This window comes from Triturus cristatus, chromosome 12 (genome assembly GCF_964204655.1).
Source record: "Triturus cristatus chromosome 12, aTriCri1.1, whole genome shotgun sequence".
Taxonomy (NCBI): domain Eukaryota; kingdom Metazoa; phylum Chordata; class Amphibia; order Caudata; family Salamandridae; genus Triturus; species Triturus cristatus.
In genome coordinates, this window is record NC_140595.1 from 843852729 (window position 1) to 843924817 (window position 72089).

A 72089-nucleotide genomic window follows, 5' to 3' on the forward strand; every position below is an offset into this window, starting at 1 on the left:
ACGACAAGCTGCAAGCGCAACAACCGAGGCTCCCTCCAAGTTGTGCTTTGGGATCTGAGAAGCCCAACACCCGAGCAGCATCTGCACCAAAGGTGAGCCCTCCAGCATCTCCACGATCTGCGTGGGGCCCTTCTGCATTTTGCCACTCGACGTGCCTAACCGGTTGCTGGCCCGCTGGCTAGTGGCCATCTTGGCGACGAACTTCAAGAACTACACCGCTGGTCTGGTTGCTCCAGACTGGCCCTTGCTCCTCTCCAAAGGAGCAGTCCCTCTGACCGTGCTGGTCAGAACCATCAGCTTATTTCGTTTTCCACAACAATTGCTTTTGCCAAGGCTTGTTTGCTTCGATCAAGTCGCCGACACCGCCGACAGCGAGAGCCTGCGTGGGACAGCTCGTGAACCGACTCCTGGACGTCGTCGACCTTCAGGGACCACGTGGCTGCAGAGACAAGCTACACCTTCCTTCCTGTTTGCACCCGACATCGCCTGGTACCCACCTGGTGCCACGCTGGTCACTGGCTAGTGACTGTGAACACTGTCCCCTCTGCTTACAGGTCTTCTACAACTCCGATCCACTCTTGGATCCACCGCATCTCTTCCGGACCGGTCGCCTGCAGCATCTTTGACTACAGGCTCCATTGAACAGATAGAAGAAACCCGACGCACTTCGAGACCTATGCACCCGCTTCCTGTGGGTGAGGTAAAGCTGGCACTCCGGTGCCCAAGTGTAGAGTATCATCTCTAGTGTCTGTGTTTCCAATCTTGAGTTCATAGTCCATCCGGAAGATCCTTTTTGCAGTAACTTTGTAACTTTTACGCACCCATTGAAAACCTATGGGAGCTCGCGTGTGACTATTTGCTCTGCACGCGCAACCCGTGGACCTCCTGGTCACTAACTAAAGTTAGCTCCTTGTAGGCCCAGCGATTCTAGAGGCCCTAGGCCTTTTCCCTTTTCTGTTCGTGGTACTTATACCACTATTTTAGTATATGGTTTGAGTGGCCACCAGGGCCTATCCATATAAAGTGCAACTTCTGTGTATTCTAACGTATTCTTGTTTAACGATTTGTGCTCCTGTGCTCATAAAGAGTCTAGGGGATACTTTGAGAAATAAATACATATATATTTTCAATATATATCTGTGTGGTGAGCTACACCTTCCTTCCTGTTTGCACCCGACATCGCCTGGTACCCACCTGGTGCCACGCTGGTCACTGGCTAGTGACTGTGAACACTGTCCCCTCTGCTTACAGGTCTTCTACAACTCCGATCCACTCTTGGATCCACCGCATCTCTTCCGGACCGGTTGCCTGCAGCATCTTTGACTACAGGCTCCATTGAACAGATAGAAGAAACCCGACGCACTTCGAGACCTATGCACCCGCTTCCTGTGGGTGAGGTAAAGCTGGCACTCCGGTGCCCAAGTGTAGAGTATCATCTCTAGTGTCTGTGTTTCCAATCTTGAGTTCATAGTCCATCCGGAAGATCCTTTTTGCAGTAACTTTGTAACTTTTACGCACCCATTGAAAACCTATGGGAGCTCGCGTGTGACTATTTGCTCTGCACACGCAACCCGTGGACCTCCTGGTCACTAACTAAAGTTAGCTCCTTGTAGGCCCAGCGATTCTAGAGGCCCTAGGCCTTTTCCCTTTTCTGTTCGTGGTACTTATACCACTATTTTAGTATATGGTTTGAGTGGCCACCAGGGCCTATCCATATAAAGTGCAACTTCTGTGTATTCTAACGTATTCTTGTTTAACGATTTGTGCTCCTGTGCTCATAAAGAGTCTAGGGGATACTTTGAGAAATAAATACATATATATTTTCAATATATATCTGTGTGGTGTCCTTTCATTGGTATAAAAGGGGGTTACATTTGGTAAAACAGCCTGCTTAACACGCTTCACGAGTTTAGCCTCAAAGACTGCTTAGCCTACGCTACCACTAGGGCAGCTAGTCCGAAAAGGTTGACTTACAACCACACCATAAGGGTTGCTTGGCATGGTACAAGGTGGTCACTTTAACTAGTGAACATCATATACCAGGCCAACTTCTCACATGGGGTAGTAGAGTGATTTTGATGGTGGCCAGTCTACCCATCCATGACATCGTAAGTCTCTTCCAGGTCAGGAGTTCTGTTCGTGTATTGGACAAAAGGGCAGCATAATCTTTCCAGGCTGTACCGTCCACTGTGGGAAATGTTTGCAACCCCAAATAGGAAACATCCTCTGGGGCCCAGATAAATGGAAATTTTGCTACCAGGCGCATCTGGTCAGTCTTGGGGATAGTTAAGCTAAGGGCTTGCATCTTTTGAATATTACTTTTGAAGCCAGAGACTTGGGCAAATTCTTCAATTTCCCGCAGAAGGAGGGAAAAGAGGTGAACGGTTGTGTGAGAGAAAGCACATCATCAGCGTAGAGAGAAATCTTGTGTTCCCTGTTGCCCATCCGTATCCCAGTCATTGTGCAGTGCTGGCGAATACGCTCCGCGAAAGGCTCCATATATAGAGCGAATAGTAAAGCCGATAAAGGGCACCCTTGACGGGTACCGCTTAAGATCCGAAAAGGGCAAGAGGCAATGTCATTCACCCTGATTCGTGCCTCCAGGTTATTGTATATTCAGTCCACCCACCTCAAGAACCTCGCACTCAGACCAAACCTGGTCAGTGCAAATTGCAGGTAGGGGCAGTGGACCCTGCCGAAGGCCTTCTCGGCGTCCACTGACAGAAGTAAGGCCGGATGCTGGGAGCATTGCATCTTATCAAGAAGGTGGCACATTTGCCGAGTCCCATCACAGCATCTGCATTCTGTTATGAAGCCAGGCTGGTCCGGATCCACCAGTCCATGTATATATGGAGCTAGGAGTGCAGCCAGGATGCTAGTGAATATTTTCAAGTCAACATTTAGTAGAGATATGGGGCGGTACGAGGCACAACTTGATGGATCTTTACCCGGCTTCAGTATCACGCCACTACCGCCGCCATGCGCATGGAGGGAGCAAGCGTCCCGGTGTCAATGAATGAATTAAAGAGACGTGTAAGCAGTGGGTAAGACTAGAGGCAAAGTATTTATAAAAATCGGACAAAAAGCCATCCTCCCCGGGCGTTTTGCCTGGAGTGAGTCCCTCTACGGCCTGCAGCACTTCGTCTGGGCGAATATCCACATCTATTTTAGTTGCCTCTGAGGCCGGTAGGAAGGCTACTGGTGCTTGACTCACATACGCTGCTGTCGGCACCGGGTCTTGGGAGTCAGTTGAATGGAGGGCAGTGTAGAATTTCTTAAATTCAGTAGCTATGGAACTGTCCGTTCGAAGTGTGTTCCCTTGAGAGTCTGTGTTCTCTCCAATGTGACGTGTAGTATCTGGGCACAGAGTTGATGTGCCAGAAGTTTCCTGGCTTTATTCACTCCTTCATAGTAGCGCTCTTTAGTACGTAAGAGGGCGTGATCCGCTCGGTCCTAATCCAGAGCTTTCAGTTGCTTTCGCATGTTGGTGATTTGACACCTGGATTGGACCGAACCTGTGCGTCTGTGCACCCCTTCCAGTTCCCTAATCTGGTCTCCCAACTCATCCCTTGTATCTCTTCTATTCTTTTCAGTCTAGCTGATACAGCTATAAACTGGCAATGAATAACCGCTTTCAGAGTGTCCCACAGCAGAGGGGCAGGAGTAAGGCCATCATCATTGGTTTCTAAATAGGTTTGTATGGTCCCCTGTATCTCTTTGTTGTTTGTGTCATATGTGAGCAACTTGTGATTCAGCCTCCATGATCTTTGGCAGGTGTATTCCAAAGGCAACTGCAGCACGAGGGTAATGGGAGTCTGATCTGAAAACACCGCCCTCCCCCCGCCCCATCTCATAGCCAATGTGGTATGCGGGGAGGTCAAGAAGAGATCTAGATGGGCGTAAGTTTGTTGCGCTGTTGAGAAAAAGGTGTATTTCCGAGCACTTTGATTGTGCTGTCGCCAGAGGTCCACTAAGCCTACCGCTGTTTCATGGAATCTGAGAGTGCCCCAGAATGTCCAACTCTTTGAATAGATCCGTATAGCTGGGGCAGGGACTATATTGAAATCTCCGTCCACTATAAGATCCTCATCTGGGGACTCAAGAATAGTGGTCAATGTCTCCCTAATGAAAGTCTCTTGGTGATCATTTGGGCTATGTATGGAAGCAAGCATGTAGATATGTCCCCCCATTGCCACCCGCAGCGCTATCATTCTCCCAGGGATCTCTGCATGAGTGTCTAGCACCTTTCCAGGGAAATGCGTTGGGACGAGAATGGCGACCCCTGCCCTCTTACCCGCCATGGAAGAGAAGTGTTTGCGGTCATACCACCTCGAGCGAAGGAGTTTCCAATCAGCCGGCAGTAAGCGTGTCGCCTGTAGGAGTCAAATGTCACAGTGGGAATCTCTAAACAAGATGAGGAGCGCACGTCTTTTAGTAGGGGAGTTCAAGCCTCGTACAATCGGCTCAATAGTGCAACCTTAAGGGGAGCCATGAGAGACGGGTGAGGTGTAGCCGTACAGTATCTCAGGTACTCTCATTGGAATGGTCATAGAACAACTCTCCCACATCCCACTCCAAAAAGGGAAGGCAATATCTGCTACAGAGGGGAAAGGGGGACGCCTAGTCCAGTTCCACCCTATGAGAACCAAAAATTAATGTGTGTTAAAAATGACAGGGTCCAACAGTGGACTCTGAAATGTTCCCAAGTGAGTAGAGACGCATGTGGAGTCCCAACAGGACCTCTGGTACCTCCCGGAGATTGGAGAGGTCTGCCCATTAAGAAGCTGCTCCAGGGTACCCCTCCTGATTCCCTCTGTGGGTTCTGTGGCTCCCGCAGATGTATCCTTCCTCAGTGCACCAGAAAGCTCCAATGGTTCCAATTCCCAATCTGTAGAAAGAGTGCGTCAAAGAGGCGCAGGGAAGTAAAGAGAAAGGGAGAGCTGAGAGAGTAGTGCAGTAAGATAAATATGAACAACACTGCAGTGTGAGGGTCCATAAGGCCGACCTTCATCTTGGTCAGGGAGTAGTGGTGTAGGAATGAGCTCCACTCATCAAGGCTGGGTTCGCGTTCCATCCCAGAGTTCACAGGCAAGGATTAGCTAGGGGAGTACAAGGATAGAGTATAGCGGATCTGGAATCATTCCTTAGAGGTCCCCCCCTATCATCGCCGTTTTGCGATTGTCAGAGGAGAGCTTCTCTTTCCTTCTGGCTTTCCAGTTCAGAGGGCTGTAAGCGTGTGTCCTTCCTGGTCTCGTGTCGCCTTCCTGGTTTCATAGTCTTTGAAGTCACTGCATCTCCAGATGGGTGATCCAGATTCTTCCCATCATCGAAGTCGGTTCCCAGCACTTCCTGCGCTTCTTTCAGGAATAGCACTGCACACATTTCCTTGTTCCGACAAAGATCAGCCTAAAGGAGTGTCTTCAGCGGTAACAAACCCCTATCTCTCAAAGGTAGGCGGAGGCCAGCTTTAGGGTTTTACGATGTTGCAGCGTGAGGGGGAGAGGCCTGGATATATTCCCACCCTTAGGCCCTCAAATGATATGATCACCATGTCTCGGGTAGCGTTCATGATGGCTTCCTTCTGCTTGTAGGAGTGAAGGCATGTAAGTATGTCTTGCGGCTGTCCCGGGCCTGATGCAGGCCTTCCGGCCAGGTGGGTGCAATCCAGGGCAATATCTTTATCACCTAGCATCAGTGCAACATGTATAAAGAGTTGAGTCACAAATTCCTCAAGTTTCCCGGCATCTGCCTGAAGTGGCACTCCTTTGATGCGGATATTGGAGCGCCTTGATCTGTTTTCAAGGTCCTCAAGGCGAAGGCAGAGTCCCTGAGCCAGTAGTTCCTGAGCGTAATCAGTTAGCTCTTCCTCTTGGCGATCGCCAGACCGCTCCAGGGAGTCCACATGGTCACTTAATTCCAGGATCTCAGTCCTGATGTATTTATGTATTCGTGTTTAATATAGAGCGAACATGACCCATGGGTATCATAGCGCTTTACAGTAACATGTCGTAAATCGTTTAGAATACAGCAGATATAGAAGTAGTAACAAACACACAGTTGCAATGGGTACCATTCATACTTGGGTATGACAATAACAACAGTAGGACCAATTAAGTGTAGTAATGTACAGCCTAAGTGCATTCATAGTGATCTAGAAAGTTTACTCTTAAATACGTTATTGTGCTGTTGAGGCAAACTCCTCTACCAGATCCAATTGGCACCAACTCCTTGATCAGTGGTGAGGTCTGTTATGGTGCCTCTGTGATCCTTCTTGAGTAGGCTGCATCCAAACCCGAAAAGGACTAGGCAACACCTAGCAACTGACCGTGATGCAGATGATGATCAGTAGTTGTTTATGGTGGGAATTTGCTCATTAGGAAGATCTTCGCTTCTCTCTTGAAGATTGACGTGTTTGAAATACTTCTTATGTCTATAACAGAATATTGGTCACTGGACAAAAATTGTTTGGGTCGGACAGGTCAGGATCTTTTGGTATCCAAAGTAAAAACAGTGCAAAGGCAGTTTTAACAAAATAACTGCAAGGATGTCAAAGCTGGGTCTACATGTTTCAGCCAACTGGATTTTAGATAACACAAGGCCTTCCTCAGGACCACTATATATTCTATTGCTACTGCGTTGTGAAAAACAAATATTATCTGTGTAAAACAAGGTTGGAACTAATACAACCAAGTAACCTGAATTTCAGGCGTGGAAATCCTCCGCAAATGGTCTTGGATTATCTAAAATCCAGTTGGCTGAAACATGTAGACCCAGCTTTGACATCCTTGCAGTTATTAATGTGTAACCAGGAGGAGATCACAAATGATGAAGCATGTCATCTTGGTGAGTGATAGGAATCCGTCCTCCTTTTAGGATTTTCCTTAATAAGGTCACTTTTCTTTCCTGTTGGTCCTCTGACTATGAGATCATTGAGGCTTAGGTCTAGTTTTTTTAGGGTTATCTGGACCCATTAGACCCGTGGATCTTTTCAGTGTCATTACTATTGACACAATGTAAATTAAAGTCAAATTAAAGATGTTTTATGTCAGCGGCAACATCCTGTCGGAGACCTGCAAAGTTCTCTCTTAGGGTGCCAAATAACTGTTCCAGAAAGTAGCGGGCAATCGACTCTTCTGTGCCCGCGTCAGATGGGTCAGTTTCTCCCTCATAGGTGGAGGGTAATAGCTTGTCAGTGACACTCCTGTCGGTTTTCCTGGATCCTGGCTTTTGCAGGAGGTCTTTAAAGCTTGCCTCCTCCTTTGCTCAGTGGGACGTCATCCAGAGGAGACTTAAGCACCACGGGGTCAAGAGGAGCTTCACTGGGATTGTGATGTGGGCCCAAGTCGTTTACGGGCAGTGCGCTTGGTTCACACCTAGCGAGTTATTGTGGTCCATCGGGTCTCTGCCTAATGAATCTTGTGTTGTATGACCTTAGGCTGCTGCTCTTCTAGATAAGCCCATGGCTATGGAGGATCCAGCCACTTTCCCCCTAGGTCGCCAGGCCCAGGTGCTCTGCTCAGGTATTGAGTGCCTCTGCAATGTCGGGAACCTCCAAAGTGTCTGTGTAAGGCCCCGGTAGCAGCATGTCTGTATTCCCCCTAGGTTGCTGTCACAGTTGTTTCCCTATGGCTCAGTGACCCCAATCAGCGCAACAGCAGACTTGCACTCCTCACATCAGCTGTAGGCCCAGCCCTACCTCCTGGCTGCCAGCTCCGGCCCTAGACCGGGATCTCACTCCGATGTCTGGCGTCACAGTTGCAACTGTACGTGCCGCCTAGATGGCTCTGCGGGACGTCGTAGGACCTCCCGGCTCACCACTGGTAGTTACAATTCCTCAGATTCTTTGGCAGCTCTCCGACCCGAGTATCTTGGTCTGGGTCCCTGTGTGCGGGGCCTGGAGTCTGCAGCTGGGTGCCGATCGTGCTGTTATTGCCTTAAGGTCCCAATCCAGGGCATGAGTCCTCAAGATGGCCACCAACTTCCACTGCAGGATGTAGACATACCTCAAAGTGTGGAGTCGGCCCCAAGGTTGGCTTGGTATGCAGGTCGGATCACGAGCGCTGCACAGGGAGGCAGCCCGGCACTCCGCTTAACATCTCAGTCCTCCGGGTCCACCAGTCGAGCGCCGTCCGGATCTTCCAGGCCAAGGTCTCTACATCCGGCACCCAAAATACGCCGCTAGGCTCCCGCCACTCAGATGTTCGCCTCCGCCGCCAGCTATCTCTCTCTGCCGGCAGGCAGGGAAACCGCAAGTCATCAGCACCTCATCCTCCTGGTCGCATTCACTGATTCCGTAAGTCACCATATCCCGGGAAGGTCAATATAGTAGTGTTGGAAATGGCCCTTTTTGCAGAGTTATCCCTAAACTTTTTGCTTTATCCTTTATTTTTTCCTGACCTGTTTGTGTTGGTTTTAGGACTTTGGGCACTTTACCACTGCTGATCAGTGCTAAATTGCATATGCTTTCTGTGTACACTGTGTTATGGATTGGTATTTCCATGATTGGCCTTTTGATTTATGTGTCAGTCCCTAGTAAATTGCACTGCGTGTGCCAGGGCCTATAAATCAAATGCTGTTGGTGGGCTGCAGCACTGAATTGTGCCACCCACACAAACAGGCCGTAAAGTGACCACTGTGCCTTCTACGAGGCCTGGTCACCCCTCCTGCTGCCAAACGCCTTCCTGTCTGCCTGCCTGCCAGAGCGACCCAGCTGCCGCTGAGCCGCCCGTCATCGCCGATTCCCGCCGCTGCCTCCCTGCGGCCCCGCCCACCTCCAGCCCATTGGCCGCCCCGCTCCCGCTTCCCAGCTGACCCGCCCTCCCGGCTCCAGATTTAAGTCAAGCGCTGCTGGCGATTCAGGAGTGACCACTGTGCCTTCTACGAGGCCTGGTCACCCCTCCTGCTACCAAACGCCTTCCTGTCTGCCTGCCTGCCAGAGCGACCCAGCCGTCGCTGAGCCGCCCGTCATCGCCGATTCCCGCCGCTGCCTCCCTGCGGCCCCGCCCACCTCCAGCCCATTGGCCGCCCCGCTCCCGCCTCCCAGCTGACCCGCCCTCCCGGCTCCAGATTTATGACGCCCCCAGAGCGACCGCGCAGCGGACGCGCGCAGCGGGAGCACCGATTGAGCGCCGAAGGTGCGCCAAAGGTAAGCCCGTCTGCGCCTGGACCGTGCCCAGTGCCAGGACCCCTGGCACCCGCAGACCCCAGCCTGCCCGCCGGACATACGACGCCGCCACCCTCAACGCCCTCAACACCGGCCGAGTCCCGGGCTGCTACCGTGCCACCCCGAGATGCACCCACGGACCCTTCTGCTGCAACTCCTGCAAGTTCACCTGCACTACACCTACACCAACCAAGACGAGCAACAGCAGCAGCCACCTGAAATGCATCCTGCTCAACACCCGCTCCGTCCACAGGCACGCCATCGAGATCTGGAACCTTCTCGACACCACAGCCCCAGACGTCGCCTTCTTCACGGAAACCTGGATGAACGCCTCCTCAGCGCCTGACATCGCCATCGCCATCCCAGACGGCTACAAGATCATCCGAAGGGACCGCATCAACCACACCGGAGGAGGCATCGCCATCGTCCACAGGAACACCATCCGCATCACGACCAACACCGACGACACCCTCGCAACCGCCGAGCACCTGCACTTCCAAGTCCACATCAACCCCAAGACCACCCTCAGAGGCACCCTCATCTACAGACCCCCGGGACAACGCACACAATTCAGCGAAGACATCGCCGACTTCATCAGCCCACACGCCCTCTGCTCCGCTGACTACATCCTCCTCGGGGACCTCAACTTCCACCTGGAGAACTACAACGACCGCACCACCACCACCCTGCTGGACAACCTCGCGAACCTCGGTCTCAAGCAGCTGGTCACCACCCCCACCCACTACGCCGGACACACACTCGACCCCGTCTTCTCATCCAGCAAGGTCATCGCCTTCAGCCACACCACTGGACTCCACTGGACCGACCACAGCTGCGTCCACTTCAGCTTCGGCAGTATCACGATCCACCACCACCAGCAACAGGTTGCACTCAGGAGCTGGAACAAGATCACAGCCGACCAGCTCGCGACCTCCCTGAGCATGAACCCGCCCACCAGCACAACAAACCCCAGCCAGGCGGCCACCAACCTCACGAAGTGGATCAGCTACTGCGCAGACGAGCTCGCCCCCCTGAGGAACCCGCCTAGCAGACCCGGTAGCAAGAGAGCCCCATGGTTCACCGACGAACTGAAAAGCTCCAAGAAGAACTGCCGAGCCCTCGAGAAAACCTGGCGCAGAGACCCAACACCGGACAACATGACTGCCCTCAAGCTCGCCACCCGAAAACACCACCAACTCATCCACGCCACCAAGAAAACCGCATTCAAGGAACGACTGGACAACAACGCACACAACAGCAAGGAACTCTTCAACATCGTCAAAGAGCTCTCCAACCCCAACGCCGGAAACAACGACATCACCCCTTCGCAAGACCTCTGCAACTCCCTCGCCTCCTACTTCCACAACAAGATCACGGACATACACAACAGCTTCAGCACTCAACCGACGAACACCACGACCGAACCACCGCCCCCCACCACCACCCTCCGCGCCTGGACCCCGATCAGCACCGAAGACACCGTCCGCACGATGAACTCCATCCACTCCGGATCTCCGACCGATCCCTGCCCTCACCACGTTTTCAACAAGGCCGACGCTGTCATCGCACCCCACCTGCGGAACATCATCAACACCTCCTTCGACACCGCTACCTTCCCGGAGAGCTGGAAGCACGCCGAACTCAGCGCCCTACTCAAGAAGCCATCGGCCGACCCCACCGACCTCAAGAACTACCGCCCCATCTCGCTGCTCCCATTTCCCGCAAAAGTCATCGAGAAGACCGTCAACAAGCAGCTGGCCACCTTCCTCGAGACGAACGGATCCCTCGACCCCTCGCAGTCTGGCTTCCAGGCCAACCACAGCACCGAGACCGCCCTGATCGCAGCCACGGATGACATCCGAGCGCTACTCGACAACGGAGAAACAGCGGCCCTCATCCTCCTCGACCTCTCCGCGGCCTTCGACACTGTCTGCCACCGTACCCTTTTGTCACCCCGAGTGGGAAGGGTATGCTCAGACGTGAGTCCCTTGCTCTCCATGCCACTGGAATCAAGCTATCCTGGCTGACGAGGGCTGAAAGCCCGAAACCGGTCCTAGGATGCTTGTTTCCAGTCCAGGGAGGACCTGGCTTGGCAGTTCGGGCTGGACTGTTCCCATGGGGCACAGGGTCAAGACTGATTTGCATATGGCTGGGTTCAAACTGGAATGGCATGGTGAGCAAAAAAACGATGGATTTAGGCCCAGATCTCTGTACTGGGGTGAATGGATGACATTGTTCTGCATTCTGTCCATCAATTGTTGTTTTCGCATTTGCCACCGTACCCTAGTACAACGCCTCAGCAACGTCGGAGTCCAAGAAAAGGCACTGGAGTGGATCATCTCCTTCCTCGCCGGAAGGACACAGAGAGTCCGCCTCCCTCCGTTCAGATCTGAAGCCACCGAAGTCATCTGCGGCGTCCCTCAAGGCTCCTCGCTCAGTCCTACTCTCTTCAACGTCTACATGAGCCCCCTCGCTGACATCGCACGCCAGCACAACCTCAACATCATCTCCTACGCCGACGACACCCAGCTGATCCTCTCCCTCACCAACGACCCCGCCACCGCCAGAGCCAACCTTCACGAAGGGATGAAAGAGGTAGCCGAATGGATGAAGAACAGCCGCCTGAAACTGAACCCGGACAAGACAGAAGTCCTCATCCTGGGATCCTCACCCGCCGCTTGGGACGACTCCTGGTGGCCCCCCGCCCTAGGCAGCGCACCCAAACCAACAGACCACGCACGCAACCTGGGCTTCATACTGGACTCCTCCCTCTCCATGACCAGACAAGTCAACGCTGTCTCCTCGTCGTGCTTCAACATCCTGCGCATGCTACGCAAGATCTTCCGGTGGATCCCCACCGAGACCAGGAAGACGGTCACCCAGGCCCTCGTCACCAGCCGTCTGGACTACGGCAACTCCCTCTACGCTGGAACCACCGCCAAACTCCAGAAGAGACTCCAGCGGATCCAGAACGCCTCAGCACGACTCATCCTGGACATCCCCCGTCGCAGCCACATCTCCAGACACTTGAGACCCCTGCACTGGCTCCCGGTCAACAAGAGAATCACCTTCCGTCTCCTCACCCACGCACACAAAGCCCTACACAACCAAGGCCCAGGATACCTCAACAGCCGCCTCAACTTCTACGCTCCCAAACGCCAGCTTCGATCGACCAGCCACGCCCTCGCCACCGTCCCCCGCATCCGAAGAGCCACCACAGTGGGACGATCCTTCTCCTACCTCGCCGCCAAGACATGGAACTCCCTCCCCACCCACCTCCGCCAGACCCAGGACCACTTCGCCTTCAGGAAGCAACTCAAGACTTGGCTGTTCGAGCAGTAGCGGACCCCCCAGCGCCTTGAGACCCTCTGGGTGAGTAGTGCGCTATATAAATGCGATGATTGATTGATTGAAAGTGTAACTCTGGCCTGCCATTGCAGAGCCTGTGTGCAGCCTGGGGCTGCCATGTCGACCTGGCAAGTGCACCCACTTACCAGTCCCTAAACCTTCCCTTTTCTACATGTTAGTCACCCCTAAGGTAGGCCCAAGGTACACATGTGGGCAGGGTGCATTGTATGTGAAAGGTAGGACATGCCCTGGTGTGTGTGGCATGTCCTGAATTACAGCCTACTTCATTTTTCACTATTGCAAGATTACCTGTTCCCCATAGGCCAGAATGGGCAGTTTGATTATAACATCCTATAATCCTAACTGACCCAGGGAACATGCTAGAAATTCGAGTTTAGTATGCCTGAACTCGAAATGATAAAATACATCTTTTTGGTTTTAACATTCTGTGTTTGAAAATACCACTTTTAGAAAGTAGGTATTTTCTTACCTAATCATCCAGCCTGCCTCTGCTAGCTTAAGTATTTTCTGTCTGGTTTGTGAGTGGCTGGGGGAGACTCCAGGAGACAGGGTGAGTCAGCACAGGGCTGAATAGACCTATCTGCACATAGATGGGTAGGAGGAGTCACACCTGGGTCTGAATAGGACTGCGCCTGCCTTCCACAATGCTGGCTCCACCTCCTGTGGTGCGTCTGATGACCCTGGCCTACACTGACAAAGGAAGAAGGTGCACACTGGATGCACTCAGACCTGGTTTGAACTAGGTACATGACCCTCTGCCTTCAGAGGACAAAGGATTTGGTGGTATAAATATTGGGGCCCAGAATTTTACATTACTTCTGAACTAAGGAACCTGCCAGGAAGAAGGACCTGGAAAGTTGGAGGAGGAGTACTGCACCTATGCTGCTTGTTGTGGGGTTGGCCTGCTGTGGTTGCTTCGGTCTTGGGTAGGCAAAGGACTGTACTGTGCTTTCATCATCCTTCTGTTAAGAGTTTTCTCCAAGGGCTTGAAGTAGAGCTTGCCTCCAGTTTCTCCAGTCTCAGGGATAGAAAATACTTCAAAGAACTCTTTTGGATCAAGAAGAAGAGCTGGAGAAGTTGTGAGGAGGAACTACCACTTAGCGGTGTGCTTTGCTGGGTTGGCCTGCAGTGGCTGCTTCTGTCTTGGGCAGTGAAAGGACTGGACTAAACTGAACTTTCTGCAATCTACTTTTGTGAGCTTCTCCAAGGGCTTGAGGTAGTGCTTGCCCCCTGTTCAAGAAGTCTCAGTAACAGCAGAGACTTCAAGGTCGTCGCCGTCTACGACGCCGCTGCCGACTCCGTGCCCTGAAGGCACCGCAGCACCGTGACCCTGGTTTCACCAACGACACCTCCTGACCCCGCCACCGAGCCGCTGCTCGCACCGCGACCTGTGGGCACCGCACTCCGCACCACCTCGCGACGACACCTTGGTATCCCCGAAGTCGCTCCACGCCGGACTCAACGTCGCTGCTTGCACCGTAGTTCGAGGGCACCGCTCGTAAAGTTACACGACGCACCGCCCTCATCACGCACCGCAGCCTTGGCCTACCGACGCCGGTGCCATCGACTCCAGTTTGTCAGCCGACAGCGCTTCAGCAACGACGACACCGCTGCTGCACCGTGATCTGCCAGCACCGTGACGAGCACTGCCTTCATCTCACACCGCGACCCTGGTCTCACCACTGCCATCTGACGCCGCTGCTCGCACCGCACGCTGCACTTCGCACCACAGCACCCAACTCCGTCCGACGCCAGCGCTCCCGATTCTATCAGAGAGATCGACCTGCAACGCGTGTGACATCGAGGGCCCCTACTCCTGCACCGACTTCCGAAAACAACACGATGCCGCTGCCGACTCCGTGTCCTGAAGGCACCGTAGAGGGCACCGCCGCAACATGACCCTGGTCTCACCTACGACGCCTGCTGATGCCGCCACCGAGCCGCTGCTCGCCCCACACTCCGCACAGCCTCGCTTCACGGCAAAGCCTTGGTATCCCCGACAACGTCGCTCCACGCCGGACTCGACGCCACTGCTTGCACCGTGGTTCGAGAGCACCGGTCGTAAAGTTGCACGACGCACCGCCCTCATCCTGCACCGCAGCCTTGGCCTACTGACGCTGGTGCCATCGACTCCAGTTTGTCAGCCGACGACAGTGCTTCAGTAACGACGCCGCTGCACCTTGACGAGCACCGCCTTCATCTCACACTGCAACCCTGGTCTCACCAACGACACCATCTGATGCCGCCACCGAGCTGCTGCTCGCACGGGGACCTGAGGGCACCACTGCACTTCGCACTGCAGCACCCGACTCCGGCCGACGCCAGCGCGCCCGATTCCATCAGACAGGAGATCGACCTGCAACGCGTGTGAGGGCCCCAACGACTCCTGCACCGACCTCCGGAAGCGACGCCTGCGGACGCCGTGGTTTCGGAAGCTCAATGAGAGGTCATCGACGGCCTGCATTTCTGAAAGGTACTGTTTGCGCGTCTTCCCGACACCGTAGCTGGCCCACGACGCCGTGGTCAGCCAGAACCGTTTGGATTTGTTTGTTCACAACGCCGTGATAGCCTCGGACGGAGCTATCGACAACAAGGAACTGTTTTACAAGGTTATTTTGATAACTGAATATTTGTAAGTACTGTATTGTGGATTTTTATCGTTTTTGGTCGTCTTAAGTATATAAAAATATTGGATAATTTTCTAAACTGGTGTGGTGTCCTTTTGTAGTGCTTACACTGTATTACTGTTGGTTATGTGCAAATGCTTTACACACTGCATCTAAGATAAGCCTGACTGCTCGTGCCAAGCTACCAAGGGGGTGAGCAGGGGTTATTTTAGGAGTGTAACTCCCTTATCCTGACTAGGTAGCTATTTTCGGCCACAGCTAGCAGAGCTCTGTGAGTGAGCTGTTACTCCGCCATCTTGGTCACAACGACCCCCCCCCTTCATTTAACACTTTAGAGCAATTTTAGCATGGAATCAGAGCCTACATTTAAGCAGGGACACCACCCTCCTGGTTGAATAAACAGTGAAGTGAAGCTAAGTCGACCCTCATAGCCTCTATTAAGTCTAAAGACCATGGGGAAATTAAATTAGCCAGGAAAAATTAAAAACGTGCCCAAGAAGTAGCTAGGTCTGAATGAGAGAATAAAATGTGCCATTATTTGACCATAGCAACTAAAGTAGGGGATAACAAATTATTCAGACACGTGGTAGCTCACGGAATTCTACATCTTACGTCCAAGCCCGACTCATCTCAGGCTGAAGGCCTGTACTCGGAAAACCTACACGGTGCAAAATGGGTTGGCAGATACAGATAGGTGACCAAAGAAACATCAAGTTCCTTAGTAATTTTGTTAGAAGAGTCTCTTAATGGGATAATCTGTGGGAAGGTAGCGAGGTTGGATCGAATACCTCATAATCTATACGCTTCAGGGCCCCATGTTCAGGCACCCTATCTTAAACTTACGAATTGCATTTAGGAGGATGCCAAGTTACCCAAAACTTGGGGCAAAACTGAAATTATACCGGTTTATACAAAGAACAGTCATGAGGATCCAATCCACATAATTACAGGCCCATTAGTTGAACAGACAGCTAGCTTGCAGAAGTTTTTTACAGCCTCCAGATCGTAGGGAAACTTACAAAGATGTACCAAAAATAGGAGCACGAGAAATACCAGCACTGCTATTTGCGGACGATCCACTACCTGATTGAAAATTCAGATTTGACGGCCCTGATCGATAATTTTTGATATTTTGTACAGATCGAGGATTGGAGCTAAATACACTTAAAACTAATTTGCAAAAGGCCCATATTAAAGCGCATAACGAAACAATTTAGCATGTCTCAGATTTTGATTATCTTGGCCCTTAGTGCCTGACAGTCAACTTGTCTTGGATGCCTGAAATCAATGACTATTAACATTTGCATCATCAATCCATGGCCATCCTCAAATTTTATAAGAAAACAAAAACAATCTTGCCAGCTATTGCAATATATGCTGAGGCTAAGGGGGCGAATTTATATGCACCTGAACTATAGAGACAGGTTAAGGATATCAAGCTATAGTGATGTAGAATAGATTTTTGCAATCATTAGTAAATCTTCCATGGAGCACCCCTTGTTTTCCACTGCTCACAGATTTTGGCCTGCACCTGACTGCTTATATTGTCAAATTAAGACCACGCTTGAACTGGCGTAGATTGTGGCAGTCCAGCCCATACAGGTCAGCCTTAAAAGAAATATTGCACACAAACCATCATCTAAGAAATCCGTGACTACCATACATTAAAACTACAATATATCATTTAGGCATGGCCGCCTTATCGGAGTATCCTCCCGACGCTCACTGTGGGTCCAAGGCTGTCAAAGAAAAATGTAGGCCCTTTTGACAGGAAGAAGAGTTGTGCAAAAGCATGCTTGGAAATTAGACAGACAGGTTTCTGGATCATAACTGCATACCGGCTTTTGAGCCATTTTTAAATAACATAGCATGCCCTACGGACAGGCAATTGTATGCTAAATTTTCAGAAATTAGATTCTACCCACAAATAGCTTCTGTATACGATGGGGCAGGAAATAGCGCTAACAACAGATGCCCAGATTGCAAAATAGAGATTGAGTCAGTTACACTTTTTTTTGTCTGTAATGCATATTTTGTTCCACGTAGGAAACTGATTTTACCTGTGTGCCTTAGGGTACGGACTGTATGCAAAAGCCCTGAGAATTTTAAGAACTAATACTGATGGATTTGTGATTGATAGTATAGTGAAACTTTTTACTTCTGTATGGATTTTGGGAAGGAAATTTTATGGCATAGTACAATATAATTGGATGCCAAACTGATGTATTGATTGCATATATTTTAAACTATCCATAAGAGATGTGAATGAGAAGGGAATGTTATGTTACAGCAGAACATGTTGGAATGTCAAGTGATGAATTAACTGTTTTATAGATTATTTTTATTATTTGCGGTTTTAGGTTTTTTTGCATGATTAGACGATTGCACTTAGTTTTAAAACTGATCGTAATATGCTGCGTTTTTAAGGATATTTCTTTTATCTGATACAAACAATATAATAACATTATTTCAATCTTCAGACACATTAAAAAAATCTGCTTTCCATCTGCAAATTTTACTTCTATTTCTTATAGCAGGATATAGGTCACTAAACAGAATGAAGAGTCACAACTATAGTAGTCCACACCTCTGGTTTCCTTTGCTTGGAAGTTTTTTGCATCTTTTTCCAACCTGTCTTTTGTAAAATGTTGTGTACTTAAACTAAGTGCTTATGTTCTTACATACAGCATTCTAATACCCATTGTATGTAATCAGCACTATAAAAAACTCAAAATTCACACATTACCCTGTTGCTCTACAGCCTTAGCACCAGAAGCAACCTTCTATAAAGCAGTATCACCCATTACCCACTGATTTTACTGAATGCTACAAATCATTGAACGCACTATCCATTAGTACCATATTTGCTCAGTAGATAGTCAAAAAATGCACACTGAAGGCAAGGTTTGGAAGGCAGATAGAAATTCTCCAAAATGCAGTACTTCTAACCACACATTGTAGAAAACGTAGATTTGGCCTGCACCATATAAAAATATGGCTTCCACGCATTCTACACCAGATGTGGCTCCTCCAAACCATTCTTAATGCAGTGCTGAGGACACGCTTCTGCCAGGGGTAGATTTCTCAAGAACAACTCTCCGTGAGACGCCTGGGACGGGGGGACTGAGCGTTCCGCGGTCGTGGTTCCTCCTGTCACGGGCCCCACGGGGTAATTTGCCACCTTTCGTCCTGATTGGACATAGCGATTAGGCAGTATGCATCTTATCCGAGCATGAGCCTCTCGCTTGTCACGGGACCTGAGGATTAGCTTTCCACCCCTTCTTTTGTACATAGCGAATAGGGAGTATGCATCTCCCTCGAGCATGAGCCTCTCGCCTCTTTACTCTGTACCCCTATCTACAGTAGGCAATCTCGCATCCCCAAGAGGCTCGCCTAGTACCGACTGGAGTGGCACTTTCTAATACGTTAGGTGAGCATTACCGCACTTAAACGTAAGATTCTGAGTGGTTTTAAATTTATATTTTAGATTTGATCACCTGACACGTTTCTGCACCATGCATCCACCTGTGCATGATCACCAGTATGTAACGCAAATTGTTTTTCTATTGAAAATGCATAGGAGGAGTCTCTGGCTCCCCTTTTTTATCTCTATAATGTATTAATTTGACTAAGTGTGCGTCTTAATGTACGCTGGTGCCTGTTTTGTTTCCGTTTTCCCTTCTCTATAGGCCGGTCCAGCATGTAAGAGTCTAGTTTTTCCGACACTTACTTAGGGTAGTTTTATACATCACTGTAAATAATTAGTATCACACCCTCACAATTTTGTATATAGTTGTAATCACTGGTCCTGATGAATTGCCGCTGGATCCCCCTGACCTTGTAGGCATGAAACATGTTGACCACCGGAGCAGAGTAGAGTAGTCCCTGACCCATCTAGTCAAAACTACCGCCTCTCTTTTCATTTTTAACAGGGTGGTTTACTGACCGAATAAAATCATTTATTCAGACTAACCAACCCTTTTTAACCACACTCACAAACATCTACACCTTCCTGGCCCTCACTTGCACTCACCCTCGGCAAGGAACAAAAGATCTCCGCCAAAGAGCCCCATCCCTGGGTGCCCGTCGGGAATTGCAGCGCCGACCCGACGAGGAGCAAAACCCAGATGATGAAGCATGACACCTAGCTTGCTGGGTGTGTGAGGGTTTTAGTTCCACCAATGTGGGTTCCCCCACCCCACACAGTCCTTTACCCTCCAGGCTCACTGAACACTACCCCCCACTTAGTCTAATCCCAAGGAGAGCATGCCCCACACTCTCCTTGACCAATAGAGGAACTGTATACCCTTTCCGTGTAACTATTTCAGGGCCTGTATACTGGACCTCATTAAATATAGCCCATCTGTCTTGAACAATTTTATTCTTCCTTCATTTGATTGCGATTCCTTGCGCGGTTGGAAAACCGTAGGATAAGACGAGGTTACCTACAGTGTCAATTTACACTGATAGGCCCACCCCACAACCAACTAACCCCCCACGTTGGGTTAGTGGCCATTGCTTCCCGTCTTCCACACAATGGAGGGAGAATTAGGGATTAGCTATGGCGAGGATGCAGTCTCAGACATCCTCAGAACACCATCACTCCTAGGAGTAGAAGGTGCAACAGCAAACGTGTCTCACTCAGATGACTGGTCTAACCTGGTATCCCTCAAAAAAGAATGGCTCAGAATAACAATGCATGGTGCTGTTATGACTGAGTATTTGAGGGCGAACATTGCCCCCAATGGACTGATTGTGAACATCTTTCCCCGTTTATTTCTGGAGGACCCCCCATTCAAGAAGGATTGGTCTGCAGTCTCTTGGAAATGTACCCGTGACCTCCTAGTACTTATAATTAACACTGCAAAAAGACTCGCTGATGCCTTGTTACTACGGATACAAACTGCTGAGTCTAATATGAAATCTGCAGTGCCTAATAGCACATACAAAACGAAGTTAGCTGAAATCAATTCAGAAATAACGGAAAATAGGGAGTATCTTCTTAAACAGAAGATTACTAAACTGCAGAAGGATATCTCTAGGTTTGATAAGGAAAAAATCTTCCCCTACCTTAAACCAGACTTCACACCTAACAGGAACAATTATTCGAGCGATGAAGAATCTAGCAACAATAGCAGGAGGGGCTCCAACAACAGTAACTCAAGCTCTGGTAGCTGGGATTCCTCAAACCAGAGGAGAAAGAACAACCGTTCCTTCTATAATCTAGGGGCACCGATATTCCCTGGTCCACCACCACAAACTCAATTTTGGCAATACCCCACGTTTCCCCCGTGTCCTCCCCAATTCTACCCAGGAACCAACCCCCAACCTTTTTTAGGCAGAGGCTGGGGCAGAGGAAGAGGGCGAAGGCGAGGAACACAACATGTTCAGTGGCAAGATCAAGCTCAGCCACCAATGGAGACCCGGAGCCAACGCAGGGGCAGAAGGACCTAGTGATCAACCTCTCTGAAAGATCACTCAATAACATTGAATTACGAGTGATGCGCAAAGGATTAGGCTTTGTACCAACTCCTAAAGTTGATAAATTCAGGGAAGCTTGCGAATTGCACAGTTTCTTCAGAAAGATTCGCCTCAAAGCGTTTTTTCACAACAAATCTAATGATGATACTGAACATACAGACACTGGGCTGCATAATCCCTCAACTTTTACTCCCAACGCTGGCATGGTCCCCCCAGAAGTCCTCACTTTTGAAAAAGCAATACTAAAGGATTTAGCCATGACACAAGATAGGTCTAACACCTTCTATAATCTCTCAAAGGAGGAAAAGAATGCAGCCAGGGCCCTGGCAGATGACCCCTCAATCACCATCAAACAAGCAGATAAGGGTGGAGCTACAGTCATCCAGTCCACCCCTGACTATGAGAGAGAATGTCGGAGACAACTAAGTGATCGGAAATACTATACCCCGATCACTTTAGACCCTACTCCCAGATTGAAGGACACCATCAACAGCCTCACACTTGAGGCTGAGACAAACGGATGGATCTCAAAGAAAGAGGCTGACTTCCTCAACACACTGAATCCCGTAACACCATATTTCTACACCTTGCCTAAAGTCCATAAGGGGACCTTTCCCACCCCAGGTAGGCCCATTGTGTCCGGAATTGGCTCAGTCCTGGAGCCTCTATCCAGATTTGTGGATCACTACCTGCAACCCCTGGTCCAAAGGATACCATCTTATATCAAAGATACTAGTGATATCTTAAGAACAATTGAAGGGTTGGCACCTAATGGGGACATCAGCCTCCTCGTCACTCTCGACGTGGAGGCACTCTACACTAATATCCCACAACAAGCCACCCTAACTGTGATCGAAGAGGTCCTACGTAAGGAAGAATGGACATCACCCACTCCGGTGTCTTTCATTATGGACCTAGCATCCTTGGCATTAACTGAAAACTTTTTCGAATTCAGGAATGAACTGTTCCATCAATGCCAAGGGACTTCTATGGGCAGTACTTTTGCCCCTAGTTTAGCCTGCCTTTATATGGCAGCCTTCGAGGAGGAGATCATTCAGAGCCCAACCAACCCCTTTAATGAGAATCTGATTCTGTGGAGGCGATTCATTGACGACATCCTTATCCTTTGGAAGGGCCCTATGAGCAGATGTGAAGAGTTCTGCCAATGGATTAATATCCAGAATCCTTACCTGAGATTTACCAATCACATCTCCCCCTCACACATTGCCTTCCTGGACCTAGATATCAGACTGGAATCAGGAGTCTTAACCACTAGTCTCTATAAAAAAACCAACGGACAGAAACAGCCTGTTGTTGTATAGCAGTCACCATCCCAAAGCACTGAGGGACAACCTTCCGTTTGGCCAGTTTCTCCGAGTAAGGAGAAATTGTAGTTCTGTGTTGGACTACAAGAAAGAGGCAGATAGCCTGGCCAATAATTTACAAGAGAGAGGGTACCCCCCCGCTACTATTAATAACACCATGAAACGGGCAAGGAACAACCCTAGAGAGGTTTTACTGGAGACTAGGACCCGTGAACAAACCGATATCTTGACCTGTGTGACTTCTTTTACCCCATCTTCTAACAACATAAAAAAAGTCATCAAGAAACACTGGGGGATTTTGGCGGCTGGGGATCTAACTCTACCACAACCAAGGTTTGCCTTTAAGAGAACGCAAAACCTTAAAGATATTCTGATCCACACCAGACCCAAAAAAGCAGCGCAGAACACCCAGGCAACCCTGTGGGGTCTTCCACCAGTCACAGGACATTTTCCGTGTGGCAGTTGCTCATCTTGTTATCAGACGATGACCGTAAAAGAATTGGTCTTATCTGATAATTTGACCTGGAAATTGGGACGTCACACGAATTGTAATTCAAAGAATTGCATCTATCTATTACAATGCCCTTGCGCTTTGTAGTACATAGGGATGACGACACGATCAATTAAGACACGCATCACAGAGCACAAAAGTAATATCAGATGCTCCAAGGAGACCACAAAATTGTATTGTCATTTCAAAAATCTCCACCACACAGCAGACTCCTTGAGATGGGTTGTCCTTGAATCGCATCCAGGCATGCCACCACAATCTTTGTACAGACTGGAACAAAGATGGGTCCATAAACTGTCCTCGGATACACGGGGTCTTAATGATGACATTCCATGGGGTTCTTTAACACACTAATACCCAGACGATACCTACATTTCATTTCAGTCCCTACTAGTAAGTTTGACCCAAGTAAGGGAGGAACGTCATCCCATAACACTGATAGTGATAGGGCATCTCCATAGACTCCCTTGATACCTATATTCCACTGTAATCCTACCAGTGAGTAATACCCCGTCAAGGGAGGGGCACCATCTCCTAATTAGTGACAGTAACTGGGTAATTCTACTAATACCTTACAACACTTCTCTGGTATACACCGCCTGGTCGGAGTAACCTCACATATTTCACCAAGCGCGTTTCTCCCATGACATCAACACACTAGTCGGTAGTTTTACATCGGAGAACGACGTCCTGCAGCGCCTTGCTACTTTTTCAGGAACATCACATTACGTATCTTCCCATCCCAATATGGCGCCTATAATCATCCTCGATGACGAGACTGCCGTCGGCAGCATCATGTCAGTCCCTAATACACCTACCATTACTTACAGGTCTGACGGTATTGGCTCTAGATGACAAGTGATAACATTAACTCGCCACACCTCTTATATCACTTTACTATAAGACATATTCTCATATATGTGTCTGAGTGTCATCCATACGACCATACACACGAGCATGACTATACCAATCTGTTGAGAAGGATATATAAGATGATTATTTGTTATAAGCAAATTGTTACTAATATTTTTAAGGACCCCATCACGCCCTACACACTATCCACTACTTAGTGACATACCCCTCTCCAAGATGGCACCCTTGTTTACCCTGGAAACTAGACTGCCTGGTTATTCTTTCCGGCGGCGCCCGGTGACCAATCAGTACCCGCCTAGCCTCACGGGATTCACTCTTAACTGAACAGCGGGAAGCAGACTCCACTTCCCGGTTTCGGCGGAGCAGGGTAGGTCTACAAACCACCCTTGGGCGACAAAACTGTGAGTAGTTACATCGCGTTCTTTAAAGACTCCACCTCTTGAGCTGAGACTCGCTCGGTCTCGGTGATCGGCGCACCGCGGCTGTGGAAGCGACCCGTCCCCAGTCTCCTTCCTGTCTCTCCGTGAGACGCCTGGGACGGGGGGACTGAGCGTTCCGCGGTCGTGGTTCCTCCTGTCACGGGCCCCACGGGGTAATTTGCCACCTTTCGTCCTGATTGGACATAGCGATTAGGCAGTATGCATCTTATCCGAGCATGAGCCTCTCGCTTGTCACGGGACCTGAGGATTAGCTTTCCACCCCTTCTTTTGTACATAGCGAATAGGGAGTATGCATCTCCCTCGAGCATGAGCCTCTCGCCTCTTTACTCTGTACCCCTATCTACAGTAGGCAATCTCGCATCCCCAAGAGGCTCGCCTAGTACCGACTGGAGTGGCACTTTCTAATACGTTAGGTGAGCATTACCGCACTTAAACGTAAGATTCTGAGTGGTTTTAAATTTATATTTTAGATTTGATCACCTGACACGTTTCTGCACCATGCATCCACCTGTGCATGATCACCAGTATGTAACGCAAATTGTTTTTCTATTGAAAATGCATAGGAGGAGTCTCTGGCTCCCCTTTTTTATCTCTATAATGTATTAATTTGACTAAGTGTGCGTCTTAATGTACGCTGGTGCCTGTTTTGTTTCCTTTTTCCCTTCTCTATAGGCCGGTCCAGCATGTAAGAGTCTAGTTTTTCCGACACTTACTTAGGGTAGTTTTATACATCACTGTAAATAATTAGTATCACACCCTCACAATTTTGTAGATAGTTGTAATCACTGGTCCTGATGAATTGCCGCTGGATCCCCCTGACCTTGTAGGCATGAAACATGTTGACCACCGGAGCAGAGTAGAGTAGTCCCTGACCCATCTAGTCAAAACTACCGCCTCTCTTTTCATTTTTAACAGGGTGGTTTACTGACCGAATAAAATCATTTATTCAGACTAACCAACCCTTTTTAACCACACTCACAAACATCTACACCTTCCTGGCCCTCACTTGCACTCACCCTCGGCAAGGAACAAAAGATCTCCGCCAAAGAGCCCCATCCCTGGGTGCCCGTCGGGAATTGCAGCGCCGACCCGACGAGGAGCAAAACCCAGATGATGAAGCATGACACCTAGCTTGCTGGGTGTGTGAGGGTTTTAGTTCCACCAATGTGGGTTCCCCCACCCCACACAGTCCTTTACCCTCCAGGCTCACTGAACACTACCCCCCACTTAGTCTAATCCCAAGGAGAGCATGCCCCACACTCTCCTTGACCAATAGAGGAACTGTATACCCTTTCCGTGTAACTAATGGAACAAATGTGACTTTATACAAGCATTTTTTTGAATCCATCAATTGCTTCAAAGTCAGTAAAAAAAAAAAGCCCCATTCCGCTTATTTTCCTTTCTACTGTGAACATGGCAGAGGAGCCTCCCGCCGTCACATTTCCTAAAACACAAACCACAATCTACTGCAGAGAAATACATGCAACTCATTTGCAGGTAGAAAATTAAAGTCACGGTAGTTGGGCAACTAATATCAATTGCAGATGCAGAACTGTACTTATGATTAGTATTAATTTTAGAAACACGTGTCAGTATTGCAAAAACTGCCTTAAATTTTGTTTCAGCTTCAACAACTATAACAAACTGTTAGTGTGCGTCTAAGTACATCAAATTTTTATGTAATGGATCTTTCTTAAATCAAGTGTCAAATTAATTAGCATTTACTTAATGTGTGAATTTGGAGATATTCAACAAGACTAATATAAACATTTCTTGGTGTTTTTGCACTTTCACGGTGGTGTTTAAAATGGGAGCAATTCTCAACCAAACTTCGCCTACCTCACGCTTAACACTTGCTATAGAAACCTTCAAGTAAACTCTTTATTCTGTGCATCAAACTGGTGTGCCACTTGGTTGCAGGCCAACATGCCAGCAGTTTATCAAATAGAGATTCTCTGGTGTACACACATTCTAATTTCTACCACCTCTGCACTCACATGCCCCTCTATGCTACAACTCCTGCATTGGAGCTATGGTTTTAGGCACGAACACATGTTTCAAGCTAGACAATGTAGAAAGGGGATTACTGGCAAAACATTGTAAACACGCAAACTTGGATGTTAAAGCAGGTGAACTGCACATCAGTGTTTCACAAATGCCAGTACAATGGAATACACAACAATTGATACAGCGAATGCAATAAGAAATGATCCTGAAAGGATACTATAACATTATTAACAACAAGTGTGGTCTCTCGCAGGCAGGAAGGATGTAGGAAAAAAGACTATTTTGCATTTTTTCACAGCTTTAACAGTTACAAAGAACTCTCAGCTGATTACTGGATAATTATCAGAGAGGATGTATAGAAGACACTAATGTGTTCACTAACGTTTTAGTGTCCACTAACATTTTAGTCCACATTACCAGCACAAAACGGAGCATGAGGAACAAGATAATGGAAGGCATTTGTTAAGGATAATACAGTCAATGGAAAGAAGCCAGATATAGAATTCATGACAGATTACATTCACCACCTTACTCACTAGTTGTGATGGTGTGTCAGGTGGATACTAGATGGCCTGTATAGAAAAGATGAGAGGTCTCAATATGACAAGGCCTCTGAAGACTAATAGGGCTGATGCAGAGCCAGTCACACACTGTTCGCCTCAAAAGTGACTTATCCACCCTTTGTATTCATTTCAAACAGCCTAGGGATACAAGAGTGTGCTCGTGGAGTACCTCTAAATACATATGTAGTACGGGTTTTTAAATATTTTACTTGTGTACTACATTAGGTGAGCAGAAAACTCAACCACAATGTGGAGGAAATGGGTTAGACACAGAATAACACAATGGGGTTGGGCACTGCAAACTAGAGTGCAGAGAATGACCCAGGACAATACAGACAAGAACACGTTCAAATACTTCCTGAGATGCAATCATCAACTGATCGACACCATCAGATGTGCTGCTCTGGCAGACAGCATCAATGCCAGCACCAACAGAAGCAAAGAAATCTAAACCATTGTGAAAGATTACACCTCAGTAGTAGCGGTCTCCTACTCATTCACCCTTTGCAGGATCTCTGCTAAAATCTCTCAATTCTTCAGCAACAAAATCACTGTCATTTACAGCAGCTTCAACCCGTAACTGGAACCGATATATGTCGCCAAGCACCTCTCAATCTTATCTAAAGAACCAATGCTAACCACATGGCCTGTCATCACCCCAGGAGAGATTGCAGCCACCATGAAGTCCATTCACTCAGGGGCCCCCTCTGAGACCTGCCCCCACCACGCCTACTGCAGAGGACTGCAATCCATCAATGGCATGATCACACCCATTCTGAATGCCTCCACCTTTCTTACACCCTTCCCAGATGCTTGAAAACACGCAACTGTCCTCCCACTTCTGAAGAAACCCTCTGCAGACCCTTCAACGTTCGCCAAATACTGACCAATCTCCCTGCTACCATTCTCAGACGTCTGAGAAAATCAAGGGACATCTCACCAAATACTGATTTCACCACCAGCTCCTCGACACCACTCACTCTGGTTTCAGAGCAAACCACTGCACAGAAACAGCCTTGATCGTCGCCACTGATAACATCTGCATCATTCTGGACAGAGGAGACACTGTGTCCCGCATCCTCCTGGACCTCCTAGCAGCCTTTGGTGGTCTCCCACCCCATCCAATGAACGTCGTTAATGCAAACACAATCCCTCTAGCCAACATCATCCACTCTCATGGCATCAATGCCTTTTCTTAAGCTGACAACATGCAACATTCTCTCCCTCACAGACAAGACGCCCAGTACCCGGCTCAACTTCAATTTCAGTTCCTTCCTGACTAAAATCATTCACTTCTTGACAGTTGGTCTAAAAATGATCATCAACAAGACTAAAATCATGAACTTCTGGAAAAGTACTTCACGTTGGGGCTTCACAAGGTGGCCAACAGAGCTAGGACCAACACAGATCCTCACCACGAAGCTCAGGATCGTCATAGACATCAAACTCGACACGACCACCCATGGCGATGCTGTCACCACCTCAGGCTTCCGTACCCTGAAGATGCTGAAGAAGATTTACAAATGGATCCCGATCAGCACCCGGAAAACCATCACGCACTCTCTGGCCACAAGCAAGCTGAACTACGGGAACACCTTTTATACTGGGATCAACAAAAATAAACCTGACCAATGATCTGTTGATCATTCAGAACTCAGCTATCAGTATCACTCTTAGCCTCCTACACCGCACTCGCATTACACACTTTGAGGAGCTCCAATATCTCCTCATACACAAACAAGCACAACTCAAACTCCTCACCCAGACATTCAAGGCACTACTTAACAGCAGCCAGCATCCCTCAACAACCGCATATGCTTTCACAAACCTTCCAGACACATCTGCTTGTCTGGACTCCTACTTGTACACATCCCAGGCAACGGATAACCAGAACCGGTGGTCGAACCTTCTCCTACATCGCTCCTGAGCGTGAAACGACCTGCCACTAAACAAGAGCTTCTTCTTCACTTCTTGAATTCAGCAAGAAGTTGAAGACCTGGCTTTTCGAGTAGTCCCACTAGACACCAAGTTTGGCGAGGCTCAAACCTACTAAGCATCTGTATACCCTCAACGGATGACAGCACGTGCCACAAATCTGCAGAACGCAACAGTAGTATCCATAGACCACAAGTTTGAAACCTAGTAGGAGAAACTAGACTTTTTACCCATACAAACTGACAGTTTGCTAGTAATAACATGCTATCTGCAGTGCTATGGAACAGCAACTACTTAATTATCATTATTAATGTAAAACGTGTATGAATAACTAGCAGAGGCATTAAAAAAGTTCTAGTGGAGCACGGGACCTGATGGGGAGACAGGAATAAAAACAGACAAAGCAAGAGCACAGATTTGGAGAGCAGGCAGACATAAAAACAAGGATCTGCTGTTTGGAAGGGGAAAGGGCACAAATACTGGGAACAACAGACTTAGAAAACTGGGAAACAGAGGGAATGCGTGGGCCAATTGAAATGCGACATCAGAGACAAGAAATAAATAGAAAAGGATCATGTGATGAGCTCAGATGAAGTACAAATATGTGAACACAGATTAAACAAAAGAAGGTGGGGTATCTTGAAAGTAAAGAAGCATACGACAGTTTAAAAACAGAAATGCTTGAATTAAGCAACAAGTTAATTGTGTGACAGGGTAGAACCTATGGTGAGCAAAGTCAGACAGAAATGGGTATTTACACAAATCTTTCTCTTATGCCATAGGAACATTTTATTTTGTTTTTGTGATGTAAAGTCAATCTCAAAATGCAAACTGAAAAGCACAAACAAACAAAAAGGTTTTCTGTATCGGTTCCTCTCTGATGCAATTTACCTTCAACAGTTTCAAATGTTTACCACAAAGGTGTATAACTGGACCCAAGTAAAGCATCCTGTCTTGAAGGGCCTAACCCCCATCTAGAAGAGATGAAGCAACCTATACTGGCGACCCAAAAACAAACAACTTTAGCTCACTTTGGGCCTCATGTAGGTAGCATACCAGTTACCACTTCTAAAATACCGAACGATACCGAATCGGTATTTTAGAAGTGGTAACTGGTATGTAGGTAATGAGTCGGTATTTTTTACCGAATCGTTACTAGTCGGTAATTACCGAATCGGTATTTACCGATTCGGTAATGAGGCATACCTTCCCATTGATGGGAAGGTATGCCTCATTACCGAATCGGTAAATACCGATTCGGTAATGGGGGGGAACACATACAAGGGTGGCAGGGTGTCACATTGACACCCTGTTGCACCCCTGATTCGGCCATGTGTGCACATGTGGCACACATACATGCCCTAAGGGCATGTATGTATGCCACATTGCACACTGCTACGCGCGTAAAAATGCATTTACACATACATTCATTATTTACCACCAACTATAAGTTGGTGGTAAATACCGACTCTTAAACACACACACACACTCCCCCTACATCTCGATTTTGCTTTCGGAATTTACCGAATCGGTAAAATTACCGATTCGGAAAAGTTACCGATTCGGTAACATTACCGATTCGGTATTATTACCGAATCGGTAATTTTACCGATTCGGTAAATTCCGAAAGCAAAGTTTGTCCCCCTACATACCAATGGCCAAAATACCGGTCGGTAACGGTATAATTACCGAAAATCGGCCGTTACCGACCGGTATTTGGCTTCCTACATGAGGCCCTTTGTGAGAATGCCCTAGACAAAAGAAATGTGGGGTCAAGGTATGAGGTTCATTCTTGGGCTCTTAGCTCCTCTATAACGTTTCAACCCATGTTTTGCCGTACAATGGCACTAGTCCCAAAAGTAGTCAACGAATAGAACTGATTCGATTATACTAATTCTGTGTCTTTTTATTATGCCTGACAAATCTGGCATCGCCTTTTAGAATGGAAAAAAAGACATCGAGCAACTAACATTTGCTTCATTAGTGACCTACATTTGTCTGTATATGGTCCTGTAAGAAAATAGTATTACCATGACCTTTATAACAGTTTGGGAGATAGTGAAATGTAAAAAATGAGCCAGTGATCTGTAAAAGTTTGGACTTCCTTTACTAGTAGGTAAATGCTGCTGCTCTTGAGCACATTTTCGGCTATGCATATAGTTTACAACATGGTTAGTGTGCATCAGACATCACTGTGGGCCATTACACAACCTAACGGGACATACACTTTCTCAGGACAGTCTTTACTTTGTTTTTCATAAAGGCAGATCTATACATATTTATTTTACTAGTCAAGCATCTGTACACTGCATCAAGGTACGCAGGCATTTTAATTCAGAAAACAATTGCTTTAAGCTAATAACTGTTATTTTTAATACAGTTAATATTAGAATGTATAAGAAAATCCTTCACATTCTCAACTTAAAAGATAACTGAACAAACACAGGGAGAGTAGAACACTTAATACACGCTTCCTCTAGGCTTTCAAAATGCATTCCTCTGTTACTAGCACAGCAATCAGCAGTGCTGGCAAAAGCACAGAAGATAGCCATGGGATGGATAAAATACATAAAGGCATCACAAACCACCCAAAATTTGTAAATGGTACCCTCATTTAGAAAAAACATAAGCGCAAAAATTATCATTCTTTTCTTTACTAATGTTACAAAGAACGGTTTTCAAAAAGTAACAAAATAATATTATTCACAGAGAAAGTTCCCTATTTCTTGCCCAGATGCTTCCATAGATCGACAAAATGCTAACTGGCTCCTGTCACTAGCAAAGTCCACCATAACCCAGCTCTTTAAAACATTCCTCAACTTAAGATGTTTTACCGCAAAAACTGCATCTTCCCTGCGTTGATACAGGATCAAAGCCCTGTTACGCAAGCTATCACGTAACATCTTTGCCACTGCGCCATACTCACGTAGGACTACAAGCATATCTTTGCAAAGAACACTAGCAGGAATGCCATCTATCCACATGCAGTTCGTCTGTTCGCTCTCTGCAAAATCCACCACAACATTGAACACCCCAAAAAATTCTTGATCTAGTGCTTTTGCCGCATTAATGACACTGATGATATCACTGAACTCTACCAAAGCAAAACAGCAAGTGGCATTTCGTGGACTTTCTTTAACATCAATGTCCAAAATGTTCTCAAAGAGGGCACACACAGTGTCCAGCTTCTCTGGGGCAATGGTCTTAGGCAAATTATCAATTAAGAGCATCCTTGATGATCGAGGATGAAACTGAATCATTGCATTGTCCCACATGGTTATAGCGTTTTTGCCTCGAGCTTTTGCATCAGTCCAACGGGAGATGTTTCGCCGCTCCTTTTTATCCAAGTCCTGTTGGTTTTCTTGATCTTTTTGTGTCCAGGGAGAGACAGTAAGCTTTTTGTTAAACAATGTTTTGGGAGCACTAAAAAGTGCACTTTGTTGCTCATAAGGTCGGCTAAAAAACACAACAGCATATCTCATTGTGGATAGTGTAAAGATCTCCACAGAGTTCACAAGTCCATATATCACAAACATTTGATAAATACGATCTTTGATACACTTATCATCATTTACCAGCTCACTAATGTCGATCTTAACACCAAAGCTTCTGGAAGGCGAGTTTTCCTCAGTATGCAAATTCTCTGGTGATGCTGTATGGTGAGTAGATTTAGATGGGGACTTTGATGATCTTGAGGAACTTTTGCCCTTCAAACCTGGAGATGAACTCCTCGAACGGGACGATTGAGAAGATGATCGAGAAGACCGACTGCTTTGTCTCCTTCTGGATTTGGAATCTGGTGATCGAGAGGTTTTTCTTCGATAAGAACTGCTTCTATGACCGGATGAATGGGATCTGCGAGGGTGTCTCTCAGAAGATGAATCTGATGATGTACTATCCCTTTCCTGAGGAGATCGGCTTCGAGATGATGAGGATTTTGACGACGATCTACTCCTTCTGGAGAATGAGCGGCTCCTAGACTTGGTTGAATGTGAGGTTTTGCCTTCCCTCCTGACAGGGGATCGCCTCCTAGAGCTTGACGAATAAGCTGGATGGCTCTTTTTCTTTGTGGTAGTTGTACTTCTAGACACTGATGAATCTAGCCATTTAACTGACTTCTTTTTGGGGCTAGGACTTCTAGAACGAGATGAATGTGTTAACTGACTAGTCTTTTTTAGAGAAGAGTCATTTCCAGAACAGGATGAACGTGTTGACTGGCTGGGCCTTTTCACAGGGTACTGTCTCCTGTGAGGCAAATGTAAAGACCGTCTGCTGTCCTCATTTGAGGAGGGTAAATGTGGTGACTGTCTGTTGGTCCTCCTCCGAGAGGAAGTATTTGAACTGGGTGACTGGCTGCTGCGACGGCTCCTCGAAGACGACGAACTTGTTGACTGGCTGTCACTGCTCTGAGAGGATGTGGATGAGCTTGAGGACTGTTCCCTTTCACTCCTCTTGAGGGGTAAAGAAGAGGGCCTTGAGGAGTGGTAGCTAGCACCTAACGGAGATTTACTTCTACTCCTTAACGTCTGTGGAGGATCCCTAGTTGGGGTCATAGCTTTCATCCCACCTTTATTACGTGCACTATAAGTTTCCATTTTCCGCTCTTTCCCTATCAGCTGTGTAAATTGTTCGGGAAGAGTTTGGGGAACACACTGTGGATTACCAAAACCTAGACGGGTTCCAATTTGAGCATGGATAGCAATAGAGTTTATTGGACTTACACCAGTTCTATAGGCATCCCCTTTAGCAGAGTTGGCCTGAGGAGTCACCATGTACTTCTGCGTGATGTGGGAGGCTTCTCTACGTTCAGAAAAAACAGTTTGTGAACCAAGTGGCACATAGGTTCTATTGTTTCCCCCTGACTCCTTTGTGGGACCATAATTGGGCTTAGTAGCACCTATGTGTGAGGGGGCAGCATGTTGGCCCTGGGCAGCTCTGAAGTTCACTTGTGTAAAACTAGGCCTAACTTCAGTTTTAAGGTTGTCCCCTTTAATCCAGGTCTTCTGAGCAGCGGCAGTGGGCTTCTGTGCAATAATGGCGCCTTGTTGATATCCAGATTGGCGCACTATTGAGCCAAGACCCTCATGAGCAGTTGTGTGATCTCCTGGCACAGTTGTGGGACCACATTGTGGCTTACGAGTATCCAAGAGGGTCCCATGTCGACTTCGGCCAACACTGGAGTCAACTGGAGCAGTAGTTGGCCTAACCTGTGGCCTTTGGTCCTCCCCTTTAATACAGGTCTTCTGAGCAGTCGCCACAGGCTGCCGCGTCACCTGGGCAACTTTTTGAGACCCAGTATTGGGCGCTTTTGGGTCAGGCGCCCCCTGCCCTCCACTTGCAATGAAAGCGCACAGCACATGAGGCGGTATCAGTGAAGTGCGGGTACTCTTCTGAGCAGGGGCTCCACGCCTGCTGCTGGAGAGACTCACAACCTCAGGCAACTTCCAAGCATTACTTATGGCCCCTGTGACGGTGGGGTCCCCACTCTGCGCAGGCCTGGGGCTTCCTTGGTCTATGTTGAGCCCACCGGGGGCACCCTGTGCGGTTCCTCTGATGGCAGTGGGTTGCACGGGGTTTCCAGTCTCCTGCACACGGGACCGCCAGCCTGCCCCTGCAGCCCCCCCACGACGGACTGTGGGGCCAAGGGTGGCCGCTGGGTTCCAGGGGGGTACCGCTGGGACGAAGGCACCGCGCCCCAGGCAGGAACTGGTGAGGGCCCCCCCGCCGTCTCTATCCGTGGACGTGTGCTCCCCCATGTCCCCTCAGAGACGGAGAGCTTCGCTTCCGCCGCCGCCACCGTCCGAGTATGGATATGACAAGTGCGCATGCGCGCCGCCAACCAGGATGGAGAGGGAGACGGCGACGCATGCGCAGCCGCGCCGAGCGCGAGCGTACGAGCGCGCTCCCAGGCGCCTAACGTCGTTGTCCCTGAACAGCCATCCACTGGATTGTGTCACATAACCTACAGAAACATGTAAGCTGCACGGCCAATTATTAGTTTCCAATTTTATACTGAAATCAGCTTGTATTATTTGAGATCACAATATGTGTCGAGTTTGATGGTAATTTACAGCTTAAATGCCTATAAAAATGCCCTAAAACTATACATTTGTAACAGTATAAAATTGAAATTATTTTAGAAGTGGAAAATGCGATTTTTTTTAATTAAACGTCGAGGCAGATCGAAGAGGACCACTAACCCCCCGTTCGTTCAAATGAATGGCGCAATGCTAAAATGGCCGCCGCGCTCGCCAAGACCGGAGGGTCCCGTTTCTATAGTTGCTATGACGGGCAGCTTGAGAGGCGCGTATGGGAGCCAGCCATCTTGGAATGAAATTCTTTTGGTGAATTAAGGTCTAATAGGAGACCCTGCTTCTCTTTCCTTGAAATCTTTTGCAAAAAATTAACTGCTGAACCGCCAAAACCTCTGATATATTCCACTTGAAAAGTACTTTTGGTATTTTACATTGATAAGCATTAAAAGAGCGACTAGATTTCGAACAAAAAAAGAGGGATAGACGGTTGATATAGAGATAGGACAATTTGAGCGGAGCCATGGTAACACAACGGCTACAATGGCGGCGCTCATAACATAGTGACTCTGATAAGGTGCTCACTATAGTTATCGTCACTACACCCAGGGTTGCTTACCTTACAACAGCGAATGATTAAGTGGGCCATAGAAAGATTCCAACCAGCAACATATAGGTTGCTCTCCAGCATACATGCCAACACTCCCGATTCAGGCGTGAGACTACCGATTTGAAGGCTAGTCTCCCGCCTCCCGATTCCTGCAAGCAAAAACCCGATTCCTCGGGGTTTCAGCTGACAGGGCTTGGTAATGTGTAACGTGCTAATTCTTCCAGGAATAGTCAGAATGGCGATGCAGGAGGTCTGGAAGGGGTGAAAAACCAACAAAGCCCCATTAACAACCGAATGGTCTTTTAAACACCTGTGAAGTACTGGGGGTGGGGTGGCTGTGTGTGTGCCCGGAAGCTGTTTCAGCCTGGGCTGACGGGGGAGGGGGGGGGGGGGGGGTGTATGCACTAACCGCAACCTGCCAGGCTAGTGCACAACTCTTGCATCCCCCACTTTCTCTGCCATTGCGCTCCATGCTTCTGAAAGGTGCTTAAAAAAAACGTGAATTTGCTTTCACATGTCCGATCCTGCAGCAGCACGCTTCCAAAGTCCATACATGACAGAAACCCGATTGAAGGCCCCATTCTCCCGATTTTTTTTTTTTTTTTTTAAATCTCCCACTTTGCTCTTCTGAAATGTTGGCATGTATGTCTCAAGGGACCAGACTAGAAACATCAACCAGATACCTATGTTTCTAGCTCATAAATGCCAACATTTTAGAATATAAAAGTGGGTGATTTAAAAAAGAAATAAACGGGAGAATGCATTTCTTCCACTTGACTTCTATAAGGCCTGAATCGGCTCTAGTGCATGTATGGGACTTGCAAGTGGGTTGCTCAGATCTGCCAAATACCATTCATCATGCGTTAGACTAATGCATTTCAGTGTGGTGGTCTGTATCACTGCACTGAAATGCATTGTCACGCGTTATAGCGCCTCAGCAAGCCGTAGCGCTGCTAAATGCACCATAACTTAAGCTGGAGTGCCGGTCCGGCAGGCTTGGGGGATGTAAAGTAGTGGCCTAGGCCCTGGGGCCGCTACAATAATGAGACCTGGACGCACGTGTGAAGTAGTGGCCCGATCCAGACTGAGCCACGCCCAGTGCCCTGGGCTATTTATTAGTAACATCACGGCGCGCCGGAGTACGCCGGACTGGCTCATTAGTCTTGCGCTCAAGGGTGGGATGGTCTAACAGGACCACCCCTCAATACCATGAGGGACGTGAAGGCTTCCACTGTCATCACACAATTACAGGGGCTGGCTCAGGCTGCTCACGGGCAGTTGTAGCTGCTCTTGTAGCAATGTAACAACATATGATTATAGGATTCTTTAAGCAAGACACTCTGCGACTGACGTCAGAAGTCAGTGCATCCAATGGCTTGTAGTGACACAGTCAGTGAATGTGAGCCTGTTAATAGGCGGCCGGGTGAACGTTCTGCCTCTCTCGTTGCAAGCCGAACGAGCAGCAATTCATGATTGATGGCTTCTGGCAATGCAGCCGAGCGGTAGGTAACTTGTCGCTGCTCTGTAAATCAAATGAATAATCCTGGACCCGACCAATTACCCCTCTGACGGCCACCAGATGAGAGTGACTGAACGAGTGCAGTGGGTGCCGCAGTTCGGATTGACTTCAGTTTCAGTACCCCACCAAAGGAGCACACCACAGTCCAGGCTGTGCAGCTGAGCTGACCTGAATGCCCGGCGTTAGACTGCTGTGGCGTGCGGGAGAATCCGAGTGGTACTGATTTTACTGAATTGCCGGGCATGCCTGCCACCCTTGCAGCAAAGAGTAAGTGGAGTGCGGTATCTCTGCTTTTGTTTTAAATTCAAATAAAATTTGCTTTATAATAAATAGTGTGCTGATTAGTATAATTACCACTGACGCCATTCCTCCGACAATCACACACAATATCTTAAGATGGACGGTGGAAAAAAGGCTTGGGCACCCCACGCGGTCTGAAATTAATCACACTGTATATGCGGCCGGTAACTGTAGGGTATCTTTAATTGGCAGGGCAGGCTCCTTTTAACGTACTCCTGCCTCACCTTGGTTGGCTCTGGCACCAACGCTTGCGTCAGTCAACCTGCTTACTCAGAGACTCTTCTGTGAGGCTTGCCCAATGCTGGTCAGTGCTGTCTGCGGCAGCACTGGAGTCCGCGACTTAGCTCTCCTGTTGACTCTAAATAACAGCAGCCTAATGCCATAAAAATGATGGAAAGTTTGCTCATACGGGTTAACGTGCAGTTTATTCCAGATTGTGACCTCAGCGGTTGCACATGGATGTTAAGGTTATTAATTTCCGGTAAGGATCAACATCTCTTGTGTTATGCTGAAAGGTTATTCCAAAGTGAGCTAATCACCTAGGGTGTCTGAAAGTGCCACATCAAAAGGCGTCAGAGAACAGAATTCTCCGAAAAACCCTACAAAGTTAGTTTACCACTAAATATGGAAAACTGCACTCAAGTTGCTCTTCTTACATTTCACTACTGCCCCATCTCCTCTCACTTGCCGGCCTGTGGCACAGGGAGACAGGTCAACTAGCCTCTCTTCCACCACTGCACAGGGCATGCTCGAGTATACCCAGTATAACTGCTGTATTTTTATTGGTCTCGCCCCAGCTAGGATTGCCTCCATTCCATGAAAGAAATATTGGGCAGTTACTTTTGTTTTAAGAGTCTGAGAGGCCCGGGTATGATACTAAATAGGATTTTAAACAAAACATATATATTTATTTGTAACATCACTTTTTTGCCCTTGTTTCATTTAAATATTAACCACGAATCGTTAACGTAGCTTAGAACACATTTAAAAATGCTTTCTATTTGCATTTGCTGTTTGAAGTATGTAAGGATGATGGATAAAAATACCGCCTTTCAGTGATTTTGCTAGTTTTTGTACTAACAAGATATCAAAATACTGGTGGTACCTGTAGCAAACGGGCTAGGTGGCAACCCTAGCCTCAGCAGTCTCCCCTCCCAGAGCATTTCACCACCACAACCCGGCATGGGGGCTGCAAGCGCTGAACCTATGTCTTGCCCTTCGTGTGGGTTGTGAGAGCAGGTGCTGGGCTGCAATGCCTGGTGTCCATCCCAGGTGTGTGCAGCAGCCTTTCAAGAACAATAACGTGATCCAGCCGGCTGCAAGACTGAGTGACGGTATAACCTCCTAGTTGCACTTACTACGCTATGCTATAAAACTTGCTTTTTAGGCTAACACACAGTCATGAATGATCAGGTCAATGATCATCTTCTGAGCGGCTGCAGTGCCTGCCTGGCCTCTGTTACTGACAACTGCTGTCACGTAGTCTGTCTCAGGTTAGTGCCCTTCCATTTATGGTACCTTGGAGCAGTTTTAAGATCTCCTTAGAGTTTCTCGTTGCTCAAATGAGTGTAATTTCTGATATTTAAATGTTTGCCTTGTCTTCATTGCTTGATTTTGCTCACGGGAAATTGTCAGCAGTCGTTGAAATGTCACTCATAATTACACTGAAATTATGAAAATGTCACACATAGCAATTTGAAACCTTGGCAGCTATGGCTGCTTCAAGATCAGATATCAGAAATGCAAATATACACATTTTCCTTACCTGTCAGGAGCACAGAGAAATCATTATGGCAGACAGGGAGAGTGTGAAAAAATGTTGTGCACTGGCGGCCTGCAGGACCAGGCTACTGGCAGTGCATACTATGAGGCACACAAGACCAGTCCCTGTTGGTTGAAGCCTGCAGAGAAATCAGGTTTTTGTATTAAATAATCAAGAGGTGGGGGACTAGCCTGGAAATCTGTTGTTTCCTACCTGAATCGGGATGGTTGGCATGTATGCTAGCTGTGCACTTCTTGCAAAGATCCATGTATATCCAGCCACTTATAGCACATCATTTTCTAGTTCAGGCGGTAAAAGCATTTGCTACAATGTAAATACAATATAATTAATGCAGTTATTTCTAAGTAACTAAAATAATGCAAGGGAAGGGGCCGATTAATTTAATTCTAAGTCAAGATCGGAGGCTCAGATTATGGTTGAACTGTCTTTACTGTTCTCTCACAGCAGCCTGTTAGACCTGTCAACCTTAGGGTGGGTCTTCTGTCCAACCTTTTGACTTATTCCTCTATTTTTATTACCTCGTTTTTGCTGGTATTAGGAGTCTGAGCACTTTGCCAGTGCTAAAGTGCATGTGCTCTATCTTCTATACATGGACATTTTGGCTTATCCCCAGCTGGCATATTTAATTTACTTATAAGTCCCTAGTAAAAGTGCACTTTATGTGCAGAGGGCCTGCACATTAAATGCTACTAGTGGGCCTGCAGCACTACTTGTGCCATCCACGTAAGTAGCCCTTCAAACATGTCTCAGCCTGCCAGTGCAGAGCCTGTGTGTGCAGTTTAAACTACCATTTCAACCTTGCAAAAGAAACCTTTTGCCAGGCCCAAACCTTCCTTTTTAATACATATAAATCACCCTAAGGTTGGCCCTGGACAGCTCAGAATCATGCAAGCTGCAATGTATTTAAAAAGCAGGACATGTACTTTTAAGTTTTACATGTCCTGGTAGTGAAAAACTCTTAAATTCGTTTTTCACCACTGCATCTCCCATTGGATAACACTGGGATTGCCTTATTACTTGTTATAAGTGTCATTTTCAAACGGGAAGATGCCATTGGTTATGTCATGATAATGAGAATTTGTAGAGCGCAAGTTCACCAACAGGTTTCTTGGCGCTGAATGATGCCTTATTCCTTCCTTGGAGACAACGCACGAGAAAACCAGGTCTAATTGTAAGCTTGCGAAAAAAGCCAGGTCTTCAGCTTTTTCCTGAGACACAGATGGTCAGTTTCTAATCTCAATGACATGGGCAGGGCGTTCCAGAACTTGGGTCCCAGAAAGGAAAAGCGCAATCCTCCCATGCGTTTACGTCTGAAACCCAGTACCACCAGGAGATTCTTGTGCATGGATCTTAGCGTGCGCGTAGGGGAGTATCTGTGAATTTTTGAGAAAATGAACTCTGGGCCAATAACATAAATGGCTTTGAACAGGATACAACTTGTTTTAAACATGGAGCGCTGCTCCACAGGGAGCCAGTGCAGTTCCTTCAGCAGCGGTTTAACGTGGCAGCGTCTGCCTTGTTGATAGATGATTCTTGCTGCTTGATTTGGTATCATCTGTAGGCAGTGTATCTGGTTACGCTGGAGGCCTAAGTAGATTGCATTGGCATAGTCAATTTTGGATAGGATCAAGGCAATGATGATTTGAATGCTGGCTTCCCTGCTGAAAAACCTTCTGGTGTTTTGCAGTTTCCTAAGTTGGAAGAAGCAAGCTGAGGTGACTGCCCCAATCTGCGATTTCATGGTGAGCAGAGTCAATGTGAATACCTAGGCTCTTAATTGAGGTCTTTGGAGCGGGCGCCGGTCCTAATTCTTCGGGCCAATGTGTGGGGGTCCAATGCTGAAGTTTATTGTTAGGAATAATGATTTCGGTTTTATCAGAATTTAATTTTAGCTGATTTTTATTCATCCAGTTCCTGATAAGAAGCATAGTATTCCTAAGGAACTCCTTGGAGTGCATGGAGACATCTATAGAGAAAATCAGCTCCCCAACACCAGACTTCTTTTTGGTTTTGTTTTATTTAATAAATTCAGATGCCTGGTGTGAGAAGTTGGCCTGGTATATGCTGACCACTAATTAAAGTGGGCACCTTGTACCAGTCTAAACAACCCTTATTGATGATTAGGTTAAAGAAAACCTTTATAGAAAGCTATCCTAGTGGTAGCTGTGGAGAGCAGCCTTCAGGCTAAGTCTCGAAGGAATGTAAAGCAGCTTGTTTTACCAGATCAGAACCTCTTGAACGACCACATGAAAAGAGAACCACACAAGAGATATATAAAATATATGTATTTATTACTAAACACTCTCTACTAACCTCTTTATGAGATTAGAGCACAAAGCACACAATATTAAAACACTAGAACGACAGTAAATAGCACAATACACAGCGGACTCCAGGGGGAGACCGAACCATAAACTAAGAAAGTGGTATAACAACCACGACTTAACTAGACACAGTGTCTAGAGCACGTAGAATCGCTGGGACCACAAGAAACCACCCAAAGTAGTGACACAGGGGACCCACGGAGGACGGGTGCAGTGTGAGAACACAGCCGCGAGCTTCGTTCAATCCTATGGGAAATTGTAAAGTTTAAGGACACTAAGGAGAGGACTTCAAGCAAACCCTTTGGAACATAGAAGGTTCTGAGGCCAGCACCCTTGTGAGTACCGAGGTACCCAAGTTACCTATCCCAGAGGAGCCGGGTGCATAGATAGGGGTCAAGTGGTGTCGGAAACCCTCATCGTTTTCAATCGTGTGATGCGAAGAAGTGCTGCTGCCGGCAAGATGAAAAGTGTCCGGTGAAATCCAAGCCTGGATCCGAGGTGAAAAGAACCTGAAAGCAGAGGGGACAGAGTCTGGGTCACTTCAAGGTGACCAGGGGCTCAGTAGACGAATGCCCACCGATGTCTGGTGTTTCAGGTGAGAAGATAGGATGCTTGACTCTGCAGCCACGGGGACCAGGAGACGTCGAAGATTACCAAAGTCCGCAGGTGAGCTGTCCCACAAAGGATGTCGAATGCTGGGGGGTCAGTGTCCGGATCGAACACCAACAAGCCTTGTCAACTGCAACCCACGTCGGCAGAGGAACCAAGCTACTGTGAGGACCAGCAAGGTCCTGGGGACTCTCCAAGCAATGGAGAGTCAGGGCACGTCTGGAGCAACCAGGAAAGCCCAAGGAAAGTCAAAGTTACCTTCACAGGGACCCACAGGCCAACGGACCAGGGATCGCAAAGGGACCTCAAGCTGAATCACGAAATACTGCTCGGGGTCAGGACTACACGTAGCCCAAAGCACAGCCTCAGGGATTGCCAAAAAGCATTTGCTGCTTCAAAAGTACACGGTGCACAGGGGTTCAAGTTGCACGGTCCCCACGAGGGATACTTGTCTCAGAATTGCTGAGAGAGCAGATCGACCTCAGAGACCTCGGGAACCCACCTCCTGTGTTGCAGAAATCTTCAGAGTCCTCAGGAGCTCGGGAGATGGAAACCGGTCAGATGCGTTTAGGTGCCTGCTGCTGCTGGGGAGTAACTCCTTTACTCCAAGGGAGATTCTTCAGTCGTCCAGCGAAGTGTAGATTGTCGAAGTACTTGGTTTCTGTAGCAGAGTTTAGTCCAGGTAAAATCTAAAGTCCTGTAGTCAGGGTTCCTACTTTATATCCAAGGAAGGGGTGGGACAAACTCTGGGGACCCACCTATGGGAGGGTCAGGACAGAGGGGTGGCTACAACCATGTCCTTTGTCCAGTTTCGAGCCAGAACAGGAGCAAATGGCTCCTGCAGCCGGTTTGAACTGGACTATGCACAGGGACACCAAATGTGCCCTCAGTGCAGACTTTCAAAGTGCACCCATCCAGCCGCAATACACTAAATCCTGTCTGGGAGGCGGTCACACCTCCCTGTGACAGGAAACCTATTGTCAAGCCTTCCCCCTGCTCGAGCTTGGCTCAGCAGCAGGAGAGCAGACTCGTGGCTGTGGCTGGCAGCATCCATTTTGTGATGCCCAGGTCGAGAAAGCTGGTACCGGGTGTACCGGTGTTTCACATAATTCCCTCTAGAAGGGTGGAATCATACCTCCCATACAAGTTGCTGGTGGGAGGTATGATTCCAAGGTGTTTGACACCAAACACAACTTGTTTCTAAGCAGCCGTTTTAAAATTAGCATTTACCACGAGGTTATAATGCACTTAAATATATATGGTTGGCTGCATCACAAACAACCCCGGAAAATAAAACCCAGCACCCTGCCTTCAGGATTGATAAGGCCTGCCAAACTGGTGACTGATAGGTTTATATGTGCAGTGATTTAGAATAGATATAGTGAACCTATATCTAAGTAAGGGGGTGCATGCACCACCTTACACAGGCTGCAGTAGCAGACCTGTGGTGTCAGTTTGAAAGGTCTATCAGGGGTGGTATAATACATGCTGCAGCCCCTGGGAGGCCTCTGGGGTACCCTGGTACATAGTATACCATATACTAGGGACTGATAAAGGTACCCCAGTATCCACTCTGGCGTGTACCTAAAGTACATGCAATCAATTTAGAGGAGAAAGCAGCTAGACTGGGATCCTGGATAGCAGGATCCCAGTCAGTCTAAGTAAAAGACAGTGATACATCAGCAAAAAGTGGGGATAACTATAAGAAGCAGACCCTACTCTCCTACCCCCCCCCCCAAACGTAAGGACATTAAACTAACCTTGGCCAGTTGAGTCTTTAAGTTCTAAGTGGAAATATCTGGAGAGTCCATCTGCATTGGCATGGTTACTCCCAGGTCTATGTTCCACTGTATAGTCTATCCCCTGTAGGGAAATGGACCACCTCAAAAGTTTGGGGTTTTCACCCGTCATCTGTTTTAGCCATAAGAGGGGCTTATGGTCTGTCTGAACAATGAAGTGAGTACCAAACAAGTATGGCCTCAGCTTCTTCAAGGCTCAAACCACAGCAAAGGCTTCCCTCTTAATAGCTGACCAACGTTTCTCTCTGGGGGTCAGCCTTCTGCTAATAAAAGCTACTGGCTGATACTGACCCTCTTCATTCAGTTGTGATAACACAGCCCCTATCCCCAACTCAGATGCATCAGTTTGAACAATGAATTGTTTGGAATAGTCAGGACTTTGCAGAATGGGAGCAGTGCACATGGCCTGCTTCCGGTCATCAAATGCCTTTTGACAGCTAACTGTCCACTGAACTTTCCTAGGCATTCTTTTGGAAGTTAAGTCATTCAAGGGGTCACTATGGATGCATATCCTTTTACAAACCTCATGTAGTACCAAGTCAGGCCCAAGAAAGCTCTGACCTGAGTCTGGGTAGTTGGAGCAACCCGGTCCATGATGGTCTGGATTTTGCTCTGCAATGGTTGAACCTGACCCCCACCCACAAGGTGGCATAGGTATACAACCTGACTCTGCCCTATCTGGCACTTGGTGGCCTTGATAGTGAGACCTGCTTTCTGCAGGGCCTCCAAAACATTTCTCAGGTGGACTAGATAATCCTCCCAGGTGGAGCTAAAGACAGCAATATCATCTAGATAAGCTGCACTATAGGCTTCCAGGCCTGTAAGGACTTTGTTCACCAACCTTTGAAAAGTGGCAGGTGCATTCTTCAAACCAAAGGGCATCACAGCAAATTGGTAGTGCCCACTATGGGTTGAGAATGCTGTTTTTGGCTTTGCATCCTCAGCTAATCTGATTTGCCAGTAGCCAGCTGTCAGGTCAAATGTACTCAGAAACTTGGCTAGGGCCAAAGTATCTATAAGTTCATCTGCCCTGGGTATTGGATGGGCATCAGGCCTAGTGACTGCATTGAGACCCCTGTAGTCAACACAGAACGTCATCTCCCTCTTACCATTCTGGGTGTGAGGTTTTGGTACCAAGACTACTGGGCTAGCCCAAGGGCTATCTGAGGGCTCAATTACTCCCAGGTCCAACATTTTCTGGACTTCAGTCCTGATACAGTCCCTGACATGGTCAGGTTGCCTGTATATCTTATTTTTAACAGGCAGACTGTCACCTGTGTCCACTTCATGAGTGCACCAGGTAGTCTGACTTAGAGTCAGTGAAAGCATATGTCTGAACTGATTCAGGACTCTCCTGCAATCAGTTTGCTGCTGGTCAGTGAGGCTGCCTGCCAATCACTGAAACATCATCAGGGTTCTGTGAGAGCAGGTCAGGGAGTGGATCACTCTCTTCCTCATGTCCCTCATCAGTAGCCATGCACAAGCCCATGTCTGCCCTGTCAACATATGGTTTGAGTCTGTTCACCGGCTGCCGGTTTGCGGTTGTCGGTCATTCGAAGATGTATGCAGACGAGAAGAGATGAGAAGACCGAACTATGTTACATTGATACTGCTTCATTGTCCAGTGAACGGACCCGCTCCATATTTTACCTAAAGCAATATAAATAAGTGTATCTAATTGTCACATAACGACTAAAATAAAAAAGGCAGGCACATTAGCTTGGTATTGTGCGAGGCCGATACTTAGTAACCGTGACCTCTGGAGAACATTAGGAATATCTCTAACAAACCTATCGGGACATCTGGAGAAACCACAAACCTTGATGGGTGTGATGTCCCATAAAAGACGGGTCAAGCGTACTTTTGCAAGCCTTTTTTAAAAATCTAAGTCTTCCTGGGGCCTTTCTGTTTCTTGAAATATACATCTGGTCCTGATGAAGGTGGCATCATTGCCATCGAAACGCGTCGACCACTGATCTTGTGATGATAAGATCCTGCTTTTGCAGCTGTCTCATTAATTTCAGATGACATTGATGTATTTCATGTTTTAAACGTCGAGTACACGAGAAAACGAAAAAAAGTTTCTATTGTTGTTGTTCTTGTTTGATGTATGAATGTGGAATGTGTGGGTATGGATATGAATGAGAAGGTATGATGGTACAATATTTTTGCTTTATGGTTTATGTGCCCTAGGATTTCTGTCTATATGATGCAGTTTCACTGTAATGAATTTAATCAGTGTTTCTTAAATATGATTTGATTATGAAAAATGTACTAAGTTGATCTATGACGAACTGAATAAGCCAAATAACAAAAATTAAAATTAACAAAAATTATTATAAAAAAAAACCTTTTTTTGTGTGTAGCATCATTGATTTTAGACCTGACCTTTTCCCTTGTACAATTGATTTGTTTGTTTAAAAAAAGAGGTCGTGAGGGAAGGTTTACTATTTGACAGTGGCAAGCAGTACCACCCAATTTCTTGACTTAATATAGAAGTTAAAATTCTGGTCAGAATACTGGCCACACGGCTTCTGCAAGGAATAATGCCCCTGATACACAGGGATCAGTTGGGCTTCATGCTTGGCAGGTCAATGCGATACAACTTGAGGCGGACACACAGCTGGTTGACAGTGATGAGGGACTGACCAGCCACACATGTCTTCCTTGTGCTAGATGCGCTGAAGGCATTTGACGTGGTGCTTTGGCCCTTTCTGGAACAAACCTTGTTGAAGTTTGGGTTTGGGTTTGGTCCCAAATACTGGAGGTGGGTGGCGGTGCTCTACCAGGTCCCGGTTGCATCACTGAAAGTAAATGGGGTGATGTTTTTGGACTTCCTAATTGGCAGGGGGGCCAACGGTCTCCTCTCTTGTTTGCCCTTACCATAGACTCCTTGGCATATATGGTACATGATCAACCTACGGGTCAAGGTTTCACAATATCTGAGGCAGATGACAGTGAAGAAAAAAATCTTGCTTTATGAGGATGACCTCTTGCTATATGTTACTGACCCGACCATGACTCTTCCGGCGATTTTTCAACTATTTGAGGAGTACGGGGCTCACTCAATTTACAGGAATAACTGGGGCGAGTGGCCATCTTTAAAATGATCACGCTCCCCAAGCTCTTATATTTCCTACAGAACACCTACTACCTGGTGTCTCAGGAGATGTTAACATGGATAGAGGGGGACATGAGGTCCCTGTTATGGAATGGGGGAACAACCCAGAATCACCCTTAAAACACGGCAATGTAAACCCTACAATGGGGGGAACCTCTCCCTGATTTGGAAGCCTACTGTTGTGCGACACATCTAATCAGTATCAGCAATTGGATATTTGCCCCTCAGGACCACTCAACGTTCAGACTGAAATGGGTGAAGTTGGCGATGCAATCGCATACGCGCTACCTTTATGGAGACATCCTGAGACAGATTCCCTCCATTAGGAATCCACCACTAGGACAACCCCAGCACAACTGAGAAATTGAAATAGGCTTGATGCAATCCTGCCACCCTTATGGCAACAGAGTAATGTCAGCCAGCAAAGGAGTCCACCGTGTTGACTGAAGTGAGCTACTTACGCGACGGAAAACACTCTATCAATGCAGATGGAGGATCAGCCAGCCCACAGCCAAGTAGGGCAGGAATCCATCAGCTTGACAGGGCACTTGTAAGCGCCACTACAGAGGGATGATGGGAGTCCCACCAAGATCTAAATCAGGTCCTTACTCTCTTCCTCTATCAGATCCAAGACCTCCTTGGAGAAGGATACAGGCATCGGATGGATGGGTTGCCTGGGAGATCCCCAAAACTCTATATGAAACCCCTGGATTTTCTGGATAACCCAAGCATCAGAAGAGATTTCTCGCAAACTTGGTTGCCTTGCCCCCTAGATTTGCGAGGAAAGAATATTGAATCCTTACCTGCAGAACTTGGTATTCCTTTGCCTGATTCCCTTCCTGCACGTACTCTTTGGCATTTGCTTCTGGAAGGGAATTGAAGAAGGGGGTGTAGCCCTTCTGGTTGATCAGTCAAATCTCTTTAAACCTTGAGCACCTCTGGAACTGTAGGAGGAAAGACGGCCAGACAAGCATCCCTTACCCAGCCAAAAATCTTAGGTGTGAATACTCTCTTAAGTGAGGACTGGGGTTTGTCTAAATAAAAGAGACAATAGCAGAATCCCACAAACAATTATCAGCTCTGCACCTCTCAGCCATCCTGCGCTGGGTAGCAGATGCACCAGGGATCTGTCTGACCTCCTGCCCTAAAGACCCCAGTGAATAGTACATGAGCCAGCCACCCCACACGTAACTTTTTCTGCCACCATATAGATGTCCATACCTGTCTTTATTCGTGTATTGTTGGGGTTTACCTCACCCCAAATACTGAGCTATGTCCCTTTTTGCCACCACCAGATGTAGGCTGCTGAGCAATAGTTTGGCTCGTGCAACATCCCCAAAAGAACAAACTTTGGCTCATGTGCGATGGTCTTCCCCAGGATAGCACTAAGTTCCTCAATGATCGACACCCAATACTCATGAATTAGTGGGCAGCCCCATGGTGTGTGAAGGAAATTCCCGTCGGCCCATTGCACCGCATGCATGTCAGAGGCACCACCCTCCCCATACCCTGTAGTCTCTGTCATAATAGACCCTGTGTAGAATCCTAAATGGAATCAACCATAGTCTTGACTGTATTGCCACCTCCCTCGAGTGTATCAAAGCTGCCTCCCAGTCCATATCTAGCATTTCCCCCACATTCTGCTCCCACTTGTCTTGCAGCCCACCTAGAGTATCTGGCATATTGTTGTTCAGTGTCTTGTAGGCAAGGAAGACCGCTCTGTTCCACAGTTCCTCCATTAACAGCCACCCATCTAGTGGCGCATATTCCGGGATGTCCTCCCCTTGTAGCGCCTCTCCCTGTCAGGCGTGTTGTTATTGTGCGTACTTAAAGAATTGGTTGGAGTGCATATTATATTCACATTGTAATGGAGAAAAAGGCATAAGATCCCCATTTTACAGCAGGTTCCCCACTTTGGAGATTTCAATAGCCAAATGACGCTCCACCACCTGGCCCTCAACAGGATACAGTTAAGAATTTAGGTATCAAAATAAGGCCCTGTCTTTTCAACCACCAGTGGTACGCATCCTGAAAAAGTTCCTTCCTATCCTTTCCTGCTAACAAAATGGTAATTCAGGCTATGATAACGCCCAGATTGGACTATCGAAATGCTCTCTACTTGGGTCTTCTGTATTATCTTCTTAATAGACAACAGGTTGTCCAGAATTTTGCAGCTTGAATTCTTTTGAGTCCACCCCCCTCAAGATCTTATATTTCCTCTTGCGGCTCTTCATTGGCTCCCAATAAAAAAAGGATTCTTTTTAAAACTGTTGTTCTTTCCCACAAAGCATTGTAGACCACCGAGGCAAGCTATCTAAGGGAAAGGATTAAGGAGTATGTTCCTTCTAGAAGTCTCTGATCTTCTACGGGTCTGTTGGCTAAGATCCCAAAGATTCATCGAGTGAAAATTGGAGGCAGGTCCTTCTCCTATCCCGGGCCGGTTGCCTGGAATAAACTTTCTCTGGATACGTGCGACAGCTGAGAAATCAATTTTTAAGAAAAAAATTAGAACTTGGATGTGTCAACAGGAATAGTGTCACTGTTTGCCTGTGCAGATTACTTTGGAGCTAGCACGGGGCCACTCACGCAAGTAGCCAAATGCTTTATAAATCCCTTATCATATCATGTCTCAGGACCCAGACCCCTGTAACTTACCCACCTCGGTGAGCCATGCGCCTCCCATAGGGGAGCTTCCTGTGTGATTTTGCGCGTCCAGCCCAAACATCTTGTGGCCTTATCACATGTCACTACGGCCACTTGCATGGCCGGGAGCAATGTTCATGACTCCTTCAGGACACAAGTGGACTTCATCCCCCGAACAGCAGTGCACCAGCAGGCGCGTATGCAGAGTGGTGTAAAAAGGGAGTGTGACCTCTGACCACTCTCAGCAATCCAGCTGTGTGGGGCTTACTGGAGGTACCTGGCACCCCTTTGAGTGGTGGCCAAAGGGGGCATAATCTGTGCCCACTTATCAGCAATCCCACTATCTGAAGCATACGGGAGGTATCAGTTAGGCCAGTTGGCCCCTAAGGACCTCCAGCAGCAAAGGGGACTTTAATCCCCATCCAAGAGCACGCCAGAGAGTGCGCTTGCAGAGTGGTGGGGAAAGGGGGCGTGGCCTGCTATGACAACTTAGCAATCCCGCTGTGTGGGACTTACTGGAGGTAATAGGAGGGGTAGTTGGCCCCCAAGGTTGTCCTTGGGGGCCAACTACCTCTCCTATTACCTCCACTAAGTCCCACGCAGTGGGATTGCTAAGAGGTCTTCGGAAGCCACACACCCCCTTTCTCCGCCACTCTGCAAACACGCCTCTTGGCACAGTACTGGTTGGGGGATGAAGTCCACTTTACTCCTGAGGGACTTTAGGGGCCAAGAAGTCCTCCTGGTACCTCATGTAAGTCCTACGCAGCGGAATTTCTGAGCCCTGGTCAGAAGCCCAGCCCACTTTCTGCACCATTCTGCAAACATGACTAACAGTTAAAGAAGCATTTGTAATGTAATAGGTCTCACGTTTGCGAGAGTTAGAGCTAATGGCGTTGTAAATGTAAAAACATTTTACTAATGTTTTTGGGTGTAGAGTGGATGTACGTTGTGTGTAGTGAAATTATGTGGTATGTTGTGCAGTGAAATTAAGTGAATAGAAAGTATGTGGTATTTAGTGTATAGGAATTATGTGGAGTGGGATTATGTGTTTTGGAGAGTAATTATGTGGTATTGTAGTCTGTGTTGTGGAGTGGTATCCTCAGGTTTAGTCTTCCTCGTTTCCATAGAAGCTAAACTATAAACTCATTGAGACACAAAAAAAAGAAGGAACCACTGGGGAGCACTCTGGGCCTAGTCAGCGGTATGAGCAGGGCCACTAGAATTATGTGACTGTTCGGCTGCACCAATTTTCACATAATTAAAAATTTTCCGCATTTGCCAAATATTCCATCATCTGCTGCCTAATCTGCAGATTTGAACAAAAAAGCCTGGTTTCTAGCTCAAACGGCTCAAATGTTCCCACAAATGCAGCTTCATGTGTTACAGCGTGGTGGAAGGCCCTTTGCAAAGCTGGAATGGTCACATGTTACTTATTGCATAATGTAGCTGTTAAACTGGTACTAATGATGCACAAACCTCTCTTCTTTCTGTGCCTCTCATGCCTCTTTCTGCATTTCTCGTGCTGCTTTCTGTACCTTTCTTCCTCTTTCTGCACCTCACTGTCTTCTTTCTGCACGTCACTTGCCTCTTTCTGCACATCACTTGCCTCTTTCTGCACTTCTCTTGCCCCTTTCTGCATCTCACTTGCCTCTTTCAGCACCTCTGTTGCTTTTCTCTGCAGATCTCTTGCCTCTTTCTGCACCTCACTTGCCTCTTTCTGCACTTCTCTTGCTTCTTTCTATACCTCTCTTGCTTCTTTCTCCCCTCTTTTGCCTCTTTGTGCATTTCTCTTGCCTGTTTTTGCACTTCCCTTGCTTGTTTCTGTACCTCTCTTGCCTCTTTCTGTACCTCACTTGCTTCTTTCTGCACCTCACTCTCTTCCTTCTGCACCTCTCTTGCCTCTTTCTGCACTTCTCTTGCCTCTTTCTGCACTTCTCGAGCCTCTTTCTGTACCTCTCTTGCCTCTTTCTGCACCTCAAGTGCCTCTTTCTGCACTTCTCTAGCCTCTTTCTACACTTATCTTGCCTCTCTTCTATGCCTCTCTTGCCTCTTTCTGCACCTCACTTGCCACTTTCTGCCCTTCTCTTGCCTCTTTCTGAACCACACTCTCTTCTTTCTGCACCTCTCTTGCCTCTTTCTGCTTCTCCTCACTTGCTTCTTTCTGCATCTCTCTTGCCTCTTTCTGCACCTCTATTGCCTCTTTATGTAATTTGTAATGTGTAAAGGAATTTATAAAGCGCCGGAATCACCCCCGAAGGGTTATCTCCGCGCTGAGAAGACAAGGTACAGATCCAGCCTAAATCAGTCCCGAAATAATTCAGTCTTCAGGAGTATCCTGAATCGGAGGAGACTGGGACATTTGCGCAGCTCCTCGGGCAGAGTGTTCCAATATTTTGGTGCCAGGTGATCGAAAGTTCTGCCTCCTGTTCATAGTTTCCCATAGTGGGGGACCACCAGCAGCCCTTTCCCTTCAGATCTAAGAGGCCTGTTCGGACAATAAGATTTAATTTTGTCTGCCAAATAGCTGGGACCCTGCCATAAAGTGATTTATGTGCAAGCCAGCAGAGTATAAATTTAATTCTCTGGTGAATAGACATCCAGTGAAGCCGTCTCAGCAGAGGCCTAGAGGGGGTGCGAGGGGGCATTTTGAGAGCCAGACGTGCGGCTACATTCTGGACTATCTGCAGTCAAAAGACATTTGTTTGCAGATGTTAGAAGAGCATTGCAATAATCATGTTGACCGATGACCAAAGCCTGAATCAGGGTACGGCGAATAGATAAGGGCAGCCACTGAAACACTCGGCGCAAGAGACTAAGAGTGTGGTAGCAGGTCCCTGTTGTGGTCATGACTTGTTCTTTCATGGTCAGAGAATCATCCAAACGGACCCCTATATTTTTTGCCACCTGAGAGGGCATAGGAGCGGGGCTCAAAGCTGTTTGCCAGCAATTTGAGGACCAAATGGATTGAGCAGAGCCAAACAGAAGGATCTCAGTCTTAGAAGCATTTAGCTGAAGGAAATGTTCTGGGGTCCAGTCAGATATGGTCAGCATGCCCTCAGCGAAACGTTGATCAACTAATTCCGTATCCTTATCAAAGACAGCAATAGTTGTGTGTCGTCAGCATATGTATAGGGAGTGAAATCATATTCCCTAATAATCTTGGCAAGGGGGGCCACATAAACGTTAAACAGTGTGGGGCTTAAACAAGAGCCCTGCGGCATCCCCTTAGTAAGCTCCAAAGTATGCGAACAAAAAAGACCTAAGTTAATCGTCTGAGTAGGCTGATCCAGAAAACTAGCGAGCCACTTGAGTGCCTGTCCTTGCAGACCAAATTCTCCCAATTGGTGAATCAGTTTCTGGTGCGAGACAGTGTCAAAGGCTGCTGTCAGATCCAATAACACCAGCAACACAGCCTTGTTGTTATCCAGGGACATTCTAATATAGTCTGTAACACCAATGGGAGTGGTTTCTGTAGAGTGGTGTGGGTTCCTCTAGATTCCAGGTAACCCATCAGCTGGGTGTTAACGTACCCTTCCACCATTTTGCTCATAAGCAGCAAGAGGGAAATAGGTCGATAGTTAGCAATCACCTCAGCGGGTATCTGGGCTTTTTTAGGTCTCGCTGGCGTTGCAGCGCGAAGCGCTGCCGCCAACGAGACTATTGTTGCCGTGTTTACTCCCAAGGGAGACAGACCTGGGTACGAGCCGATTCTGGTCTGGGCACGAGCCGATTCTGGTCTGTGAACGCGCTTCACAGTGGAACAGCTTGTGCGCGTTAATTCCAGTTGAGTGCTCGTCTCCGGAAGACGTGCTGTGCCGATTCTGGCCTGGGCACGAGCCGATTCTGGTCTGTGAACGCGCTTCACAGTGGAACAGCTTGTGCACGTTAATTCCAGTTGAGTGCTCGTCTCCGGAAGACGTGCTGCGCATTAATTATAGTTGAGTGCTCCAGCAGCCTGGGGCGCCTGTCGACATGCTGTGCTAATGATTACTGTGGGGTCTCATGCTGTGATAATTCTCACTTTCTGTGTTGTGATCGGTAGCAGGTGTATTACTGGCGCCACCGCCACGCCTTCATTAGTCATAAAAGCTGCATGGCAAGCGATAATTAGGGCGGCATGTTTTAGGACATTTTTAGCAATTACTTTGTTTACTTAGTGCTATTAGTGATATCTTTCGTGCATCCAATGCTCTATTTAAACGTGCAGCACTGAACATTTTCAAAGACATCAGCGACATTCATTGGAGACACGACCTATTTGAAGACGCTTGTTTTACTGGGGTAAGTTCTGTGAACTGTTTAGTTTGTTTACTTTATTATAGTATAACTGGCAGGGTTGGCTAAATTATGCGAGAAAAGGAAAAATATGCAGGAGATGATGGTATGAGGCAAGTGTGGCAAATGTATAATTATGCGTACACCATATAAAAGCAAGTTGCAAAATATCCAGTGTTGGGCGGATGGGTTCACTGTGCTGTTGCGTCGCCTGTAGGTGTGGTTATGAGTGCATGTGACTAGCTGGCGACATGTCCTTGTACTGTTACTTGCCTTTGCACTTGTTTTTTTTTGCATATATATATATAGCACAAACTCGACCCGAAGTTTATTGGAGCGCTTTACACGAGCACCGTATTTACATTACACATTCAGGCACGGGAGATTAAGTGATTTGCCCAGAATCACAGGATGTTGATGCGACCTCGGGGCTCAAACTCTGGTTTCCAGCACCAAAGTCGACAGTTTAGCCGACGGACCACATCCTCGCCCTTGCCCTGCTGATTTTCAGGGACGGCTGCTCTGTCTTCACAAGGGTCAGGCGAACTATGACTCCACTGCCTGACCTGGAACAGATCTGTTAGGTGTTTGTATTTATTTTTTCGTTTTTTTTATTTAGCGCAAACTCAATCCGTAGGTATTGGAGCACTTTACATGTATACCACATCCATTATAGAAGGACACATTCATGTTTGGTAGGTACGTGGATATTAAGTTATTCATAACCGGCGGAGCCAAGGCTGGTCTCTCTACCTCTGTGACTCCGGTTGCTGCTCGCGCCTCGTGTATAGCTGGTTTTCCTAGTTATCTGGCGAATACAAAAGCGGGCTTTGCTGTGTTTCTGTTTAAAGGCTACACATAAGGGGCTCAACTGATCGAATTGTAACCAGCTATCCAACACAATACCGGCAGAAGGGCTCAGTGAGACGTACACTTGTAAGGGGCAGAGGTTACACTCCCGGCAAGTCTGACTCAGCCTTCATTCTTCCGAGGTGGATCAATTGAATACCATTAATTGGGTAGTAGTTATATCTGTTAACCGGGTGTAGAAATGGAGCAAATTTAATACGGAGGGCTATTTGAAAAGTATAATTTTTTTCCAATGTGCCAGATGAATTTGTCTTTATGTTCTTGGGACTTATAAGAATCTTGTAGTGTGTACATCAGGCGGGTCATGTGTCTTTGGAAAACTAGCACCTTTTTGTGATATTGTAGTTGCAGGATAGTTTCACATTATAATAGTGGGAGCCAAAGACCTGCTTTTTAAAATGTATATCAGCCGTCCACCTCCTTCCCCTTCCGGTACCCCCCTCAGTAGTGCCCTCTCTCCCTTTCATTTTCACCCTTCCAGCCTCTCTTCCCCCGTTCTCTCTCGGTCCGCCATTTCTTTCCATGCCCCCATTTCTCTCTCCCTGTGCCCCCTTTCTCTCTCTCCCTGTACCCCCTTACTCTCCATCCCATTTTCCCGTGACCCATAGCTTTGGCTGCAGGTGAGTTGGCACAACTTCTGTGAGAGAAGTGTCTCTAGATTAGGTGGCACCTGCCCCTGCTGGGACCATGGTCAGGCGTTTGTCTGTTACACAGAAAACCATGTCTCCGTTAAACTGCAGTTTGAGAGTATTTTTGGTTATTGTGTTTATTTGCTGTACCAAATTAATCATGGTGGAACCGGGAATCTTATGCCAGAGCATCCCAGGAATCCAAAAAGTAAAACTGAAAAAACACATTTTGGAGAAAAATCATGTGATGTTGCAGAAATCGCTTACACCCTTATGCATCAAGCCAAAATCCAGTCGGTAAAATACCGATTCGTTAATAGCTCCCGGTATTGCGTGAAAAATACCCAATCCCAATGCATCAACCCAAAACCCGAGCAAATAACGATTCGCTAAATAAATAACCTCCTGGCAGAGTCTCTTGATGCCCATGAGCAACAGTAAAGAGCATGTTCACCGCTGAAGAGAATGACCACTTCACCATTCATCCCTTTGTGCCTGCAAACAGAGCTGAATACTTCACTTTGCATCTGCAAACAGAGCTGACCACTTCACCAGCTGAACAACATTTGCACAAGCGTCGCTGACACTCCGTACTACCGATTTTTTTATTGCATATGATGCCCCAATCACTTCAAGTACATTTGTTGTGATCGTAGTCCCTGTCCCCTGCTCTACATTCCATCGTAAATTTTTAGATCCTGTTTTTTGTATTTTTATTCATCCATTCACACTCCTTTACGTTAAAATAGCCATAGCTTTACTGTACAGTTGCTAGAATAGCTTATAATATGGTATAGTGTGTAATTTTTAAATAATCACTCCACTGCAAACAAAAACATTGATAAAAAACACTGCCATTTACAATGCCAGTAGCTCCAACTGCAACAAATGCGAGACCTATTGCATTGCAAATGCTTGTTCTTAATAGGTAGCACCTGACCAGCCTTCCATTCAAGCGGGAGTAACCCCCTCGCACAAAGAAGTGTTGAGAATGTCACAAATAACAGGAGCCAGGAGAGGGGCAAGTAAAGCAAACACATACGCTGGCATAACATCAAGGGGAAAACCTGATTTCGCCGTTCTCAGCATGGCTTCTGCCTGGGATATCTGCATTGCATTGAAGTATTGAAGGCCAGTCACAGATGGACTTGAGATAGAGCACAGCAGATTTTGAGAATCCAAGAAATCAGAAACCTGGGCGAATTGATCATATATTAGGTTTATTTTTTCATCAAAGTAATTTGCTATATTATCACAGAGTGCTTGGGAAGGGGGAATTTGTACATTACAAGCAGTAGGGTTGGTGAATATATTGATAATTTTATAAATTTCCTTGGTTGAATTGCCTGCATGATTGAGCTTTAAAATTAGATGGGCCTTCCGTGCCTTTCTTAAATTCTTATGGCAAGAGGTAAGAGTTTTAAAAAAATTAAATTTCTCCATTTCCGTATGGGTTTTGCGGCAAAGCTTTTCCAGGTTTTTGCATTTGGATTTTTCATTACGTAAGTCCTAGGTATACCAAGCTGCACACTGTTTATGACTGTTAGTTTGTTGTAATTTCATGGGGGTGAGAGTGTGTATCACTGTAGTTAAAGCCTCATTAAAAACGCTCAACTTTTTTCAATGTCCATATGCTCATCAAATGTTGGGGACTTAAAGTTTTTGTTAAAGGCGTCCATAGTTACTCTATGCCATTGTCTTTTATGACTGTGTTGATGGTACATAGAGGCTTGCATTCCAAAACAGCTCTTAATCTGAAATGAGATCAAAGAATGTTCAGACCAAATCACAGGGCGATGGGGATCGGCAAATATGTAGGGTGAGTTAGTGAGCAAAATGTCCAATGTGTGACCTGCCGAATGGGTAGGGCCCATGTTGATCTTTACAAGGCTCAATGCCGCCATGTCGGACTGGAAATTTGCTGCATCTCTGTTTTCATTATCTTCACCATAGATATTAAAATCCCCCAATAGCAGGAAGTGTTGAGAGGCAATCGTATGAGTGGCAATCTTTTCTATCATTTTTAAATGAATATCTTTGAGCAACCCAGGTCAATTTTAAAAATACAAATTTCCATTTCAGCATTGGAGAACGAGTTGATAATGGAGACTTTCAGCCCATCTTTATGCACGACGGCAACACCTCCCCCAATTTTTCCTACTCTATCCAGTCTGTGGATCCAATATTTGTCAGGAAGAGCACGGGCAATATCAGGTAGTGAGTGAGGTTTAAGCCATGTCTTCGTTAAGATGCCTAAGTCTGGGGAGTCGGAATTCAGCAAACCCCACAGTGGCATGTTTAGGCAATGATTGGACATTTGCTAAAAAGCCCCTCCAGGTCATGTCTGTGCTCTGGGGTTTGCCTTGGTTTTGAGAGGATAGACCTGTCCCTGCCTGGAGATCCTGGTTGACATAGCGATCCCCTGACTCAGGCGAGAAGCATCTATCACGCCAGCTGTGAAAATGACAGTTAACACAAGAAAGGTCCTTCCAGATCCACTGAAGTGAAAATAGCGGGGCATGCCTTAACCAACTGCCTAACCTTGATAAGTTGAGAGGCCGTATAACAATGCCTGGACTTATCTGGAGTCAAACGGGCAGGGGACAGCGTCCGCTGCGCGCGTCCGCTGCGCGTCGGCGCCATCAGCTTATTAAATATCCCAGTCCAAAGTGTCCGAGAAGGAAGACTAGAGTGTCTCCTGACTAAAATGGCCGCTGGAAAGTGGCTTTAACCGGAAGTGAGGCAGTAGTAATCCGGTTCTCCCTCCACTCAAACAGCTCAAAATGACTGCGGTGGAACAGGGAGGAGCAAACGAGAGAACAGGTAAGAGGCCCTAATGACCAGCGTAAAAACATTCAAATAAACCAAAAATACACAAACATATAAAAAGTTGCTTCTTTATGCACTTATCTTGCATTTTTCTGCACCCTTCTTGTCTCTTTCAGCACCACTGTTGCTTCTTTCTGCACTTCTCTTCCTTCTTTCTGCACCCCTCTTGCCTCTTTCTGTACCTCTGTTGGTTCTTTCTGCACTGTTCTTGCTTCTATCTGCACCTCTTTTGCAAATTTCTGTTTCCCTCTTGCCTCTTCCTGCACCCCTGTTCCCCCTTTATGCACCTTTCCTGCCTGTTTTTGCACCTCTCTTGCCTCTTCTGCACATCTGTTGCTTCTTTCTGCACATCTCTTGCCTCTTTCGGCATCCCTCTTTCCGCACCTCTGATGCTTCTTTCTGCACTTCTCTTGCTTCTTTCTGTACCCCTCTTGCCTCTTTCTGTACCCCTCTTGCCTCTTTGTGCAGCTCTCTTTCTGCACCTCTCTTGCCTTTTTCTGCAGTTCTCTAGCCTCTTTCTGCCTCTTTTGCTTCTTTCTGCACTTCTCTTGCTTCTTTCTATACCCCTCTTGCCCCTTTCTGCACCTCTTTTGGTTCTTCCTGCACTGCTCTTGCTTCTTTCTGCACCTCTTTTGCAAATTTCTGTATTCCTCTTGCCTCTTTCAGCACCCCTGTTCCCTCTTTCTGCACCTTCCCAGTCTGTTTCTGCACTTCTATTCCCTTTTTTGCACCTCTGTTGCTTCTTTCTGTACATCCCTTGCCTCTTTCTGTACCCCACTTGCCTTTTTAAGCACCTCTGTTGCTTCTTTCTGCACTTCTCTTGCTTCTTTCTGCACCCTCATTGCCTCTTTCTGTACCACTCTTGCCTCTTTGTGCACCTCTTGATCCTCTTTCTGCACCTCTTGCCTTTTTCTGCTGTTCTTTTGCTTCTTTCTGCACCTCTTTTGCTTCTTTCTGCACTTCTCTAGCCTCTTTCTGCACCTCTGTTGGTTCATTCTGCACTGCTTTTGCTTCTTTCTGCACCTCTGTTGCCAATTTATGCATCCCTCTTGCCTCTTTCAGTACCCCTTTTCTGTCTTTCTGTACCTCTATTGCCTCTGTATGTACTCCTGTTCCCTCTTTCTGTACCCCTGTTGCCTTTTTCTACAACTCTCTTGCCTCTTTCTGCAGTTCTTTTGCCTCCTTCTGCACCTCTGTTGCTTCTTTCTGCACTTGTATTGCCTCTTTCTGCACCCCTGTTGCTTCTTTCTGCACTTCTCTTGATTCTTTCTACACCTCTCTTGCTTCTTCCTGCACACATATTGCCTCTTTTTGCACCCCTCCTCCCTCTTTCTGCACCTCTCATGTCTCTTGCTGAACCTCTTTTGCTTCTTTCTGCACTTCTCTTGCTTCTTTCTGTACCCCTCTTGCCTCTTTCTGCACTTCTGTTGGTTCTTTCTGCACTGCTCTTGCTTCTTTCTGCACCTCGTTTGCAAATTTCTGTATCCCTCTTGCCTCTTTCTGCACCCCTGTTCCCTCTTTCTGCACCTTTCCTGCCTGTTTCTGCACCTCTCTTGCCTCTTTCTGCACCTCTGTTTCTTCTTTCTGCACTTCTCTTGCCTCTTTCTGCACCCCACTTGCCTCTTTAAGCACCTCTGTTGCTTCTTTCTGCACTTCTCTTGCTTCCTTCTGCACCCCCTTGCCTCTTTCTGTGCCCCTCTTGCCTCTTTATGCACATCTCCTTCTCTTTCTGCACCTCTCTTGTGAGAAGGTCGCCTGGTATATGCTGTCCACTAGTTCTAGTGGGCACCTTGTATCAGTCCAAACCACCCCTTATGGTGAATGGTTAAAGACAACCTTATGTGAAAGCTATCCTAGTGGTAGCTATTGAGAGAAGCCTTCAGGCTAAGTCTTGAAGGAATGTAAAGCAGCTTGTTTTACCAGTCTATAATCTCTTGAATGATCAAATGAAAAGAAAACCACACCAGGTATATATTCAAAATATATGTATTTAAAGTTAAACACACCCCTCTAGTCTCTTTATGAGACTGGAGTTCGAAGTACCAAAGTTACATCAGTAAAAGCACAAATACACGTTTGAGCCCTAGGGGCGTACCAAACCATATACTAAAAAAGTGGTATAAGAACCACGACTGTAATAGGCACTAGGTCTATTGCCTCTAGAATCGCTGGGACCCCAAGGAACCACCCAAGGTAGGAACACAGGGGACCCACTGGAACTGTATGCAGTGTGGAAACACAACCACGGGTTCCTATTACTTTCTATGAGGAATGTCACGGTTGGAATTTTAAAGATTAGGGACACTTCTAATCGAGTCAGGACCAAACCCTCTTGGACTTAGGAAGTTCTAGGGCTAGCACCCATGAGAGTACCGGAGTACTTGAGTTACCTCATCCAGGGAAGCCGGGTGCATAGGTGTCTTTTGGTGTCGGGTCGCGTCGTCGATTTCTATGGAAGCCCGCAAAGAACTGCTGCTGCCGTGAAGAGGAGAAGTGTCCGGAGAGATCCAAGCCTGGATCTAGGACGTTAGGAACCTGAAAGCAGTGGGGACAGAGTCTGGGTCACTTGCCAGTGACCTAGGGCAGGATGGACCAATGCCCACAGATGTCTGGTGCTTCAGGTGAGTTGATGGGTGTCTTGACTCTTCAGCCACGAGGTCCAGGAGGCGTCGACGAAGTCCACGAGCCGGATTCGAGCTGTGCCACGAAGTCTGTCGAGTGCTGCAGTGTCGGCAACCAGAAAGGACCCAACAAGCCTTGGTAACGGCAAGTCTCAGGAAATCAGAGAAAGGACTGCGGTGCAGACCAGCAAGGTCTGATGGACTCACCCAGCGAGGGTAAGTAAGAGCAATTCTGGTGCAACCAGAAAAGCCCCAACAGAAGTGGAGTTGCCTTCGTGGGGACCTGCTAGCCAACAGGCTAGTGATCGCAAAGGAACCTCGAGCGGTCGCACTGGAAGCTGGCCCACGGGTCAATCGTGGAGTGGAGGCTAACAGTCTTCGGTGCAGGGGGTGCTCAAGGCTGGGGCTACTCGGAGCCCAAAGCACAACTTCGAGGATGACCAGGAAGGTGTTGTTGCTGCAAAAGTTCACGGTGTCCAGGGGTCATGGTTCCACGTTACTCACGATAGCCACGGGCCTCAGCTTTGCTGTGGACTCAGGGTAGCCTCGGAGAAGTCTGGAAATCCACCTCTGGGGATGCAGAGACTTCGCATCTGGCGGGAGCTTCAGTAATGCAGACCAGTCAGTTGCTTCTTTGGTGCCTGCCAAGCAGGGGAGTCTCTCCTTGACCCCAAGGGAGATCTCTTCCGTCTTCTAGTTGTGATAAAAAGTCAAAGGTCCAGGATATATGTTTCAGAGGTTCGTCCAGGGTAATCTAAAGTACTAGGGACTGGATTCCTATACTTATACTAAATTTAGGGGATGGACTAACTCTAAGGCTCCACCTATGGGTGGGCCTGGGGTGGGGGTGGTTACACCCCTTCCCCTTGGTCCAGTTTCGCCCCAGAGCAGGGGCTGAGTGCCCCTGCAACCGGTTTGAACTGGGCTATACACAGGGACACCTTGTGTGCCCCAGGCAGTGTCTCAAAAGCATTCTCTGAATGCACCCACCCTGCCCCAATACACATCTGCCTGTCTGGGGAGGTGGTTACACCTCCCTGTGACAGGAAACCTATTGTCCAGGCCTCCCCTGCTGGAGTTTCCCCCAGCAGCAGGAGGCCAGACCCGTGTCTGTGGCAGTGGCATCCATTTTGTGATGCCAGGGCTTTGAAAGGATTTAACCGGGATTTAACCGGGTTTAGCCAGTGTGAACATGTCTCTCCCTCTAGAAGGGTGGAATGCTACCCCCGCCTCCAGAACTGGTGGGGGGGGGGGGGTAGTATTCCAAAGCGTTTGACACCAAACACGACATGTTTTGATGCAGCCATCCCAAAGTTAGCATTTACCGCGAGGTTATAATGCACTTAAGAGTATATGGTATGGCTGTATCACAGAACAGAAAGAAACACGAGGGAACCTCGTTACGATTCCCAATTAAGCTGCACAACCTATTAGAATGAATCCAAATGCATTGAATCCGTAATCTACTCTATTTAATCTTCCTCCATTTTAATCCATTTTTCCTCCTTTGTTTCTCTTTCGTTTTCGTCAATCCATTATACTCATTCACTTTTCTTTAGCTGCTCATTAAAACGCAGGAACATCAATGTTTCCACATGTCACTCTTTATTCAAATCACCCAATGCATTTCGGGAACAATCCCTTCTTCGGGGGTTTCGTGACACATGCTGCTGAGACCACTTATATAGATCTCCTGTTTCAAAACATAAAATGCCTCGTGATGAAGCACCCGTTTGTTATTCCACAGCCACAGCCAGACTAAGGTTGAAAAACAGTGAAACACCAGCAAAAAGTGGGGGTGCCCATGTGAAGCAGATCCTACTCTCTTACATCTCTTGCCTTTTTCTGCTGTTCTCTTACCTCTTTCTGCACCTCTTTTGCTTCTTTCTGCATTTCTCTAGCCTCTTTCAGTACCATTTATGCCTCTTTCTGCACCTCTGTTGGTTCATCCTGCACTGCTTTTGCTTATTTCTGCACCTCTGTTGCCAATTTCTGCATCCCTCTTGCCTCTTTCAGTACCCCTCCTCTGTCTCTCTGCACCTCTCTTGCCTCTGTCTACACTCCTGTTCCCTCTTTCTGCATCCCTTTTGCCTGTTTCTGCAACTCTCTTGCCTCTTCCTGCAGTTCTTTTGCCTCGTTCTGCACATCTGTTGCTTCTTTCTGTACTTGTCTTGCCTCTTTCTTCACCCCTCTAGCCTCTTTCTTCACCCCTCTAGCCTCTTTCTGCACCCCTGTTGCTTCTTTCTGTCCTTCTCTTGTTTCTTTCTGCACCTCTCTTGCTTCTTCCTGCACCCATATTGCCTCTTTTTGCACCCCTCCACCCTCTTTCTACACCTCTCTTGTCTCTTTCTGCATCTCATTTGCTTCTTTCTGCACTTCTCTTGCTTCTTTCTGTACCCCTCTTGCCTCTTTCTGTACCTCTGTTGGTTCTTTCTGCACTGCTTTTGCTTCTTTCTGCACCTCTTTTGCAAATTTCTGCATCTCTCTTGCTTCTTTCTGCACTTCTCTTGCTTTCTTCCGCACCCCCTTGCCTCTTTCTGTGCCCCTCTTGCCTCTTTATGCACATCTCCTTCCTCTTTCTGCACCTCTCTTGCCTTTTTCTGCTGTTTTCCTGCCTCTTTCTGCACCGCTTTTGCCTGTTTCTGCACTTTTCTTGCCTCTTTCTGCACCCCTCTAGCCTCTTTCTGCACCATTGTCGCTTCTTTCTGTACTTCTGTTGCTTCTTTCTGCACTTCCTTTGCCTCTTTCTGCACCTCTCTTGCTTCTTTCTGCACCCCTGTTGTCTCTTTCTGCACTTGTCTTCCCTCTTTCTGCACCTCTCTTGCTTCTTTCTTCACTTCTCTTGCTTCTTTCTGCACCTCTGTTGCTTCTTTATGCACCCTTCTTCCGTTTTTTTGCATCCCTCTTGCCTCCTTCTGCAGTTCTCTTGCCATTTTTTGCACTTCCCTTGCCTGTTTCTGTACCTCTGTTGGTGCTTTCTGCACTGCTCTTGCTTCTTTCTGCACCTCTTTTGTAAATTTATGTATCCCCTTGCTTCTTTCTGTACCCCTGTTCCCTCTTTCTGCACCTTTCCTGCTTCTTTCGGCACGTCTCTTGCCCCTTTCTGCATCCCTTGCGTTTTTCTGTACCCCTCTTGCCTCTTTGTGCACCTCTCCTTCCTCTTTCCGCACCTCTCTTGCCTTTTCATGGTATTCTCTTGCCTCTTTCTGCACCTCTTTTGCTTCTTTCTGCATTTCTCTAGCCTCTTTCGGTACCACTTTTGCTTCTTTCTGTACCTCGGTTGGTTCATTCTTCACTGCTCTTGCTTCTTTCTGCAGCTCTGTAGCAAATGCATGCATCCCTCTTGCCTCTTTCAGAACCCCTCTGCCATTTTTCTGCACCACTCTTGCCTCTGTCTGAACTTCTGTTCCCTCTTTCTGCACCCCTTTTGCCTGTTTCTGCAACTCTCTTGCCTCTTTCTGCCGTTCTTTTGCTTCCTTCTGTACCTCTGTTGCTTTTTTCTGCACTTGTCTTGCCTCTTGCTGCAACCCTCTAGCCTCTTTCTGCACCCCTGTTGATTTTTTCTGAACTTCTCTTGCAACTTTCTGTACCTCTCTTGCCTCTTTCTGTACCCTCTTCCCTCTTTCTGCACCTCTGTTGGTTCTTTCTGTACTGCTCTTGCTTCTTTCTGCACCTCTTTTGCAAATGTCTGTATCCCTCTTGCCTCTTTCTGTACCCCTGTTCCCTCTTTCTGCACTTCTCTTGCCTCTTTCTGCACCCCACTTGCCTCTTTAAGCAGTTCTGTTGCTTCTTTCTGTACTTCTGTTGCTTCTTTCTGCACCCCCTTGCCTCTTTCTGTACCCCTCTTGCCTCTTTGTGCATGTCTCCTTCTTCTTTCTGCACCTCTATTGCCCCTTTCTGCTGTTCTCTTGCCTCTTTCTGCACCTCTGTTGCTCCTTTCTGCACTTCTCTAGCCTCTTTCAGTACCACTTTTGCCTCTATCTGCACTCCGATGGTTCATTCTGCACTGCTCTTGCTTCTTTCTGCACCTCTGTTGCAAATTTATGCATCCCTCTTGCCTCTTTCAGTACCCCTCTTCCATCTTTCTGCACCTCTCTTGCCTCTGTCTGCACTCCTGTTCCCTCTTTCTGCACCCCTTTTGCCTGTTTCTGCAACTCTCTTGCCTCTTTCTGCAGTTCTTTTGCCTCCTTCTGCACCTCTGTTGCTTCTTTCTGATCTTGTTGTGTCTCTTTCTGCACCCCTCTAGCCTCTTTCTGCACCTCTCTTGCCTCTTTCTGTACTTCTGTTGCTTCTTTCTGCACTTCTTTTGCCTCCTTATGGACCTCTCTTGTTTCTTTCGGCACCCCTATTGTCTCTTTCTGCACTCGTCTTCCCTCTTTCTCCACCTCTGTTGCTTCTTTCTGCACTTCCCTTGGTTCTTTCTGTACCTCTCTTGCTTCTTTCTGTAGTTCTCTTGCTTCTTTCTGCACCTCTCTTGCTTCTATATGCACCCTTCTTCCCTTTTTTGCATCCCTCTTGCCTCTTTCTGCAGTTCTCTTGCCATTTTCTGCACCTCTCTTGCCTCTTTCTGCACCTTACTTGCCTCTTTCTGCACTTCTCTTGCTTCTTTGTACTCCTCTGCTGCTTCTTTCAGCAATTCTCTTGCCTCTTTTTGCAATTGTCTTGCCTCTTTCTGCACTTCTCTTGCTTGTTTCTGCACCTCTGTTGCCTCTTTCTGCACTTCTTTTGCTTCAATGGTTTTTTAAATGTTATTTTCAGCCAGTCAAATAATCTTTATTTCGGTCAGAGACCCTAAAAGATAGACAATAAAATATCAAATACTACAGACATTTATAAAAGCACAACATGACATCATAATGTACAATTTATTTACAATTAAGAACTAGAGGTAAAAAGATGAAAAAAGGAACAAATAAACTGTTCTAAGCTGATTTGTATAAAACTGAAGAATTATAAAAAGAGTCTTCTCCTGCGCCACATAGCAATAATAAAGCGTGAGACCGAAAAGACTATTGGTGTGGAGGTGTTAGTTTGGAATATTCTAAGTGCCTGTTTATAGTTGGTGACCCCAAGGTTTCTACAAGGTAAAACGAGCCATCGTTGTCGTAAGAGTTTGTACCCCGTGCAGAAAAAAAAACATGGGCAACAGACTCTTCCTTGACCCCACAGGTCGGACATTCCATGGACTTGTCAATCATCCATTTATAAGAAAAGGCCCTAAGTGGAAGTGTGCCATATCTGAACTGTAGATAGAGTTTTCTGGCAGGAGTGGGCAAGATCTCGTCAAGAAACGGCTCCACTCTATAGATAGTTTTTAAATTCAGGAAGTCTAGGGTAAGCGAGCCCAGCCCAGGGTTACTGAGAATGGCCGTGGAACTACACGTGCGGTGTAAGTGAACCAGATCAGCACGAGACAACTCAGCACAGGATAGAGCAGGATTGGTCCAAAAGTCTGGAATGCCCAATCTCCTGCTTTCATTTTTTATAAAAGCAAACCAGGGCAATTTGTGGGATCCCAAAAGGCCCAGTATCTCTAAGGTTTCGTCTCTAAAGTGCGATAGCTCCGGGATGACCCATAGTCTGCGCCAATAAAGTAGAGGCCGTAAAGCAACTTCTTCTTCTATGGGTCTAATACCCAAATCCATTCTAATAGGAATAAGAGGGGTGCTAGATGGTAAAGCCAGCAGTGATCTAAAGAATGAATTTTCAGACTTACAAATGTCGGGTATCAAAGAGTGGCCCCATACAAGATAGCACCACGTGCTTGGGCTCTATAGATTTCCACAATTGAGGCGATAGGCTTAAATGCAGATTCTCTATGGAGTTTTAAAATACCGCCTGTGGTTTGTACCAGTCTTAGTTTAGCTTTTGCCAGTTGTGGGCCCCAATCCATTCTGTCAGTCAGAGTAATGCCCAGATATTCGAAGACAGTGACCCTGTCCAATACTGTGCCATTCAATGAGGGGTTGGCACATCTGGTCTTAGGAGGATTGCAGACCATAAACTTGGTCTTTTGGGTATTAATCTCCAATCCTCTTATAAGGCAAAAATTGGCAAAACTGTCCAGGGCACGTTGGATACCCATGGGCGATTTAGACAGTAAAAGGGTATCATCGGCGAACATTAGTGCTACCACCTGATCATTAAGTAACTTTGGGGCATCAATGTCTTTAACCCCTTTAAGGTGGTTAATAAGTGCATTAACAAAAAGACAGAATAGGGTGGAGGCCAGAACACAACCCTGTCTTACACCTCTCTTAACTGGAAATCTAGTTGTTAGCCCGCCCCTTTTGCCACTCCTGACTTGTGCAAAATTATCTGAATGGAGCCGCCTAATGATGTTAAGAAGGTTGGCTGGAACCCCCATATACTTCATCACTGCCCATAATATTTGGCGGGGTACCAGGTCAAAGGCAGATTTAAGGTCAACAAAAATTAAATAGAGGCTGCCACCCTCTATTCCTACGGTTTTCCAGTGTAAGAGTTGAAGCCTTAATAACTGGTCAACTGTAGATGTATTTTCCCTAAAACCTGCCTGATAACGACTAAGGATCATCTGATCCTCCATCCAGGTCTGTAGCCGATCGAGTACAATACGTGAAAATAATTTTTGGCTTACATCGATCAGGCTAATCGGTCGATAATTGGCCGGTAATAAGGGGGATCCTTTTTTAAAAACTGGTATAATCTCGGCTCCCACCCAGGTGTCCGGTAGTTTGGCTCCCATGATTATGGCATTGAACAGATAACAGAGGTATGGAACCCAAATCGCTATTTGATCCTTACAAAGATCACCAGGGATGTTATCAAGGCCAGGCGCCTTACCTACTGGGAGCCTTTTTATAGCAGATTCAACCTCCGTCAATGTGACTTTAAAATTGGATGCTTCTATAGAAGTGTGAAGAGGGGATTGATTCTCAAGGGAACATTCTGGTGTGTTATCGTTGTTCTGGGGCAGTAGCTGAGGGAGAGGGTCGAGAGTAAGGTTGGGTGCTATCAAAGGAGCATACAACGATTGGTAATGCTCAACCCATTTCTCTGGTGCGATATTGGGATCATCTGCCCTTAGGCCAGTCCCAGTGCCGTTTCTAATTATTGACCAGAATTCCCTCATATCCCTATTCCCCAGGACCGATTTTATAGCATCCCATTTGTTGTTATCCCAGTTCTTTTCAGCCTCAGTTAACACTTTCTTATAATCCAGTCTCTTTTGTCTTATAGATGGTCTGTTCAGAGATTTAATAGCTTCCAGAAGTGCCCCCTTTGCAGTCTTGCAATTATGGTCAAACAAGGTAAGAGTCTGCTTATGCTTCCTTGGTTTGGCCGATAAGGGATTTAATAGTTCGGCGAGGGCGGTCACAAAACCTGAATGGATATGATATATCTGGTAGGAGAACGAGTCCTGGCCCTGGTCCAAGTGTCTGCTTAGTTCTAAAAGCGCCTGATAGACGACTTGATAGAGAATGGTCAATTTATCAGGAGACCTTTTCACCATTGGCCACTTGATCCTTCTTCTATCATTAGAGAGAAGGGGGATACCTCGATTGTCTGCTCTTTCCTCTATTTTTGAGCCCGTCTCAGGGAGACTTAGATCAAGGACAAGAGCATCATGGTCACTGTCGTGGCGTGGGAGAATCGTGAAATCGATTAGCCTAGGCCAGGTCCTTGTCTCTACCAGAACGTAATCAATACGGGAAGTCTGGCCAGGACGATTAAAGGTGGGTCTACCCTCTATATCGGATTGAGAACGACCATTACAGGCTCTCAAAGAATGAGCCATAGTAATGGAGTTCAACTGGAGGGCAAGTGGTGTCCATGCCTTAATCGGAGAAACTTGGAGATCAGGGATAGACCAGAGTGAATCCTCCTCAGAGGTGATAGACTCCACGATGCCCGGCAAGGGTTCATACTGGCAATTGAAATTCCCAGCAACGATCAAAATGGTCTCTCCCTGTACTGTAGGTAAAAATTTATCTAGAATGTCCAAAAGTTGGTGATTCTTTACCCGTCTGAGTGGGACGAGAATAGACATTGATAAGGGTCAGACTAAATTTAGATGAAAAAGAAAGTCTGACACATTGCAGATCAGGGGGAAAAGTATCTACTTGGGACACAGAACAGCCTAGATGAGAACCAATTAAAAAAATCATACCCCCAGAGGGTCTGCCCCTCTCGGCAATTGTGGCCAAGTTATTGACAGAGAGAAAACCTAACCGAAAAAATAAATCCTCCCTAAGCCAAGTCTCCTGGAACAGGCAGACATCGGACTGATCGATAAAGGATCCCCAGTCTGGTAGATCCATTTTGTTGCGAAGCCCCGCCACATTCCACGACAGAATGGAGAATTTATTGACAGATGCCGAAGGTTCAGGGCCTTTATCATTGAGGGGCCTTAACTCCATAGTTACAACAGGAGAGGGTATAATAATCACTTACAAGTTTAATAGCACTGCTCACCGTCTGAAAGCGTGGAGGGAAGGTAGGTAAAAGGTGAGAGGAACCCACAATTGCATCATGCCTTAATGTATCTAATTTTGGAGGAGAGGAAATGGGATCTAAGGTGGTACTGAACCCCGAAGTATTAGTAGAATGAACAGGATAGGTAACTGTGGCAGGGAGGCCAGAATAATGGCCACCAGCATTAACGAAGGGACCTGAAGCATATCTCCCAAGTACAGGTCGTCTAGCCTAGCGAGTCAATCAACTTCCTCCAATAGGGCATACCGATTTGATACAGGAATATTGAAGAGGGGAGAATGGTGTTGCAGACTGACAGGAATGAGCTGGGGAGTCAAGCCTAGTCTTTCGAAATTAATTAAAGGCTGGGGGGCGCCCGTCCTCCAGGGACATGGATAAAAGAAATCAAGAGTAAGGACAAATATTTTCACAGAAAAGTCCCTATTGATCGGTTGTTGCATTAATAAGCTTCGAATGATTTCTGGAGATCTAAAATTTATAATCACACAGTCCCCATCAATGGACTTGTGTGTAGGGCCCACCCAAGCATCCCGCCTTACCATCAAGATGTCACCTGCCTTACTGTATGGAAATTGCTTATTTTTGGCCAACCAGAACAAGATCTTATTACGTAGTTCCAGATGGGATTCTCTCTGGCCATTTTTCAATTCTGGTAATCCTGCCAGTATAATTGCATAAGGAGCTGCTTTCGGGGGTAAATTAATTGTAGGAAGACAGGTTTGTGGTGTCAGATAACCTTCCCCCCCCCCCTGGATTCCCTGTGGCAGGTAAAGAAACGCTTTTGGCAGTGTCAGGTACATTTCTTATTATAGGAAAATTGTGGATTGGTGTCTCACGTACAGGACAATAAATATTATCTTGTAAAGTTTGTGAGGATGGGCTAGCCCGGCCTTGGCCAACAGTTGAAGTCACAGCAAAGTTATTACTACAGGCTTCGAGATTTTGAGAAAACCGATCCTGGGCCTGCTTGGTAGCTGCATGGAACTGCAAGGCCGAGGTGGAAGGTAGATTCTGTGTGGACAGAGGCCCGTGCTTTTGTATGGGTACTATGTGAGTAGGCATAGATTCCTGATTGGAATGGGCCTGGGATATACTATTGATAAGTGTAGGATTTTGGAAGTAGTGAAGAATGGGGGCAATCTCTTCCCTCACAATCACTCGGCACTGGGCTAATAAATCCGCCAGTAGTGCTTGGGCCCAGGGAGGGTAGGACAGAGATGGGAGGGATTTGGGAGAGGTGTGCCCGGAGCCTTGGGCAGGTCTTCCTCTTGGTTTTTTCCCTTTAGAGCCCCCTTGTATGGCTAATTTCCTCTTCCTAGGTCTAGAGGATTTAAGAGTAGTACCCTCAATTGCAGTCTCAGAGTTTGAATTTAAGAGAAAATCAGAATTAATAATATCCTCCTTTTGGCAGCAGTTCAATTCTATAGGGTTCACTGAATCATTCGGAGGTGTGTGAGTCAGTTGAAAACAGTCTGGAGTAATCGAGAGGCGTCTTTCAGTCTGTTCGATTTCGGAGGTAACGACTCCAATCGCCTTCTGAAGCATTAGATCAATAGGAGTAGGTAAGGATGGTGAGGGTGGGTTTAACTTTGGCCCAGGGCGCTTTGCTGCACATGCACGTTTCCCCTGTCTACGAAGGGGAGGGACTTTAGAAGCCATCATAGCACAGGAACAATAAGTGAATAGGTGTACAAACCAATAATCAGGTTAGGATTCAGTACCTTGTGACTGGTGAACAGATATGATAACCGGGAAACCAGAAGTTAGAGGGCTTGCCCAGCCCAGCCTCCTCCAGGCGATGACGGGCAAGGACGGGCCCGCCCTTGGCCCGGGCTTAGCCCGGGCGAGCCCGCGCGCGTCCCGCGCTGCGGGAAGTGTTCGTAGCTTATGAGGGCCTCTGGCGCCCTCTGGTGACACCTGGCGCGTTCCGCGCGCTGCCCCCTAGAAGGTGTAGTTCAGTCACCGGACCGTTCCCCTCACGGTGATGGCTATGAAGTACGCAGAGGAGCAGGGCAACCCAGCACACAGGAGAGACTGGAGCAGCGAGGGTGAGTCCCAGCCGTTCCCCTCACGGCGTGTAAGAGCAAATAGACAGCGCGTCCCGCGCTGCGGAAAGCGTTCGTAGCTTATGAGGGCCTCTGGCGCCCTCTGGTGACACCTGGCGCGTTCCGCGCGCTGCCCCCTGGAAGGTGTAGTTCAGTCACTGGACCGTTCCCCTCACGGTGATGGCTATAAAGTACGCAGAGGAGCAGGGCAACCCAGCACACAGGAGAGACTGGAGCAGCGAGGGTGAGTACCAGCCGTTCCCTTCACGGTGTGTAAGAGCAAATAGACAGCGCGTCCCGCGCTGCGGGAAGCGTTCGTAGCTTATGAGGGCCTCTGGCGCCCTCTGGTGACACCTGCCGCGTTCCGCGCGCTGCCCCTGGAAGGTGTAATTCAGTCACCGGACCGTTCCCCTCACGGTGATGGCTATGAATTATGCAGAGGAGCAGGGCAACCCAGCACACAGGAGAGACTGGAGCAGCGAGGGTGAGTACCAGCCGTTCCCCTCACGGCGTGTAAGAGCAAATAGACAGCGCGTGTTATTTTCTAAATATAGCATCCCTGAAACCTATGGTTTTTTCAGTGAATTTCAATGGTTTTTTAAATGCTAACTTCTAACTATAACATATCCGTCGCGTTTGCAGAGTGGTGGAGAAAGGTGAGCGTGGCCTTCATACACATTTTAGCAATCCCACTGTGTGGGATTTAGCAGAAGTAACAGGAGGGATAGTTAGCCCCCAACGTCAACCTTAGGGGCCAACTACCCCTTTTATTACCTCCAGTAAGTTCCACACAGCAGGATTGCTAACTTGTTATATCAGGCCCACCCCCTCCCTGCAGCACTCTGCAAACATGCCCCGTGGTGTGTTCTAAGTTGGGGGATTAAGTCCCCTTGAATCCTGAGGGTCCCTGGAGTCAAACTAGGCCACCAGGTACCTCCATTAAGCGCCCCTGAGCTGCGTTGCAGAGAGGTGTAAAAAGGGACGTGGCCTCAGGCCACCTCTCTGCAACGCAGCTCTGTGGCACTTACTGAAGGTACCTGGTGGGCTAGTTGGTCCCCAGGGAGTCTCAGGACTCAAGGGGACTTAATCCCCCAACTTAGAACGCGCCCCAGCGCGTTTGCAGAGTGCTGCAGGGAGGTAAGCGCCACAGAGCTGCATTGCAGAGAGGTGTATGAGACCACGCCCCTTTTTACACCTCTCTGCAACGCAGCACAGTGGCGCTTATTGGAGGTACCTGGTGGGCTAGTTGGCCCCCAGGGACCCTCAGGATTCAGGGGGACTTAATCCCCCAATTTACAACGCGCCAGG

General features: G+C 47.4%; 1 protein-coding gene across 1 annotated transcript; it reads right to left on the bottom strand.

Moving 5' to 3' along the window:
• Positions 1-30384: 30384 nt before the first annotated feature.
• Positions 30385-34131, bottom strand: LOC146783049 (uncharacterized). Its single transcript, XM_085637419.1, has one exon. It carries the CDS (start codon positions 34048-34050, stop codon positions 30994-30996), a length of 3057 nt encoding a protein of 1018 aa, XP_085493545.1. The 5' UTR covers positions 34051-34131; the 3' UTR covers positions 30385-30993.
• Positions 34132-72089: the final 37958 nt, after the last annotated feature.

What these genes read in the sequence shown, in the direction of transcription:
- LOC146783049 (XM_085637419.1), bottom strand. Translation starts at nt 34,050, where the DNA reads ATGGGGGAGCACACGTCCACGGATAGAGACGGCGGGGGGGCCCTCACC.